A 72089-nucleotide genomic window follows, 5' to 3' on the forward strand; every position below is an offset into this window, starting at 1 on the left:
CTCGGACCATACACACCAGTTTGGACAACCCTATTCGTCTTGTTCGGAATATTTCCAAGCAACCACTTGACGACCGTCCTGTACTGTGTAGCAAGTGGCTTCTTCAGAGGGTCGAGGACTAATGGCACGTCATCAATCGCATCCAGACGAGCTTTCTTCCTGGTTGGGTCGGTGTAGTCTTCAAATTTCTTAGGTCTGCGTCTTTTCCTCTTGGCCAATTCAAACTCTACACCAGCAACATCCATGGGTTCTATAATAGCAACACCTGGGGTCTCAGGATTTGCTGTGAGTACTATCGGGGGAGGAGTGCCTATGTCATGTACGACAAAATCATCTGGGAGGTCAAGTGAGTCGGAATCAGAATCATTTGGAAGATCTTGTACGAATGTCAAGATCTTATTGACAGCATCCATGATGGCCGCCTGGTTCTTTAGGATGGTATCCTGATGACTCTCGACTCGCTCCAACCTCTCCAACACCTCCCGTAAATCAGGTTGATCAGGACTGGGGTGTACCGATGGGGCCGGGGCCGAGGGTGTGGAGCCGATGGGGACTGGGGTATCCTCATCATCAGGGCCATCAACAAAAATATTGGCTGCCTTCGCAACCTCAGCAGCTATCTCCGCCACCTTCTCAAAATCAGTGGGAGTTTCTACCTCTTCTTCTTGGCCCAACCCGGGATACAAGGGAGCATCACCCTCAGTCAGAGTGCTATAATAATCTATCTTCGAAGGCCGGGGCTTCAACATGGACAACACAATCAACTGCATCAAATACAAAGCATCAAGTTAGTTTGAAACCACCAAAGAATACTGTATTTTGACATAATATAGCAGAACTTACACTTTTCTTCTTGAACATTGGTGCAAGGTCGGCCTTCGAAACAGGATGCTCCTTATTGCTCGACCAACTGAGCATCCTCAGAAACTGGTTTCCATGGTTAATACCATACTCACGTGCAAACTGCTGGATGGCTTCGTATGCCCAATACTGTAATGCAAGGACATAATCATACAAACTGTATTTTGCTTCTTTCTGTTTCCCCTTAACTTCTTTCTTCTTCTCATAGTTCCTCTTCTGATGATGCATATCTTTTTTACATGCATCCATAAGCTTGTTAAAAGACACCTTCCCCCATGGGTAAGTAAAGAAGTACTCAGTGTCCTCCACCATCTTCAGTGAATCTATCCAAACATTTAACTTGCCCTCTCGTGCAATTAAAACCCCCTCAACAAAGAAACATAGGCCCAACTTGTAGGCATCTTCAACTACAGTGCAATTTTTTAAAGCAGCCTCCAAATGCATTATCTTCACTGTTTCTTCATCATTAAAGTACTCCTTGATTAAGTGGTCACTAGTCAAGTATTTCTTCAAATCAGTCTCAGATGGCCCGGAACTGAAGTTCAACCCCGTAACCAAAGCAAACTCGCCTCTACCAAATCTACAGAGTCTAGATCCCAAATGAAAATGCAACTCATCATCTTTGATGCACTGGATCTTGCGCAACATTAATTGATGTATGAGAGATGCAGAGAAGTCTAACTTCTCAGCAACGAAAATTTGTTTGAAAGGGGATTCCTTCACCCTTTCTATCAACCCGAGCTCCTCAAACTTGTCCTTGATTGTTTTAAAGTAACCATTACCCCTATATGTGACTCGACCAGGAAAGTGATATGTTAAGGGAAAAAAAAACTTCGACATCTGCAAAAATAAAAATAATAAAGTTAAATAAAATCGCGTGAAAACCCCATCAATAAACATACATGAACCATCGAACCACTATCGATTACCCATCGAACAACCCTAGTGCATGCATCGAACCACCATCGAACCCAACATAAAACTCAATCCATCGAGCATGCAACGAACCACCATCGAACCTAACATAGAACCCAATCCATCGAGCATGCATCGAACCCCCATCGAGCATGCATCTAATTTCTTAGGTTTAAACCTGGAACCCATAATGGGGCACTCCATCAAACCAACATCGAACCCCTAAGGCCTACCCTATCGAACCAACATCGAACCCAACAAATACCCAACCCATCAAGCATGCATCGAACCCCCATCGAACATACATGAAACCCACATAATCATAAACCTGGAACCCCAAATGATCTAACCTATCGAACCCAATTGAGCATGCATCGAACCTAAACTTGGAACCCTTAACGGCTTAACCTATCGAACCCCTATCGAGCATGCATCAAACCACCATCGAAGCCCCATCGAACCACCATTTAGCAACCTTACCAGACCCACAAAAATCCCGGACTTCACTCTCAACATACCCACACTAATCCATACCCAAAACAAACCAGATTCAAACCCAAAACCAGACACAAAAACACAAACAATCCTAAAATATAACACTACAATTACAAATTCAATGTAATAAAAAATAAGAGCTTACCTTTGTTTTGGGTATGGAGAAAATCGAACCTAGAGGCCGTGGGTTTTGGATGAGCTTGTGAGGGGGAACAATAGACACGGACGGACGGCAAGAGGCGAGAGGGAGAATCTTTGAGGCGAGAGGCGAGATGGCGAGAAGGACAGAGGGCTTCGACGGTGGCAGCAGCGTGGCTTCGACGGGGGTAGCAGCGCGGCTTCGACGAGGTTGGGTTTTGGTTAGTTGGTCGGTTAGGGGGAGATGAAGGGAATGAACCGAGAGTTTGAGAGAGAGAAAGGAGAATCAAAAGGGGGATTGGGGGGAATTGTGACAGGGGCATTTTGGGTACTAGCAAAACTTTTAGCATTATTTTGTAATGATAAAAATGCTTAGCATTATTTTGAATTACACCACCCCCATTAAGCATAAAAAGTCAAATTTCCTTAGAAAAATTGTCATATATATATACTATTATTTTTTATTAGATGTTGTTTTCTTAAATCTTGTATAACATATAATAATATTGGGATACGGACTACAAAATCTTTTGAAACACGACAAATATATTAATTATTATAAATTTATTATTGTCATTGGATAACACATGAAGAACGTGGTAAAGCCTCACAAGTTCAATGTACAATGTCACAAGTTCACAAGAACTTTTTTTTCATGTACTTAAGTTTATTTGACGGGTAAACTTATATTTATTTAATATAAGTTTATATTAAACAAATAATTATAAAAATAAAGCATGTGACTAAAGTGATTGATCAAGTCAAAATTGATTTATATTTTATTGATAATAGAATGAGATTACAAAGAAATAGAGTTTTAATTAGGGCATAAAACCATAATATCCCTTATATTGTCTTTCGTTCATTTTTTTAAATAGTTTGCTTATATAACACTGATGATGTTGTGCTATTGTAGCAGGATTCGACAGTTCTATCAGACAAATATATACATAGATAGTAGTATAATGATCAATTTTGAGAATATGTATTTGTATTATTAGATTTAATTTTTGTATGTTTAGCATCCATAAATTTGATTTTGACTAATTTCAGTTAGTTAAATAGAACCTCGTCCTGTAACTATGCATGTGGCATGTGGCTACATAGCAAACTGCTTAAAAAAATGAACAGAATGCAATGATTTCTATAATTTAGAACTTTAGATGATATTTTTGCCACAAAATTATTCAAGAGAAACATTGTTATTTGTCATTTTTTTTATTATTCCCGGGTGGATGAGAGAAATGGATGTTGATATTGTGTATTATTGTTAGGTGGGTATTATGTTTGTCATTTATGAATTTTCATGGGTATTAGCAATTTACTTTATTTATTTTTCTATGTAGTTCTAGTGTAATTGTTGTCTAATATGTTGGTACATGCATTTAAAGCGATAAAGCTAATATAAATAGAAATAGTAAAGTAAAAGTTTGGTGTAATTTATGTTCCATTGTCCTTTTGTGAAATTTATGCTTCATTGTCCTTTAGTGAGATAAGGATGATGCAATAAGATAATAATAAATAAAAAAAATTAAATTGTTTCTTTTCCAATTCTCCTACTGTTGTTAAGTGGTGGGGAACCACAGTATAAAGCCGAGTTATCACACACACATAAAGAAATATATAAGACAATTTTTTTATAAGAGCTTCACTTTATGCTTTACCGGTAGGACTTTCCGTATTTTTCGACCCGTGAACAGTTTTTGATGCGACTTTTTTTTATGACCGTGTATATTGTAGCTATTTAGAGCATCCTGCAAATTTTCAGAAAATTTCGAATAGTTTATAGTACTGAAAACTAGGTTCAAACATATTGTTTTCAACACGCATAAAAAAAATTAGTCACGAGTGCAACAACATATTTGAACCTAGTTTTCGGTACTGTAAACTATCGGAATTTTCTGAAAATTTGCAGGATGCTCTAAATAGCTACAATATACACAGTCATAAAAAAAAATCTCGCCGAAAATTGTTCACGGGTTGTAAACACTGAGAGTCATACCGGTAGGGCTTAAAGTGAAACTCCTATAGGAGAATTCCCCTAAATATATATTATATGTTTTATTTTTATATTTAGTGTGAAAGGGTTTAGATTCTTGGATCAAAGTTACACATCTATCCATACAAGTCTACAAACCCTAAAGAATGTTTAAAGTTTAGTACATTTCATTTTCCTTATGCTAGTTGTAGATGTATGTTGAAGCGTAAAATAATAGAGATGATTAAAATAGGAATTGTTTAATAGTGTAAATACCCATAATAAATAGTCTTTATTACAAAAATGTATAGAGGAAACTTCAGGCAAGAAACATTTGTGTATAAAAAAAGGGCTAAGAGAAGTGATGTTTAACGCCCAAACGTGACTTCCACTTAGCGGTGATTGTAGTATAGATCGGGCGATCGATTCCACAAGGAGGCAAAGAAATAAAGTTAATCAATAAATAAAGTTTAGAGATAAATAATGTGAGGAAAATAGAACAAGTGATTTTTTTTTTTTTTGAAATTTAAAGATTAGAAATAAAGATAGAATAAAGTGTAATGTAACAATAGGTAACAAGTAGGAAGGATCAAGAGTCACCAATATGCATACTTATTTATTTGGATATTTGATTCACAAAAATTAGATAAATAGATAGTTCACATCCCAACTATTAATTTGGAAGATTTAACATTGAAGCACAAATATATTTCACAAAAAAATATTCAAGTGATTATTATTCTTTACCATGGAATGATGAGATAAATCTTATGAGAAATCTAAAAATGACATTATACCATTGGCAATAATGCAATAAAAGATTGGACATAAAACCTAACACAAATATTACTTTTTACTATTTATAAAATACATAGAAAGAGAAAGAGCATGACTAATTCTATATAGATTTAGCAAAAGTAAATATATATGAATGAGATGGAGAAAATGATAAAGATATTATATATATATTATTTTCACTAATTTGATAATAGAAAGTGTTTGACAAAATCTATATACTATTAGTAAACATAAATATAGATAACAAGATGAAATAATAGAGATGAAAGAAAATAAATCACTCAAATATATAAACTTTAACCACATGGTGAATCAAAAATACCAAACAAAGTCATAGTGCATGTAGGATCATCTTAACTTTCCTAAGAAGGTTAGCCTATTATGCTAGACATTCTCATGAAATTCTAGATAGAAAATATGAGAAATGAGACTAAAATTCGGTAGAGTTTTGCTACCTAAAAATTACATATAAAATGTGAAATGAGAGTCCCTATTTATAGAGGGAGAAAATGACTAAAAAGAAATTAAACAAAAAAATGGGGTTTACAAAATAAATCTGAAATATTAATAATAAAATATGATTTTGAAAAATCTAATCTTATTATAAATATTAACCTAGTTATTCTAGTGTATGGTCAAAATGCCATTTTTCTAAAGCACCAAAAAAATATGAGCTTTAAAGCTCAAAATGGCAATTTTGCAAGGCCCAATACCCACAAAATATGGGTTGAAAGTGACTGGTGGCAGATGAGGGTTTTAACCCACTCCCAGCCAATGGGAGCGCGCCACGTAGGCGTTGGCTAGGAGGATTGTGCTGCTTCAGATGGCCTTCGGTTTGGGCCTGGCATGCGTTTGGGCTTGGAGGAGCTTCAGATATGTGAGGCGTTGGGCTGCATTTGGAGGAGCTAGCTGAAGGTTGTTTGCGTTGGGCCTGCCTGCTGGGGAGTTTGCTTGGGTCTTCGGCTGAAGGAGAAGGGAGCTGGAGTTTGCTTGGGTAGGTGGCGCAAGGAGGGCACGCCACTTGGCAGCTAGAGGTGGAGCAGAATATAGGTGGGCCTGGGCTCTTTTGGGATTGTTTTTGGGCCAACTCTCTTCAAAAATGCCACAATTTCAAGTATTTTTTTCAATTTTGATTCTTTCTTCTTTCTTTCTTTTTCTTTGTTTCTAAGTGCCAAAAATACCAATTAAATCCTACAAAATAAAACAAACTAAATTAAAATTAAATATTTTCATTTATAAATTAAATCATATTAATTCAATGATAATATTAATTTATTTTGACTATTAAAATCAATAAATGTGTATTTTTGGGCACTAATCAAGTGATAAGGGGGCATATGGAAATCTACGATCATTATATTTAGCGTGTTTTTCTTACCGATCAGATATGCTAGCTTTTCTCAACCTAAGCTAGCCTCTCTCAAGCAAGCTTGGTTAATCATCATACCTATTCCAACATTCTCTTACCCTAATATACATAGATGTATGTATCTAACCTTGCATATGTTAGGAAACTTATACACGATCTTTATTTATTTTCATGTAGATCTAATATTAAACAAGTTAATATGAGACAACCTAGAATATGTTTCTAAAATTGAATTCAAAGAGAAATAATGATAAGAATACTTACATTATACGCAGTGGAATGAATGAGTTCTTCCTTCAGTTTCTCTAACCCTCGTATCCTTTCTGTCGTAGAGTATTACCAAGAAACTGAACCCATCTTCAATTTTCTTCATAATCTTCCAAAGTATCCTTAGAATCACCTAGACTAGAGTGGAAAATTCTCAACACATGAGATAGATACTGAGAGAAGAAGAGAAAAGAACAATGAGGCATAGAAAATTACTTATGTTTAGAGAGAATCTAAAACCTATCAGAAACTTATGTTTCAGAAATCTAAACTTGTGTTTTCAACTCTCTCTTAGCATTCCTTTATATACTCAATTAGGTAATTTATTTAATAAAAAAATTAATAAAATAATAGTCAATTAACAGCCCTAGGTCGAAATTATCACCGTGAAATTTCTCATTTAATTATAAGTCTGTTGGACTTAAAATCAAGGCCTGTATTATTTTCTGTTGATTTTATTAATTAAATAATTATTTAAATCCTTTATCAAATTAATTATTTATAATTTGAACCTTGATTTAAATTTATTTATTAATTTAGATACCAATTTACCTTAATTAATAAATCTGCCATAATTTCTCTTTTCTTCTCTAAATTACATAACTCTGTGAAACTATCCAAAATTGACCTGGTCAACTTTGATAATTCTAATAGATAATTAAATCAATTAATTGAGATTACCTAGATGATTTTATCCAAGGTAAAGTGGGGACCATGGGCCTATGAAATCAAGCTCCAATAAGTTATCATAAATCAAACAAATAAATTTACTAACTTATTAATTCCTCGTGACTCCACTAGAGACTCGGAATTGCACTCTTGAATTCATAGAATGCTCTATAAAAAATATAGATATGTTATTAATGATCCATTGTTACAACCATAATTGTCATTCAATCCTCTATAGACGGTCTACAATGAGATGATACTAAAATACTGTTTTACCCCTCATTGTATTTTATCCTTAAAACACTTAGTTCCTTGTAAATGATATTTCAGTAAACTAATATCAATTATGGAAATGAGATCTCAAGCAAGACTCCTTCATGAATGGACAACGGCCTACCAGCTGTCATGGGTGGAGGGTATGGCTTGATGTTAGCCATATTCACCTTTTGAAGCAACTCAGATATATAACGCCCTTGAGAGAGATGGAAACCAGTATCGTCTCGATTAACTTCTATTCTGAGAAAATAATGGAGAGGTCCCAAGTATTTTAATGTGAATTCAGCATTTAGTTTATCAATAAACTTCCTCACCTCATCTGGTTTGTTTCCTGTCACTATTATATCATCCACATAGATAAGGGTAATGACCACAAACTCAGTTGTTTTTAGCATAGATAGTGAGGTATCTGCCTTGGAACCTTCAAACTTCCAATCCAGTAAAGTCTTCTTTAGTCTATCATACCATGATCTTGGAGCTTGTCTTAGCCCATAGATTGACTTCTTTAGTTTGCATACATGGTGAGGTTTTGTTGAGTCTTCAAAGCCTTGAGGCTGAAGCATATATACATCTTCTTCTATAGTTCCATTTAAGAATGCATTATTGATGTCAAGCTGTCTAACATCCCAGCCTTGACTTGCTGCAATGGTTAGCACCACTCTTACTGTCGATGCTTTGATTACGGGGCTAAAATTCTCACTGAAGTCTACTCCTGGTGTTTGATGAAACCCCTTGGCCACCAGCCTCGCTTTATAGTGCTGAAATGAGCCATCTGAGTTGTATTTTCTCTTGAATACCCATTTGTTTCCCACTATATTGTAGTTATCAGATAATGGAACTAACTCCCATGTGTCATTTCCTTTAAGTGCCATAAACTCTTCCTTCATTGCTGTCTTCCAGCCTTCATGTTCTAAAGCTTCAGCTGCTGTAAAAGGCTCTGTCTGTGATTCTTCAATTTGAATACTGCTTGTGTATGCCTTTGGCTTAAATATTCCAGCTTTTGATCTAGTGACCATATGATGCTCATTATGTTGGTTGATGTTGCTGGCTTGAATTATAGATTCATCCTCATAATCTGTCTGTGGTAACTGAATTTCTTGTGATGTTCCAAAGCCATCTTCAGATGTAAATGTTCGACCTCCAATGCATCTTTCTTCTAGAGACATATCGGGTACAACCATTGTTGGTGTGCCTGTAGAGCTATTTAAGGTGCTTTCTTTTCTACTGTGCCTAGATTCAGCAGCTGACATTGGGTCTTCTAGATCATCTTGAGGATACATTTGACTGAATGGTGCACAACCTGTTGTTGACTGTATGTTTACAGGCAGTGTAAACCATGATTGAGGTATTGGCATTTCCACTTCTCTTTCTGCTGCATAATTATTCAGAAAACCTGCCATGAAAGGAAATTTATTCTCATTAAATATTACATTCCTGGGGATATATATTCGCCCATGAGGGCTGAGGCATTTGTATCCTTTGTAAACTTCACTGTACCCTAACTTTACACATTTGATAGTGCGAAAACTGAACTTGTGTGGCTAGTATGCTCGAAGGCAGGGAAAGCAAACAGCTCCGAAGACCTTCAGTTCTTTGTAGTCAGGTATCTTGTTATTTAAGACTTCAAATGGTGACTTTCCTTGCCGTACAGGTGTTGGCATTCTATTAATCAAGTAGGTTGCTGTTTGGAATACATCTGTCCAAGATTTCAGTGGCATGTGTGCTTGAGCGAGTAGTGTCAACCCAGTTTCGACAATATGCCGATGTTTTCTCTCGGCTCGTCCATTCTGTGCTGAAGTGTGTGGGCATGGATGTTGGAACTCAATCCCATTGCTATGAAGTAACTCAGTGAACGCCTGAAATTCTCCTCCCATGTCAGACCTTAAGGTCTTGATTTTCTTGCTAAAACGATTATCGACTAAAGCCTTGAACTGTATAAAGGCTATTAATGCATCTGATTTAGATTTTAAAGGAAAGAACCAGAAATGCCTATTGTAATCATCAAGGAAATGGATGTAATTTCTCGAGTTTGTGTGTGAGGTTATAAGGGCTGGTCCCCAAAGATCATTGTGAATTAAATCTAGCACTGCAGTAGCTCTACTCATTCAAATCTTAAAGGGCAAAGAGTGACATTTCCCATATTGACAAGCATCACAAAATTGAAGATTCTCATTCATTCCAGTTTTTACATTAGAGATTTTCAAAATCTGTTTCAGTACATTAACAGAGGGATGTCTCAGTTTCCTATGCCAAACATCAACTATTGACCCACTTAAAACACCCTTATTTGGCTTTTCCTTTGTTGCAACACGAGAGAATAGCATTCTTTTCACTGTTGTTTGAGTTGAACTTGACTGAGGTAGCAAAGTGGTTTCCAGCTGATACAGTCCATCTTTAAGTTCCACTCAAAGTACAACTGTCCCAGTTGCTCGATCCTTCACACAACATGAGTCACAAAAGAATTCAACAGAGACATTATTATCAGCTGTTAACTTGGATACACTTATCAAGTTTTTAGTAATCTGTGGCACATATAATAGATCATTTAATACCAGGGATGCATGAGAATCAGTTTTTAGAGCACTAGTTCCAATATGAGAAATATGCAACTAGTGACCATCACCAATAGTAATCTTTTCCCCATAATCAATTTTTGCAGTCATCTTATCTCCTTCTGAGGTCAAGTGATTACTTGCACCACTATCGGTATACCAGCTTTCATCATTGAGTACTTTTTGTGTTGCAATCATGGCTGTTAATAGCTTGTCTTGGTTGTGCTCCTTGCTTTGTTGCTGACCCATAAACGACTCATCGTAGCGACTGTAACAGTGAGTTGCCAAGTGACCATATCTTCCACAGATTTGACAAGTCGGCTTGGAGCCATTTCCACAACCACCTCTACCTCTAAAGCGATTACCACCACCTCGTGAATGCCCCGAATAGTTGGAGTGGCCTCGACCAAATGAAGCATTTGAGTAGGATCGTTGAGACCCAAAGTTGTTCGAGGGTTTTTGAGAAAAATTCACAGATGGTCCTCCTGGCGAGACATGTTTGGGAGTAGAACCAATGCTGCTGAGTCGATCCAGCCTGCTATCAAACCTAAGAAGTAAATTCTGCAGCTCTTTCCAAGTGATGTTAGGTCTTGCCTCAATCTGTACAATGATTGGCAAGTAATCTGCACTATCCAGCCCAGACAAAATGTTCAACAAGATAATGTTCAGGATATGGGTCTCTTGCAATCGCAAGGGTGTTGCCCACATTCTCTTTTGTCTTAGATAATCAACCATGCTCATTGAGCCCTTTTTGGTGATCTGAAGTTTGTTCCGAAGTTCATCAGTGTTTGCCTGAGAGTAAGTTCCATACAACTGCTCTAGAGCAGTCCAAAGAGCTTGGGAGGTCTTTGATCCCATTAGTTCTGAGGCGATTGCTTCAGTCATTGAGCCGTAAAGCCAGCCCATCAAGAGCTGGTCATGAACTAACCAAGTATAAGGTTATAGATGTATTAGGAGATTCAGCAGTACCTGAGTTCAAAAATTCTAGAGAGCACGGTTTTAGACCATTGATGTACCCTTTTAGTCGATGCCTACGGATGATGGTGGTCAATATCGTTTTCCACAGTGGGTAGTTATTTCTGTCGAGGTTCATCGTAAATGGTTGACTCAATGTGCTGAAAGGAGTTGCTGCTGGAATCAAATTCATTGCAGTGGTCGGCATCAATGCTGTCGATGGAGGTGGGGATGTTGCAGAGGTGGGAGTCGCCGGTGTGGGCGTTGCTCTGGTGCTTTCCATCGTCTGTGGAGCTGAGATTGAGTCCGCCATGGCGTGTGCCTAACGATTGCTCTGATACCAAGTTTAGAAATCAGAAAATTATCTTTTAGAAAACCTTTTCCTGCTCAATTGGAGACTGGTATTATGAATTGTATATATAGACTCAATAAAACAGTATACAAAAGGAGCTAGCATTTCGCATGCTGTCACGTAGCTGGTTTGTTACAAAAAGAATGATGCACAGGTTATAATATAACAACCTGGCATATAACTGAGTCTAGAACAATATATACATAATGAATTAGCTAATTGTGTATTAGGCAGCTGATGGAACTAATCTATTCTTTAACTAGATATAATTGGAGTTATTTATGGGTAGCTTAGATGTATCTATTTTTTTTGTTATCTCAAGTTAAATCTTTGTCTTTTTTTTTTTTTTTTTTGTGAAATATGAAGCTAATAATGAGGTTGTCTATCCCATTGTGACTGATGAGAATGAAGAAGAGTTAGACTATGATGACGAATTTGGCCAAGAAGTTGGTAATGATGCTCAATGGATAATTTGGGAAGAAGAAGGTATTCAAGAGCAAGAACCTGAAGTAGAATCTAATCTAACTATGATGAGGATCTACAAAATATCACACAGTGATGACTATAATGGCCAAATGAATTTTTCAGTATATAACCAAAATATTGATACGAGGAATTCTCAATTTGGCTTAGGTAAGCATGCTATCTTTTTTTGCTAGTTTGTTTTATCATTTTTTTTACAAAATAATAATTTTAAACATATTATTCTATGTTTCTTTTACTTCATGTTATCTTTGATAGGTATAGAGTTTTCATCAGTAATGGTTCTTAGGGAAGTTTTCAATATATGCAAGAGTTATGGCTGACAAGCTATAACATACAAGGTTTGAAACTTCAATAGAAATCTTGATTGTGCCCATGTCTTCAATAATCCTAGAATGACTATTTTATGGTTGTCAAAAAATTAAGTAGACAAGTTTATTAGAGCTAACCAAGGATATCAACGGATACAGTTTCAGGCTTATTAGTTTAGAATGAGTATAAATTTGAGATTTCGATGATGAAATTTTACAGAGCTAGGGCAAGGTAATGAAAGTGATACAAGGAACAATATGAACTACTTCATGATTATGAGACAACAGCTTCTGTAAATGATTGCTTTTTCTGAAAATTTGAAGAAATAATGACAAAAACCCTTCCATTAGATGCTGTATTTTACAACAGCTTGAAAGAAATTAATTTTCTTCACCACATGTAGTGTAACTACTAAAGATCATCTAAATATTTTTTTTAATTATTTTCATTCTTTCTCTTTCCAAATTAAATATTTTTTTTCTTTTTTTATTTTTTTAAATTTAATTAAATAAAATGTTTGAAGATATATTATTTAAATAATGTAAAGAAAAAAATAGAAAAACTATTATATAGTGTATTGTAAAAGTTTGATATAAAATAAAAAAATAAAAATTTTATAATATATTTTAAAGAATAGAGTAGAGAGACCGCTCTAATTGCAATGAAGAAATATTATTGGTAGCAGTTATTGTCATGAAGGTTGTTTCTTGAAAGGACTACTTTGGATGTCAATTGATAAGTGATGTTGGAGTGATGCTAACAACTATATATATTCAATACCATATGCAATGGTATGAGGCTGAAAAGAAATCTGCATGGTTATGGCAATGACTGATGTTGAGATTTAGAATACATCACCATCTTTTCTTTTTTGACAATTTATTTATTTTCTCTATAAAATTGCTACAATGTTTTGTAAAACAAAATAAATCAAATTAAAATATATCAAATAAATACATGAAAATATTAATTAAAACTCAATCTAATTTAATGCTAATAAATTTGGATTTTAACTCTTAAAAACTTTTTATAGATTTTTAAAAATACTTAAAACTAACAATATCTAAACTTAAAGTTACTAAAAGTATATGATCTAAAATTATACTTATTAGAGATAATGAGAGAAATAATGACATGGGTATTTTGAGAAAATAAAGAAAGAAATGATTTATTTTAAATATGTAAAATAAATTGGATTTTTTTTAATTATGAGGCCACACTTAGAAACTCAAATTTCTCATGTTATATAGTATAGAATAAAATATATGGTGAGACTCATGGGTTATAAAAAAACATTGAGTATAATGATTGGAGTACTAATATCTTTTCAAGATGGTGGTTAATTTTTATACTAATTTTGAACTCGATCAATATTTTCAATTTTTTTCCTTACTAATTCTTACAATCTATTTTATTGACTTGAGCATCGAATGATCTTTGATTAACTTGTTGACGCCGTTTTTCGTCAACTTAAAACGTAGAGCAGTTAAACAACAAGAACTATGGCGCAGATAAGTAATACAGAATAACAACAAGAATTTTACGTGGTTCAGCAGTTAACTCTGCCTAGTCCACGAGTCAATGTTATTAAGACTTTGGATATTTCAAGAAATTCTTCAGTGATGAATTCTCCAGAAATTCTCTCAAGATATCAAAAATCTGTCCCCTACAAAAGTTCATGTCCTCTCTATTTATAGAGGGTTCTCAGAGTTCATTCCCACATATTTCGGAAAGATACTCCTCTTCATTAATGGGAATAATGACATTAAATTATGTAACTCATATATACAAGGACACGTCCCCTGAAGACCAGGGGGCATATAACAGACTAGTTAATATCCCTTTAATGTAGGGAAGTTACAACAATAAATATATTTTGGATGCATGGACTGCGTCTCATCAGATGACCCACTAAGTCGTTTGAGGTTGGCAATTTGCATCGTGCCAGTCCATGCCTTTAGGTAAATTATGAGCTATGCAGCTTTCCCCAAGACCAGCTTGGAGTGGGTAAATACCACCGATGCCGTTACATTTGGGGCTCATACCCATGTCAAGCTCGGGCTACTGATTCGAAGACACCTAAGAATTGATATACTCCGATGCTATGCCTTTCGAGCTTATAAAGAACTTCGAGGTTACATTATCTTCGAGGTTGCCACCTAGCTTCGAGGGTTTGGCATTTGGACCACGAACATGCATTTTAGCTATCGCGAGCTTACATCTGACGAATCCAACTTTCGATATTACAATCTCAGGTCTTGAAATCTGAGTGTAACATAACTCTACCCGTATCATTCAACTTGAGCTTTAATAAGAATTACAAACAAAGTGGAAAATGTTTCTTCTTTTATTTCATTAATATATGACACTCAATATCTCGTTACTCAAAAATGATCAATGATAAGATGGATGAGATTAATGTAAGGATAGGAATTTTGACTTTTCGAGAAATAAGTACTTATTTATCTACTTTGCCAAAATATATATATATATTATTTTATCTCAAATTTTTATATTACATTATTTGTCAGTTTTTTTATTTTTTTCTTTATATTATTTAAGTATTATATTTTTAAAAATATTTTATTTATGCAGAAAAATAAAATAATTAGATATAAAAGTATCACACATATATATATATATATAAATTTATAAAATATTTATAGTTTAATAAATAGTATTTTTGTACATGTAGAAAAATACCATTTATTTTGATAAAAAAATATAAATGAACTCAAGTTTACCTCATCTATCTATTGGAAGTTACTTTAAATATTTGTTGGAATAAGATTTCATTGGGAGTGTTCTATCTACCAATTTTGTTGTTTATGAAAAAGGTTGGGTCAATTCAAACACAACACTTGACAAGTGAATGGTCATTTAATTTTTTGGATACACCTAATTTGATATATCTAATAACTACTACTCCTATAATTCTGATAAAATTTCACATTCAAAATTTAATGCTTCTAAACAAATGTGACAAGTGAATTGTTATCAACCATCTTTTTCTCTTAAAACACATGATATTGTGGTATAAAAAAAGAAGAAGAAAAAGAGAGAGGAACACGTGATATTGGCCTTACCCCAAAAGTCAACAATGTATTAATGACGTTAACTGTGTAAAGCAAAAATTAACCATTGGGCCCAAGGGACCCATACAAATAGAGAAATTTACAAAAATACATTAACATTTAAAAAATATATGAAAAATACGGTAGATTACAAAAATACGGAACTTTTATGAAAAACACGGAGTGGCAAAAGCGTAAATACGGAGTAACAGTGAAATACAACTTTTTTTGTTAATAGCCGTTACAAATTCATAAACATGTGTTACAGATACATAAACCAGTTACATAAAAATATTTTTGTAAACAACATTTACTAATATATAACTAAGTTTTACATATTTGTAAACAAGTTTTACATTTTTGTAGACAATATTTACAAAATAATTCGTCGCTATTTTTTTTTTTTTTTTGTAACAATGGTTTACATAACTAATTTTATAACTGAAAATTTTTATAATTGTGACTAATATTTTTAAAAGTAAGTTGTGAATTTAGTTAACGTATAACATACAAAAATATATAAAACTAAGTTAAAATGTTAAATTGCATTAAACAAGTAACATATATATATATTTTTAAAAAAATTGTAACTAACATTTACGAAAATATTTTATAGTTAAGAAATCATAACCAAAATATACATAAAAATATTATACTTTTCCATATTGTTACAATATTATACCAAAAAATTACAAGAACCTTCATATTTATGCTATATAACTTAAAAATATAAATTTAAGATATTCATTATTTCTAAAAACACTTTATTAAATATATATATATATAATGGTGAAATACAATATTTTTTTAAATAAGTTTTACATTTTTATAACAACAGTTTACAAAACTAATTTCACAACCAAAAAATTTATTTTTGTAACTATCATTTACATAAATATTTATAAATTGATTTAACATGATTGTTACAAAGATTTATAAATTTAAGTTTAATTTCAATTAATTCGATATTAACTTGTATAAATATTTATTTATTTTGAGTAATTGTATAAATATTTATTTTAATATTAATAAATATATTCATTTTAAATAAAAATAAATCAATCTACTTTATTGAAGGTAGTATTATTATATTATTTGGTACACCCGAATTCTCATTAAGAATGGAGACAAAAAAGCAACAAAAAAAAAATTAAAAAGAGATCAACCACACAAAGAAAAGAAGGGCCAACATATATATGGTTGGGGAGATCCGTATTTTTGTAATTAATGTAATATACCGTATAAAACGATTTTTTTTTTAAATTACAGTGGGACATGTAATTTTTCCTAGAAAATAGCCCACCCGCCTAGGTTAGTGGACTTGGTGTCCTTTTAAGAAAATTTATAAAGGGAAATTTGAGAAGTGATGCATTAAATAATGTCCTATAACAAAATTATTCTAGTCACTCTATACATGTTATATTGGTCCTATTGTTTCCCTCAGTTTCCAAAATACCTCTGGCATTTGTTTCCCACAGTCTCTCTGTTCTCTCAGTCTCTCTCTATTCTCTCTCTCACTTTCTTAGTCCCGAAGGAAAAAAACCCTCAAACCCAATTTAATTTGTCAGAATCCAAGCAAATTGGAGAAGCATTGTCTTCCATGACCACGACCAAGCATCTGTGGCTCGGATATTGTCGGAGTTGACGATTAGAGAAGGCAAAGGAGAAGAACGTCGAGCAAATAGGAGCAAACAACCCCAAAGAAAGTGAAGGTGAAGGATTTCCTTTTTAATTTGCAATACGTGTATGTGCCTGATTTTTTTGTTAATTTTTGTTCATAGGATAGATCGGGGCTGAGAAATGAATAAATTAGGGTTTTTTTTCTCGAGATTTTTATGCACCTCGATAGAAATCGATAGAACTCGATAATATATGTTAGATTATGGATTTGATTGTGCCTCAATAGGCCTCGATGGGACTCGATGATATTTTAGGCATATATCTGGTTTTAGCATCTACCTCGATAGGTTTCGATAGAACTTGATGATATTAGACTTATGGATGATTTTAGCATCTGCATCGGTAGGACTCGATAGGACTCGATGATATTATGCATATGACTGATTTTAGCACCTGTCTCGATAGACCTCGATAGTTACCAGATTGTTTAACATTTTTTTTTTACATTTTTTAACATATTTTTTGTTTTTTTTCAGATGCAATATCATCGAGTCCTATCGAGGCAGATGCTAAATCAGTCATATGCCAAATATCATCGAGTCCTATCGAGACAGATGTCAAAATTCAGCCATAAGTCTAATATCATCGAGTCTTATCGAGGCAGATGCTAAAATCAGCCATAAGTCTAATATCATTGAGTCCTATCGAGGTAAATGCTAAAATCAGCTCCGATCTATCCTATGAACAAAAATCAACAAAAAAACCAAGCACATACACATATTGCAAATTAAAAAGGAAATCCCTCACCTTCACTTTCTTTGGAGTTGTTTCCTCCTGTTTGCTCGACGTTCTTCTCCTTTTCCTTCTCCGATCGTCAACTCGGACAATATCTTCTAACGGATTAAATTGAGTTTGAGGGTTATTTTCCTTCAGGACTAAGAAAGTGAGAGAGAGAATAGAGAGACCGAGAGAATACACAGAGACTGTGGGAAGCAAATGTCATGGGTATTTTGGGAACTAAGGGAAACAATAGGACCAATATGCCATGTATTGAGTGGCTAGAACAATTTTGTTATAGGACCTCATTTAATGCATCATTTCTCAAATTTCCCTTTATAAAAATATGGATATGTAAAAATATAAGACTATCTCCAATGGATGATGTATAATTTGTATAAAATTTGACTCAAAATATGTGTCAATGATATGTTTGGCCTACTTTTTGTATTTGTACTTCAATGCACAAGGTGCAAACTAGCTAAAACAAGTCAATATAACTATTAATGTTTATTGAAAATATACAAAAACAATTAATTTTTTTATTAAAAGATAAATTAAAAAATAAAAAATAAAAAATTTGTATTAATGAGTGACAAAGAAGTAATTAAAAAATGTGATATTTATTGTGGGCAAAATTTGGCCAAAACTATATTTTGTTCCAAATTTGGCACAATTTTTAGACCACCATTGGAGTTCAATTTTATGAAGATGGGCTAAAAAATGGTTACACACAACTTTTATAGCACTCCATTAGTTTTTCGACATTTTTGTATGGTTGTTTCCCCATTTTTTGGTAATAATATTTTTGTTTTCCCATACTTCTCTTTTACGATAACTAGTTACTAGTGTCTTTTAAACATTGATGTGGTAGTAACCGGTTACAACTATCGGAAAATTTTTTATTTTTTTTATTTTTTTATATAGTGGTAGTAATTGGTTACCCCTATCAATTTTTTTAGCTTATTAGTGATATGGAGGTAACCAGTTACTAGTGTTGAATTAGTCATTTTAAAAATTAATGTAGTAGTAACCAATTACCATAAAAATGTAAAAAAAAAAATTATACTTTTTTGGATCCTGTGTTTTGACAAATGACTTTTTGGACCTTGTGTTCTATAATAAAATGGTTCAAATATAATCCTAAAATCGATTTTTTTTTTCAATTTTTCTTCATCAAAATTGGGTTTAGGGGTTTATTTGAACTATTTACAAAACACATGGTCTAAAAAAGTATTTGTCAAAACATAGAGTCCAAACAAGTAATAAGACAAAACACATGGTGCAAAAAGATATAAAAAAACATAAAATACTATAAAAATGCACAAAGTTGAAAATCTCATATTTATCAACCTTATAAAAAAAATCATATTTTATATATAATTTGATAAACACGATATATGTATTTTTATGTTTTAAAAATATATAGATTGGTTATTATTTTTATCATTAATTTATTACTATATATATATTTAATTTAATATGGCATATAAGTTGATAAGACACATTATATGTTATGATTTTGTCAAATTATGTAGTACAATCTCTTTTTTTTTTTTTTTTGTGTGTGTATAGTTATAATATCAAAAAATTTACATCATACTAAATATTGTAAGTATTTAAAATATTTTATAAATTTTCGATAAATTTTGAATAATTATTGTGCCAAAAATAATATTCAAATAGTCAGTTACATATGTGTAAAACAAGATGTTTGAATTTTGTTTTATACAAAATAAATTATTCAGAATCTTTTGAAAATTTGCAAGAGATTTCAAATAACTATAATGTACACTGTCATATAAAACAATTGAAATTATAACTATCCACATGCCAAAACACAGTACGTTGTATCATTTTTTAAGGTTGTACAACCGTATAATATTTTTTTCTTCTGATATTGGATTAGTTAGTATTAATTTATATTTATTATTATTTTTGTGATACATTGGTGTTATATGATTAGGTATATTTTTATATTATATAACTGTATTAGAAATTAAAAATAAATAAACATGTACATTAATTGTTAAATTTGAGTAAAATTAAGACTATTTGTTTTACCTTTGTTAATTACCTCTTACTACTCTCAACTAGTAATTATCAAACTTAATTAAGCAATGCTTCCATTCCAGAATTCTTATGACTTAAACATATTTATTTTTTGTTGTATTATAAAAATAAAACTTTCAATGGGCATATGGAAAATTTATTATTTACTTCACTTACAAATATGAATGTACATTTTTTTTAATGGTAACCAAATTATATATTAAAAAAGTTAGCCATTTTTTCCTCGTGCACAACTGTTAATATAATCCAGGAATCTGAAAACAAATATATTTTTTCCAAACAAAAAATTTAATTATATTATATTGATTCATTCATACCACTTTTATTATTATTAAATAACATGGCGTGCATTGCATGACCATCCAATCCAAGATTAATAATTACCCAACTTGCATTATAATATGTTATATTAGTATGATGACACCATTGAAAGACCCACCCCAAGACTAGGGAAATCATTGCCAATTAAATACAATATTAAACAAATAAATCATAAAAAAAATTGAAGCATAAGAATAACAAGGAGAAGATCATTTTTTTTATAATTTTTTTTTTTTTGGGGTGGGGGGGTTTATTTTTATTATACACTAATATAATAACAACAAAAGCATCAACATCATGATTATCAGCAACATCATGATTATTGTTATTATTATAGATACTAATAATAATACATAGTAATATATATATCTTAATTAATTAAGCTGTGACAGAGGTCTCCACAGTGACTTTTCCTGGATAAACCACTTCAGCTGATTTCATGTCAACCTCCCAAAGCTCTGGCAATGCTTCTCTTATGTTATGGATACTCTCCAATGCATAATCTGCTCCTTTAACTCTTTGTGAAGTCCCAATCTGGTCATTGATTTTTCATTCAAAAATTTAGTATAAAAAACATTTTTAATAATTTTTATACAAGTATTACAAAAATTGGTATCTAATGCTCACCAGAACTGTGTGGAGGCCAACTCTTTTCCCAGCTTGGATGTTTCGAACACTATCTTCAAAAAACAACTGAAAAAAAAAAACAGAAAAGAGATGATTAAATTAAAACCATGATTATAATTTGATGAGATGATGACATTAACTGTTATGTTATTAATAAGTGTTATGATATGTTCTTACTGTTCTTTGGGGATCGAGATTGGCAATCTTGAGAGCCTTTTCTATGGCAGACTCAGAGGGTTTGCATACGATTGGTGACTTTGGTAGACCAGAAGTGGTAGGGTTTGGTTGATCAAAATGTTTAATTATGTCAAATATAACAGAGCTTGTACTAGTTGTGGTGTGATTAACATCATCATTAGTAGTAATATAATTAGTTTTGTCTGATCTGGCAAACTCAATATCATCTTCATCATCAGAAACTGTGTTCTTATGAGTTGGATTCAAGGTCTCAAAGCATATAATTCCTTCAAAACAGCCATCTAATCCAAGCTTCTTTAGTGCTTTGGCTGCATGGACCTTGTCTGCGTTTGTAAAAATCTAAAAAAAAAAGAAAAAAAAATCATTAGATGACATTTAAACAAAAGAAAAATTGATTAGTATTGAAAAATATGTACTTACAATTTTGCGGTAAGGCAAGCTAAGCAAATGGTTCCTTAAAATGGGGTCAGATTTAAGGTTGTCATAGGGTAATCTTCCATGAACAAAACTGTTACATATGACAAAATAATAAATAATTAATCAAGGTAAAAATATGTAACCATAGAACAAAGACGAAAGAAAAAAAAATGAATTGAATATTGGCGTTTACCTGTGATATTCATCATAGTCAAAGTCATAGCCAATAGCCTACAAAAGGTAAAAAAAAAATATTTTTTTTATTATTAATCCATTTTGCTCCAAAATATTCCAACAACAACATAAATTAAGATTAAAGAAAAAATGGGTTTGAGTCCAATCATACCCTTAAACCAGCCATTGTGGTGCCATAATTCTTGTAAAGAAGGTTACCCAATTGACCAATTTTGCTCCTATCTATGCCAAGCTTCTCAACCATGTAATCTGCACAAACAATCAATCAATCAAATCACCATTAATTTTTTTTTAAAAGAAAAAGGTTTTGTAGATACTAAGTCAAAGCATTTTTAACCATGAAATTGAATAGTTAAATAATTAATTACCTTCAATATTTTTGCGACATTCATTGGCAAGACCAGCACTTAGGGGGTAAAGGGTGTCATCTAGATCTGCAATTGACCAATTTTTTTTTTTTTTATCAGCATCATATTATAATGATAGAACTTATATATATATATATGTATATATCTTATATTATAAAGAGACAAGCTTTACCGAACAGAAGACAATCAAATTTTGGCCTTTGAACTTGGAGATAGCGGTCATCAAATTCCATTTTTCACAAGAGAGAAAAAAAAAACCCTTCAGAGACAAATAAAAGTGTGAGCAAAAGACTATGCAATGAGCTGAACTAAGCCAAGCTTATATAGAAAATTTCATTTATAGTGGTGGATAATATATGAGGTTGATTTTTCAGAGGGATTTATTAGGTGTATCAATGGACAAACCACAACCACTAGTATAGGATTGAAAGTGGTCCATTAATAAATTATATAATATGGATGGACCAAAACATATTGTCCCCAAAGCTCTGTATTTGATTTACATTATTAGTTATCAACATAGGAACTTAGAATTATGACATTAACAAAATGACTAAAGTCACAACAAAAGCTATGGTTTTTGCAAAGTTTCAAACCATGAATCATCACTTTATGAAACCAATACAAATCATTGAATTTGCCATTAGATTATTTATAATGAACAAAAAGAAAAGAAAACTATTCAAGTAAATTGATGGATGGGACTCAAAAGTGCTCAAATAGCATAATAAAACTATTGTGATGATATCATGAAATATTGGCTTATTCATGATGACCCAGAAGCCAAAATGTGATGAGAAAAGGCTATGGAGAATGATGGAGAAAGAAAAATGCAGAAACCATTGAACCAGAAAGATTGCTTACCAAGACTCAAATGGCCAGAAATTTAGAGTAAAAATGACTCTAAAGAGAGTTTCTTTCTTGCAAGGAAAGAAGTTTGAAGAAAGAAAGAAAGAAAAGTTTTAAGAGGCAATGAAGAATGGTGAAAATGGGAGGAGGAATAACTGAGGTATAGGAGGCCTTATATAGGCTTTTTTATTTATTAAGAATATTTTATTTATATATAATATATACCAATTATTTATTTTATTTATATATAATAACTGAGTTTGGTTTTTTCTGGGAAATACAATTTACACATTTTCTGTTCAAAGGTATATGTATGTACTTTATGGACTGAATTTGGCCAGAAATTTCCTAGTTTTGCCATTGAAATGGAATTTCCAATATTACCCTGCAGTTGAAGCCAGCCATTTTGACTAGTTCCTATAATATTATTGCTTTGTTTATAAAGAAGAAATAAATAAAGAAAAAAAAAGTGTTTCAATCAAGCTGGTCACTTTAAATAAATAAAATAGTTTTTAAATCCCTCGTTTATCTTAATGAGTTGAATTAAATGAAGTTGCAATTACAAAGAAGAGACACCCCATTTTAAAATTAAGTTAAATGAGTTGAATGTGTATTAATTAATATTAATACATTTTCTATATTTCTCAAACAAGAAGCAAGTTCACATGTTGAGCCTTTATTTTGGAGTAAGTAAATGGATGATTACCACTTAATATTTTTTAATGGAGAGTTGTACTTCATTGCAAGACTCTCAATTATAGATGATTATAAATTTCTCTTGTGACATAGCAACCATGGGCATTTTGGTCATTTTGTCATTTGATCAGATATTTTGGAGTAATACATAGTTTGGTTTCAGATCCAATTTTGATCTAGATAATTCTGGATTGTATAGAACATGAAGCCTACCCTTTCATCACCACATTTTTCTAGAGACCAAAAAATTTCACCATTTGGGATTTTGGGTCTTATTCAAAATTAATTACTCAATAATGGGTTAGTGTCTTCTGACATGGGTCAGTCAAAATTAATACAATTAGTACCATGATTAATATACCACCTCCTTTTGGTACCCAAGAGAGAGTGAGAGATTAAGAAACCACAAAGACCTTTCTTGTGAAGAAAATAATAAGAAATAATTTTTTATATATTCATGCATGAAATGAAAAGGAAACAAACTATTATCTAACTATGGTTGTTTTGGGTTTAATGCACCATATAATATAGTGTAGGAGTTTCTCCATTACACTTCCCAAATATATGGGGGCTGTATTTGTATGATATTTGGTGTAATTTTTTTTTTATGACTGTATATATTATAATTTTTTAGAATATTTTATAAATTTTTAAGAAATTTCAAATAATTTATCGTGTCAAATACCATATTCAAATATGTTAATTTCCACACACATAAACAAAAAATAATCATGTGTGCAACAAAATTTTTTTACTATTCTTTTTGATACGGTAAATTATTAAAAAAAAATTTAAAAATTTACTGAATGTTCTAAATAACTACAATATACACAGTCATAACAAAATTATGTCAAAAACTATCCAAGTACCAAAAACATGAAAGAGTACACCAGTGCACTCCTTTTGGGGGTATACTTCGAAATTTTTTACTTACAATATACACAGTCATACAAAAAATTGTGTAAAAAATTATCCAGGTACCGAAAAGAAGGAAGGTGTACCTAAGAATTGGCAAATAGTTTATTGTTGTTAATTAACTTTCATTATGATTGTGTTTTGAATGATTTGAATTGGGTTTCTTTCCCATGTTCCTTAACACCTCATTAATAATATTTATTAACTTAAAGATAAGGCAACCATTACAAGTGTTACACGCAGTAGTGTGTTGTAATTATTTTATATCTATTGTAAATTAATAATTAGTTCCCAAAAAGCATCAAATTCCTTTTTTCTATGGATAGGTCTCATCTCTCTTTCTCTCTCTGTGATTGTACTACTACTATTACATGAATATGTATAGATATACAGATCAGCTCTTTCAGTTCATATCCCTCAATTATGGAGGGTATCTAATCTTTCTTATTCAACAATATCATATATCTTTGTATCTTTATACATATATAATATCCATTTTTGGAGGTACGTAGTATTGATATAATATGTCCTAATATTTATATATATATATTTTTTGATCATATGGGATATGCTATAATTTTGATGATACCCCATATCATATATATATTATATATATATATAGAACACTAAATGTGGTACGTACGTAATAGGTAACATACAATAATTAATACAAGGAAATTATCAAGTAATTATGGGGTTACTTGTTAAATAATAAAAAGCCAATACAAGGGATCATATATCTCACTAATGTAATGACTAATTGTAATATAATAAGACCTGGGTTTTGATCGATCATCGTAATCACAGAACTGTTCTAGCAAATTCCTACTATATATACACATATTATATATATGACAACAACAATCAATCAAAGACTTAGGAAGTTGGGTTGGTTTTTTACTATTATAAAAAAAAAAAATGAAAATATTATAATGATAATAAGGTGAGGTGTGAGGTGTATGAGGTGAGTATATGTATATATAATTGAAGGTTTGTGATGCCACTAATTTTGAAATGAAAGCGACCAACCTAAGGTTGGCATGGCAGACCATATGACTCAACACCTTTGCTTTCTTTAATGCTGTGTGACTAAATTATTGGAGGCCACACACCCTTTTTTCACACACATATATATATATATAAATATATCTTAATTTTATCCATAAATAATAATATTATCTTTATTTTAATAAAATGGTCTTTTATCCATTATCTTATTTTAATTCATATGCATAAATTATAGGATTTTTAGTTTAAATGCCTTTTTTAAAAATTTCACTGTAACTCATTATAGTTCTTTTTTTTTAAAATTTTTTTTACACATTATAGTGTAAAATAACTTCAAAAATGTTTAAGGCGTGAAGCTCAATTTCTCTCTGGCCATGGCGCGGAGGAGGAAAATTGTGCAAAAGCCAGTGCACCGTGAGGTATTGCCGGAGTTGCCTTCATCCATAGATGCGGTGGTAGGCCAGAAGGATACTACAGAGAGTAAGACGATCTTTGAAGAGGAGCAGCCAGTTTCTGAGGTCTTAATTTTCGATAATGGAGGTGTGGATAGCCCTAATCCTTCGATGAAGATCGTTGAACCAGATGTGAATCCTTCTTCGTGGGCGGAAGAGGTAGAAGGTCGGCATTTTCAAGAGACAGCTAAGGAAGTTTGGTCCCGTTTTCGGGAATCTAACCCTTCGCATGGGGGTACGAAGCTTCAGTTTATGGAACCTATTCAGAGGGATGGCCAAAAGATTGCTCAGATGGATACTGTGGAAGTTGAGGTTGAAGCATCCTACTGGAAATATGCATTAATATGTGTGGTAATTGGTGCTAACCCCCCTCTACCAGTTTTTACAGGTTTTATAAATCGTATCTGGGGTAAGCTTGGGATAGAACGAGTGGCAAGAATGAATGCTGGGTTTACCATGGTTAAGTTCAGGGATGAAGCTACCCGAGATCTGGTTCTGGAGTCAGGAGTGGTTCACTTTGATAAGAAACCCGTAGTTTTAAGGCCTTGGACGACTGATATTGAGTCTTTGAAGTCAATAAAGTCGGTTCCAGTGTGGATTAGGCTTCCTGATCTTGGACTCCAGTATTGGGGAGTAAATTGCTTGAGTACTCTTGTTAGTACAATAGGGAAACCTATTATGATTGACAAGATAACTAAGGATAGATCGATGATCAAATTTGCTCGAGTGTTAGTGGAGATGGAAATTTCTGAAACTTTGCCCCGATTTATCAGTTATCTCAATGAGAGAAACCAAATTATGGAACAATTGATTGATTATGAATGGCTGCCTACGAAGTGTACTCAATGCAAAAAATTGGGTCACACAATTGCTACCTGTAAGTCTAGTGCAGAAACAGTTTGGAGGAAGAAGGAGGATTCTAATACTCAAGTGAATGAGTCTTCTGAGCCTGCTGAGATTGATCACACATCAGCAGTAGTTCAAGCTTCTTCAGCTCAAGAACATTTGAAGTAGAATGAGCCTTACACTGAGGAAATACCAAAAGAGCAAGTATGGTCTTACCCGAAGAAATCTGGGACTTTGAAGCCATCAAGTCAAGGTCCAACTCAGAGAACTAGGAATTTGTTTAGTGTTCTTCAAGAACAGCAGCAGGTCCAAACTGATCCTTCCCAACGTAGGCTATTAAATGGAGAATTACAACTTAATGAGTTGGAATGTTAGAGGTATAAATAAGAAAAATAAGCAGATGTTAGTTTTGGATGTCTGTAGGATGAATAAAATTGGTATTGGGGCTCTTCTAGAAAGAAAAATTAAAGGTGATAAGCTAAAGGAATTTATGGAAACAAGTTTTCTAGGTTGGAATTATTATAATAGTATGAGGTTGGAGGGTCGAATCCTCTTGATTTGGAAGGATAGCTAGGTCAAAGTGGAAGCTATTAACGACCATAATCAGTTTTTGCATTGTAGAGTTCGTTTTTGTATCACTGGCCAAGAATTTTGTCTTACTGTGGTGTATGGTTCTAATCAGTTGGAGACTCGGAAGGAGCTTTGGTTTGAGTTGGCTAATTTACCATTGCCAGTTAAACCTTGGCTTATTGTTGGAGATTTTAATGCTATGTTTGATCCTAATGACAGAAAGGGTGGTAGGAGTGTTACTAAGAAAGAGATTGTTGATGCTAGGAATTGGCTTGACCTTGGTTTGGTGGAAGAAATGAAGATAATGGGCTCATTTTACACTTGGTCAAATAATCAAGATGGGGTTAATCGTATCTACTCTAAATTGGACAGGATTTTTTGCAATGAGGGATGGCTGGATGTTTTTCTTACTGTTACAGCTACCACTCACTGGGAGGTGACCTCAGACCATAGTGTTATTCTTTTGAAACAAACAGGAATACTTAAAGAGGGTATCTCTCCATTCCGGTTCTATAATATGTGGATAGCCCATCCACAATTCAGGGTTACTGTCTTGACAAACTGGAATAAGACTTTGCGAACTAAGGGGCGCGATTTGGATCAGATTTCTTGGAAACTTTTGCGCCTTAAGCACGAGTTGAAGAAGTTTAACTGGAGGATAGTTGGAGATGTGGTTAGGAAGTATGAGGACAGTAAAGCTGACTATCAAAAGACTAAAAGTAATCTTTTCAATGATCCTCAGAATCAGAGTCTATGCTCAGCTGAAAGAGCCTCTTTCTTGAGGTTTAAAAGACAAGAGAAAATTTATGGTAGCTTTCTTAGACAAAAGAGTAAGATTGATTGGCTCCAATTTGGTGATGAAAACTCCTCCTATTTTCATGCTCATATGAAACAAAGGAAGAAAGCCAATAGAATAGCATCCTATGTTACTGAAGATGGCCGAGTTGAGGATAACTAGCCAAAGGTGGTTAGTCATTTTGTTGATCATTTCAAATCTGTTATGGGTTGTCCTAATAAAGCTACTGGGTGTATTGACATTGCCATAGCTGAACTCGGTCCGAGTTTGAGTTTTGAAGATCAGCTGAAGTTAATTAAACCTTTTTCTAACCAGGAAGTTAAAGCAGCAATGTTCAGTATTAGCTCCATAAAGAGTCCTGTCCCTGATGGTTTTGGGGCTGGGTTCTTTAAAAGCTTATGGAAAGACATAGGGAAGGAGGTGTCTAAGGCAATCCTTGAATTCTTTGATACAGGACATATACCTAAATCTCTGAATAATACTATCCTTACCCTCATTCCTAAGGTTGACCACCCGACTACTACAGCTGAGTATAGACCGATTGCCTGCTGTACAACTATCTACAAATGCATCTAAAAAATGCTCTGTCATAGGCTGGTTGATATTCTTCCTAATCTGATAAACCAGAACCAAGGGGCTTTTATAAAGGATAGGTCTCTTGCTCATAATGCTCTTATTCTCCAAGACCTTATTAAGGGTTACAAAAGGAAACATAGTTCACCCCGTTGTCTGATGAAGATTTATTTGAGCAAAGCCTATGACTCCATAGATTGGGATTTTTTGGAGAATTTGCTGAAAGCATTAAGGTTTCCTGGTCGTTTTATCAGATGGGTCATGATCTGTATGAGAGGTTCTTCCTACTGTCTAATGATGAATGGGCAGCTTCAAGGTAGTTTTCAAGGTGGTAAAGGTCATCGCCAAGGTGACCCCATTTCACCTTTACTATTTGTAATAGTTATGGAGTACCTTACTAGATCTCCTTTTTAAGCTGCTAAGGAAAAAGGTTTCAAGTTTCATCCTTTATGCAAAACCTTAAACATAATTAGTCTCTGTTTTGCTGATGATCTTCTTATTGTTTGTAAAGCTAATACTAGCTCTATTCAGATTATCCATCACACTTTAGATGCTTTCTCCTCTGCTTCAGGGATGGTTATTAATAAAAATAAATCTAGAATTTACTTTGGTGGTGTTTCGGTCCCAGATAAAAGTGTTCTGCTGAATCTCACTCAGCTGGCTGAAGGGGAGTTTCCTTTGACTTATCTTGGTTTGCCTTTGAGACCAACAAAATGGAAGGCAATGTATTGTGATTTAATCCTTAAGAAAATTAGACAAAGACTGTTTGTTTGGGCTAGCAGGAACCTTTCCTATGCAGGGCGTGTCCAGCTGATTCAAACTGTTCTGTTGGGCATTAGGAACTACTGGATGAGTATTTTTTACTTACCTCAGAGTGTCATTAAAGAGATTGACCACCTCTGTAGAATGTTTTTATGGGGAGGTAAAGGTACTAGGAGCAAGTTTCATCTTACTTCTTGGGAGCAAATCTGTAGCCCAAAAAGTCATGGTGGTTTAGGTTTCAAGGAGAGACCTCTTTGGAATAGAGTAATGCTTGCTAAATTCATCTGGGCTATCTCCTCTAAGCAGGATTTTCTTTGGGTTAAGTGGGTTAACTGTATTTACTTGAAAGGGACTCAGATTTGGGATTATAGACTGCACCAAGATTCAAGTTGGTATTGGAAAAAACTGACCAAGATAAGTAAATCTTTGTCTATTTCTCTGCTGGAATCAGTTACAATTTAGGGGAAATTGAATCTTAACAGGCTTTATTATTTGTTCCTTCCTGGCACTCCAAACCCAAGGATGAAATCTGTCTGGTGCAATATTTCAGTGCCTAAACACAGATTCATATTGTGGCAATCTGTTCATCAAAAATTGCCCACTAGAGATCTCTTGCATCACTGTCACATTACTCTTCCTTCTCTAGTGTGCCCGATCTGTGAGCTTGAAGAAGAGAGTCATTCTCAAATTTTCTTTGAGTGTGCCTTTTCTAAGAGAGTAGTTCAATATGTATTTGAGTGGTTATGTGGTCCCTGTTGGCCCTCAAATTTTACTGACTGGTGCAATTGGTTGTCTGTAGACAGGAAAAGCTCTAGGGACTGGGTCACTGTAGCTGCTCTTGCTGCTTCAGTATATTTCATCTGGTATACCCGAAACAGATGCTACTTTGACAACAGCTGCCTCACGATTTATTATGTTGTTAATCTTATTAAAAATTTTGTAATAGCTAGGATTCTTGGACTTAAACTTAGATCCAAGAATTTGTCTTCTAGAGCTAAACTCATGATACAATTTATTTCTAGCTTGTAATTGAGGGGGAGCTTTAGCTCTGGCCTGCTCTTGTAATTGTCTGTTTGATCAATTAAAATTTCCTTTTCTTGATAAAAAAAAAAAAAATCTCAAATAAAAAATTTATGAATTTTGTGAAGAAAAAAAATAAACAACAAATTTTTAATTGTAATTTATTCAACTTATCAAGAATTTAATTGCCAATTTTCTTTTATCAATGACTGAATTACCAAACAACAAAAGAATTAATTGAGGTTTTTATCATAATTCCTATATCAAAAAAATAAAAAATTGAGTGAGAGTTTTTTTTTTTTTTTTTACAATCTTTTCCTTAATGAATTTATCATATAGTTATAGCTCTGCTATTATTTGTAACAAAATACTAACACTTAATAAGTTATTGATTTACTCCTTAAAATTTTCACAGATATTTACAATAATAATAAATATCTCTTGAATTTGTTTTAAAAATGAGCATGCATATCTCCCTCATAATTTAATATACAAATTTTGAAGACTTTTATTAATATATTAAGTCAATTTAAGGATTCTCATTACAAGAATTATATATTAATTATAAGAACTATTAAGTAAATTCAAGACAATTTCAGTCACACAACTATGCTTAAAAAAAGTCATTATTACAATATTTTATGATTTTTATAAAAAATAATAATAAATATATACCTCGTTGTTTTTAAAAATGAGCATGCATATCTCCCTCATAATTTAATTAACAAATTTATAAGACTTTTATTAATATATTAAGTCAATTTAAGAATTATCATTACAAGAATAATATTATAAGTAAATTCACGACAATTTCATCAGTCACACAACTATAATTTATTTTTAGTCATCATAATTATTTATTAATTTTTTTAAAAAAAGAAAAATATATTGTTTCCCATTGACGAATACCTTAAAATATTAGTGTGATGGATACGTAATTGAAAAAGAAAATACAAAGCAGTGGAGGTGGATTAATGCTTCAGCTGAGTCTTTAGAAAGGACCACTCTTCTTTACTCTTTCTCTCTCAATTATTTCGACTACAGTAACCAGAGCTGGCTAGACTAAGACCCTTTTCCTCTTCTTAATTATTAACATCGTTTGTATATTTTTGGATCAAAAGTTTTGTCTTGTTATCGTCGCTAGCTCTTTTGAACTTTGTATTTTGACAAATTATTTTTTAGAGTTTGTATTTTGTAAAATAGTTCAAATAAATTATTGAAGTCGATTTTGATTAAAAATATTTGATCTAATGTTACAAATAATTCACCAAACTAACAATTCGGAATAAAAGTATAATCATTCTGTCTAATAACTGTATTGTTATATTTAACTGTATTGTTATATTCAATTTTTTACTGATTAAAATCGGATTTATAAATTTATTTGAATCATTTTATAAACAAAAAATCTGAACAAGTAATAAGATAAAACACATAGTGTGCAAAAAAATTATAAATCCTTTTTAATATTAAAATGACTTCTATTTAAATATGTACACGTTTTTTTTTATTATTTTCGTTTTGGCTCTGTGGTAGGTGATATATGCATTATTATTATTATTATTATTATTATTATTATTAAAAAAGAGAAAGAAAGCTACAGCAACGGAAGAGTTGAAAGTAATTTCAATCAAAAGATCTCTCTAGTATAATTAGCTAGAGCTAGCCATATATAATAATCTCATATTGATATGTTACAAATTAATATTTTATACTCTTGTTGAATACAAAATAGGTAATTAGGGTTTTTGACCTTATTGTATGTGTAAATATATATATTGTGTTGTTTTTGTTATATACTTTGGTGATGTAATTCTGACTTGTTATTAGGAGTGATTATGATATATTTGTCTATTCATATATATAATATTAGTGGTTGAGACTTTTAAAACTATATGACTTATTAGTTTTAGGTTCTACTTAATAGTCAATTATCTTTCAAAGTGCTTAATTGCAAGATTTTCATTGGTTGCATAGTTTTGTTGTCTCATATTTATGCCTACACAAAACATATTTGGAACCAAAGGCATATAGTTAACTTAACCACTGGGGCGGACTTAGAATATATTTTTACTGGGGTCAAAAAAAAAATTCAAAAAAAAAACATCCATTAACAAAAATACATATGAATAATATTCTCATGAATTAAAAACAAAGTACATGTGGTAAAGTTTGAAATAAACAAACAGAACTATAAAATCTTAAAAAAGAAAAAAGAAAATGTAAATATTTTAGTGGAGTCAATACATTTAATTATTAAAATACTTAAAATATTACAAAAATATTAACTTATGTACATGTAATTTCTAAAAGTTCACTGGGGTCAGTTGACCCCACTCGCTCCAATGTGTGTCCGCCCCTGGTTAAGCATGTGCTAATGCATCGAATCTCATCAAAATTCTATATTCAGTTAAATATATCTAGGCGATAAATATACTGAAATGGGTCCCTTCTCGAGAAGTTCTCGTGTTGTACTCCTAAAATATTTTGCCCTAAAACAATAAAAAATACAAAACCTACTCAAACACTATAAACTTGAAAGGATGGTAATTTAACCATGCCATTTTTAAAATTTATAAATAAAAAAAAAGGTAGGAAACCATTTGGTATCCTGTGTTTTTGCAAAGTATCATTTTAGTACATCTGTTTTCAATAATGCTCATATGGTACCTTGTATTTTAAAATCGTACATATTTGGTACACTAAACTCAAATTTAATTAATAAAATTTTACTAATTTAATCAAATTGATGTCAATTATGTAAGTTCAAAATTTAAATTTAATTACTTAATTACATATAACTGATGACAGTTTGATCATATTGACAAAATTTTATCTATCAAATCTGAGTCTAGGGTATCAAATATGTATAATTTTAAAATACAGAGTACCATATGAACATTATTAAAAACAGAGAGTACCAAAATGATACTTTGTAAAAATATAAGGTACCAAATAAGTAAATCCCCTAAAAAAAATTAACACATTTTGAATATAAATTAGAAAAATAATTGCTTGGTTACATTTAAAAAACACCATATTTTATGTGCTATATTATGAACTGAAGTGATCATAATATCACATTATGATATTATGAGAATGTGATAATAAACACTATATTAGAAAAATACTTAAAATTGCTTCATTTTTAGAATAATTTTTATTAATTAAAACCTACACCGTCCATGTAACTCACCTAATCCATTTCCATGCACCGACCACCCCTAGTTTTATCCTACAACCAAACAAAGTCATAGCTTTCTGACATTAGATACTAAAGTTTTAATTTGTGAGATTTTTTAATACAGTACTTACAATTATATTTTTATATCTCTGAAAAAAGTACAAGATATTTCAATATGAACAGCATCAAAAAAGAAAAAGACTTCAACACGTGAATTTTCGATCATAATGAGTTTATAAATATCAAAAAAATCTTAGGGTTGTGTGTGGCTAGGAAAGATTGGTTCTTTCAAAATATTAAGAAAAATTTGTACAAGATGTGTACTTGGTTAGTTTAGTACCCTAGAACATGTATCGTGTATCACCTTTATATCTATCTATATATATGTATATATATTACTAAATATAAAATTATTTGCTTGATTAAACAACTTCATATTTTTTAAAAGGAAAAATAAAATAAAATAAAATACCACTAGAGTAGGACAAGTACCGATTATTTAAATATCTACCAATAATGATTCAAAGAAAGCAAAGCAGCCCAGCAGCCCAACTTTGATGCTTAGGGTTAGTATTGGGAATCATTGAAGGCATTATTACCCATATATATTTTGTTTGATAATAGAATGTGATCAAGAGATCGAATCTAACCAATCCAAACCATTCATTCACATATAGCTAGACTCCATTCATTATTGTTTTTCTCTAAAAGACTAAAGGGTTTTGCTTTTTAAAACATGTCCAAAATAAATAATAATAATAGAAAAAAGAAGTATGTATATGTAGCCAGCCATAATGCCAACAAAAGGGTTTTGTGGTGAATCATCTGTCTTTTGTTTGAGTATGGAGATTTTAATCATCAGAATCTTAAGCTATTAGGTTCTCAATCAAAAGGAGGCTCTATTAATTAGCTATATAGTTATGCTTGTATACACAAGACATCACACCTTTAATAATAATGATAGTAGGTATAAATAATAATAGTGGTAGGGAAGAGATTTAGAAATATTGCATATATATATTAATGTGACATCAAATCAAGATCAAACCATCTACCAAAACTACTATATATCCATGGTCTGGTGGCAATAAGACGATCTTAATAAAATTATTTTACTATCCATTCCCTACTACAAAAACACTATTTGTTATTATTCTTTTTTAGGGCACTCGTCTAAATGCGAGTCCTAAAAACATCTCCTAAACATTTTAGGACTTGCGTTGCGAGTCCTAAAAATAATGTGTATCTTAAAAAATTGATTTTTTTTTTTAACAAACACTTCCTGGACTTTTTAGGACACTCGTTGCGAGTTTTTAAAGAATTTTTTTAGGACACGCGATGCAAATCCTAAAAATTTATGTGTCTTAAAAATTTAAATTTTAAAAAATCACAAATTCCCTCAAATCCCTCAAATCACTCAATAATATAAAAAAAACACACAAAAATTACTCAAATCCCTCTCTGTCTAGCTTGTCTCTGCCAAGGCCAAACGGCCGCCCCCCGAAACCCCCAACCCCCGGAGCTCAGCCCTTCATGCGAGTGTATGTAAGTTTTTTTTTTTTTTTTTTTTGCCACAATTGATATTGAAGTTTAAAAGAGTTCCATACATGAAAAAAGTACTTTAATTAGTTTGAGTTTGATAATTTGGAAGGTATAGATTTGTATTATTGGGTTGGCTTTATGTTATGATGAGGTAGCCATGCATGCATATGCTGTTAAAAAAAAAGAAAAAAAATCAAAAGCTTAATCATACTCAGAAAGGTGACAATGTAAAGGTAAAAGGCTGCATATACAAGATAGTTGATTGAAGCTGTACTGATAGTATAAATTGATATATCACAATCACAAATCATCACATTAATTCATGTAAATATAAATGTAAAGTGTGCTACTTTTGCAAAGTGACAAAATGGGCATGTGGGTGGCTTTCAGGCCATCCTATATATTGTTATTATTCTTATTTATAATAATAATGACATGAAAGCTACTAAGTCCAAAAATCAGAATCATGGTATATTGGATACTATTCAGAAAATATATGCTTCATTATAGCAAAAACTCTTTTGGTATAAATAATTATCAAATCCACTACGTACGTGGTAATGTTATCTAAACTAGCTTTTTTTCTTTTTCTTTTATCAATCTATGGAATGAAACTAAAGAAAAAGCATACATCTGGCTATGGAGAGTATAGACAAATACTAATGTGGATTTGATAGTATTAGCTAACCAAAGGACTAAGCTTTTAGATTGGTCAATCAATAACTGATATATAATTGAATGTATGAAAAGTTGTGTTCTCTTCCTTAACTTTTTCACAACGCACGGTTGAATAATTTTATATGAGTTAGCAAAATCATATTCACTAGTGCATTATTATTGCTTTGACACAAATTAGTAACATACATGAAACCGAATGCATTTGGTCAGAACCTGTTAATTAAATCCTAGGCCCCCAATTAGTAGATTGATTAATGATGTCTTTTACGAATATATTGGTTCTTCTTGTGTGTTTCCAAGAACTTTGTTGGACAAAATAATGGCAAGTGTCAATGAAGAATCCAAATTGGGCCGGCCAAACCTAAATATAAATGGGCTAGGCCCATACGTAGGTTATCAAGTGTACATGTTTGTTATTTGAGACAAATGGGAATGAAAAATCTTGTCATGAGAGTAATCACACAATCTTTTTTCTTTCGACAATGCCGTAAGGATGTCAAACTTCTTTCAAACCAATGACTCTCCAACAAGATTTTGATCATTTGAAGATGGTTCAAATGTTAAGTTACACACGAATAATGGTTTTCAAATTTATGTAATAAATAAATAAAAAATCATAATCATGTTGAGATTTACCACAGTATGGCCCACTCAACTCGTATGCAAACATAACTATTATGTGTCACATTATGAGAGCTCATTTGAACTGGCCAAGACAAATATGACAATACTTACTACACTTTTCAAAGGCACTTATGAGCAAGGTACACAGAATGAAGGTCCTACCTCATCAACTCCAATAACACATAAAAACTACCCTAATATTATAAGAGAAATTTCAGGTTATATGCTTAATAATATACTCTATTTCATCTGTATGACAAATTTAATATACTTCACAAATATATACAAATATATGTCATTTTGTATAATTTTGACTATAATACCCTTTTCATTAAACTTCTCACTATCTCTCACATTAATGTGCATCCATGATTAATTATGTGCTCTACATAAAAAATTTAAGGCTTTAGATATGTTAAATGTGTAGATCTCAAAAAAAAAAAAAAATACTAAGATTAAAAAAAAATCAAGTAAAACGGACATTTAAGCAAAAAGTTATGGCTTACTAAAATTTTCGTCAAATTTCAGCGCAGAGCATCGATGTACCATCGATTTTGCATCATTTTGGCCAAAAATCAAGTTTTTATGATTGCATCGAAACAACATCGAAATATCATCGATTCTGCATCAAAAAAGCATCGTTTTAGCAAAAAAAAAACAAGTTTTCAAGATTGCATCGATTTTCCATCGAATTTAACTTAACATTTTATTTTTTGTAGCATCATTTTCATTATTTTTTTAGTACAAAAACGATGTTATTTCGATGCATCCACAAAAATTGATTTTTTGGCCAAAACTGTGCAAATTCGATGGAAAATCGATGCAATCTTGAAAAGTTGGTTTTTTTTTGTTGCCAAAACGATGATTTTTCGATGCAAAGTTGATGTTGTTTCGATGCTCTCGCGATGCAATCATGAAAACTTGATTTTTGGCCAAAATGATACAAAATCGATGCTATATCGATGCTCTGCGCTGAAATTTGACAAAAATTTTGGTAAGCTATAACTTTTTGCTTAAATGTCCGTTTTAGTTGATTTTTTTCAATCTTAGTATTTTTTTCGAAATCTGCATGTTTAGCATATTTAAAGCCTTAAATTTTTTATGCAAAACACAAAAATTAATCATGAGTGCACATTAATGGGAGGAGTGTTTATGAAAAGGTATTTTTGTCCAAAACATGGTTAGTGGCACATTAATGGGAGGAGTGTATAAGTTGGCAGATTAAAAAAAATTCCTATGTTATGATGCATACAACCTAAAATTTTCATATTATAAAAGATCCAACCATGGTCAGGACAAAGGATTCAGGTTCCCATGCATTTCAAGAAACGCCATCATTCCAAATTGATCGAAAGGATGGGTGAGAAAGATGAAGAAATGTACCATTTGTTTGGGCGTCGATTATAATAGACAAACATGTCCAAAAAAGTATGATATGACATCTCTAAGTCTTGGAGGCCCATCCTCTTCGACCAATGATGTGTCATATGTTCCAACACCAATAGGCTCAAACTAAAACAACAATCTCGAATTTCTTTACACAGGAAATTCAACTCAAGACTCCTTCCAATCTAATTTTTAAGAAGTTCAAAATAAGTCTCAGTAAGAATTTGTCATCATCATGCTGCATAAATATAGTTTTAATGTACTAAAATCCCTAATGTGGTTTAATGCTTGGATTAGGGGGTCAGGAGGGCCATAATTGATTTATTATGAAATTATGTGGTTAAATGCATTATTATATGGAATATATGATGATAATTGCATATATGTATATTTATGTGCATGTTTATGATTTATGGATGAGACCACATTATAATGTAGATTAGTTCGAGCTATTCGGCATGAGACGATCCTAGAACGCAAGTTAGCGGTTCAGTCATAACGAGATTAATTTCCAAGCTCGGGGTAAGTCTGGGGGTAATTTGATGTTTAGTACATTACCGGGAATGAACGGGTAATAGTTATGATTTAATTATTATTTGAGAATATTGGGAATAACAGGAATTGGAGGACGTTAACTGTAATTAGCGGAATAAGTGATAAATGATTGTTTTGCCCTTGGATGGTTGTATGGGAATTAAATGGGCATTTTGGTCTTTTGATGAAGGGATATATTTTAAATTAGGATGGCTGGTTGTAGAAGGTTTGACTAGCCAAAAATAGAGACTCTTCTCTTTCTCTCTCCTGATTCTTTTTTCTTCTTATTTTTGGCTTGAATTTTGAAGTGAGCTTGAGGTTTTAGGCTAGTGATCAGCCATTGGAGGGGATTTAAACCTGTGTTTAAGGTAAGATTTTAGCCATAGTTTTCTGGTTTTCTCTGTTTTTGAGTTAGTTCTTGAGCTTGAGAGTTTTGATCTTAGAAGTGGTTTTTTGATGTGGTTTTGAATGGTTTAAAGCTTAGGTTTTGTTGGTTGAATGATGGATATGTTGTGGTAATACTTGGCTGGGATTTTGGGATTTAATTGGTGGAGGTTTGGGCTGGTTTGAATTGAGAAAATGGGCAGGGGATCTGGGTTCGCTGGGTCATGTCGTGACCAAATTCATGCAAGTCGCGACTTGGACCCAAACCAGAGCCTCCCCTGGGCTCTTTTAGGCAGGCGCGCCGCGACCCACTAGGCCAAGTCGCGACCTGCCCCTGGTACCCCAGACAGATTGCTCTCTGTCTTGTGGGCGCGCCACGACTCACTAGGCCAAGTCGCGGCCCGCCCCTTCTTATTGTGCCAGGGAGGAGTTTTTCAAGGGTTTAGGCTCGGGGTTTCATTTCCTAAGGCTTGAGACCGAATCTACTAACCGTTTTAGTGTGATTCAAGGCCCCATGAGCGAGGTTTTAGATTATGAACCTTTTATTATTTATTTTTATTGATGGGATTTCATACTAGTTATGACTAGGTGATCACTAAGGAACTTAAGGACCGATCGTTCTCAAAGGTCGTTCTTTTATTATTTCTCACTCGAACCAGACGTAAGAAAACTGTAGCCTGTATGTGACATGCATGGTTATTGATGAAGCATGTTGAGTGCTCTATATATATGGACATTGATTGCATATTAAATGCATAGCAGCTTTGCTTATCTGTGTATGGTACTGACTGATCAGTCAGAGAACGGCAATAGTGTTTAGTATTGAACCTGAAGCTGTGACTTACCAGTCAAGTTCAGCGGTGATATGAGCACTGGTCGTATGGTATTGGCTTAAGAGTCAAGAACAACATTAATGTGTTTAACATAGGCCAAAATGATTAGATCTAATCAGCATGAGCATGAAATCCTTGACCGACCCCAAGTTCGATGAAAACTAAAAGCGATTGTCTAGTCTAAAGGCTAGTTACGTAGAGTCATGGTCAAAAGGCTCAGGTGACTGAATGTCACGTGGCTTAGGGTGCAGAGCCCTAGAGACAGACTTATTAGTCATCTATTCAGAGTATGACTTAATAGTCACTTATCTGATTAGGGTGTGGAGCCCGACGTGTGACTCACTATCTGATTAGGGCTGCAAGCCTCATAATGATTACCATAATCATTTATTGATATTACATACATGCAAAAATAAGTTTTCTTGCCGATCCTTGGATCACGGGTGCTATGGGGTGTAGGTAAAGCGAAAGAAAAGCTCACCCAGCCTTGAGTGGAGAGCTTAGGTGGCGATGTGTACATATGCGGCTGCTTGACCACCTTGACCAATGTGTTTCTCAGAGGACCCTATTTTTGCCGCTTAGGTCGGTGGGTTGTAATTTTACACTGTAATGACCATTTTGGAATGTAAATAACTTTGTAAACACTTTTATGGGCCCATGTATAGTTTTATGTTTTGAATAAAATATCTCCATTCCTTTTGATTAATATTTTTCACCTTAGTCTATTAATGACACCTAGATGCATGTTTATAACCAAATGACTCGTTTAGCGAGTTAAGCACTGTTTAAAGTCCAAAGAAACGGTCTTAGAGTAACTAAGGTGTTACAACTTGGTATCAGAGTGTGTCAAGGTTTAGGGTTCCTGTAGACTGGCTGGGCATGTACACTCGCCACTGAAAACAAGCTCGACTCATGATTTGGTAACTATTTATGTGGTTATTTGTTTAACTGCTTAAATAAAATATAAATGCTTTACCTGTCTACATGAAATACATTAATAAGACTGGGCCTTAACTGCTGCATCATAAGCAAGAACGTACTTATTAGTACTGATATTGCTAGAACATGCTTATTTGCATTGTTGACTGATAATGGTTAATTATTAAATGATAAATGTTATGATCGTGTCTCAACATGTTTATTTGTATGATTGTGAAACATGGATGAATATCTGCTTGATCTTGGACCGTGAGGCGGCAAGAGGTTTAGTTATTACTGTCTATCTGGTCGCATTGACTATTGCAGCAAGGTTTAAGTTGATAATATTCAAGGCAGACAGATTCATCAACTGGCCAGGATGAGCAGGGCCATAATTTCAGACAAGGTCAAGAGAATGACCAGAATCAGATTACTCAGCCAGCTCCTGATAACTGGCAACAGTTGTTTGCCAAATTACAGGCGAGAGTAATGAGGCATGAAGGAGAAATCCGCCTCGTGAGACAACAATAAGTTCCTGCAGGGAATGTTTTACCTGAGGCACCACCTGTAGCGGTGCCAACAATTGAATAGCTGCCAGAGGCTGGAAGCAAATGGGAACCTCTTTATGAGAGGTTCAGAAAACAACAACCTCCAATTTTTTAGGGTAGTGCAGATCCAGTTAAGGCTGAGCAATGGATGAGCATGATTAGCACCATCCTTGACCTTATGAGGTTGTCTGGTAATGAGAGGGTGGCTTGTGCCACATACAAGTTTTGGGAGGATGCCCGAATTTGGTGGGAAGTGAGATCCTCGACTAGAAATATCAATGCCCTGAGTTGGGAAGAGTTTAAGACTTTGTTCAATGAGAAGTACTATAATGATGCCATCAGGGCTGCAAAAGCTGAAGAGTTCAGCAGATTCGACACATGTTCTAAGTTATGAGAATTTGGAGCTGGATCAAGATTTATCTTATGAGGATAAACCATTTCAGATTCTCGACCGGAAGGATAAAGTCTTGCGGAGCAAGACCATCACCTTGGTGAAAGTGCTGTGGAAGAACATCAAGGTTAAGGAGGCGACATGGGAATTGGAATCTGAGATGCGGGAGCGGTATCCCGAGTTATTCAAGTAATTTTAAGGACGAAATTTCTGTAAGGAGGAGATAGTTGTAACGACCCAAATTTGCTAATAAGGCTTAGGGCCTTGATTAGTGTGTCTGGAGGGCAATAAGTGAATTATTGTTATAATATGTGAATTTATGCGAATATGTGATAGAAATGCACGTTTAGTCGAATTAAATATGCATGTGGGCCCCGTTTGGATATTAGGGGCATGTTTGTGATTTTAGCCCGTTGAGGGCATAAATGTGATATGTTTGTGATAAATTTGTGTAGCACGATCCGAGATAGTTCTAGGGAGCTGTTAGTCAGAAAGTCACAACGGGGTTGAGAATTCGACCCGGGGCGAGTCGAGGGGTATACCGGGTATGAGATATTTTACGGGGTTATCAAGTTATGGAAATAAATATTTGGAGATATATTTGAGGTTAGAATGTTTAGGAGGGAATATTGGGAAAATTTACCATTTTTCCCTCAGGGACGTTTTTGGTACCCCGAACCTTGAGGTAACCACATAGATTTAAGTTAAATAAAACAAAATAAAGGAAACCCCTAGACTTCCTCGAAACCGACCCACTCCATCTCCTTTGCTTTGGTTTTCTTATACTCTTGAAGGCCTAATAACATCTTGGAGAAAAACCAGCCAAAACTAAGGAATCGAAGCTAGGAACCCAAGCTAGAGTTTTGGAAGCTTGGAGCTTAGGAAACTGAGTTGTGGATTCAATTCTGTACAAGGTAAGCTTCTTAATATGTTGAGTTGTGTTAATTTGCAGCTGGTTTTAGGTTGAATATTAGAGTTTTGCATGTTGGAGGGATGAAGATTCAACTTTGATTTCTATAAGGGTTTTGGCTTGAGTTTCTGTTGGGTTTTGCTGTTGAATCAATAGTATAGTCTTTGTGATAAGTAGTTTGGAATGTTGGCTTGATTCTGGGGATAATTGGACTGGTTTTTGAGGTGAAAATGGTGAGTTTTTCTGGGCTCGAGGGGTCGGGTCGTAGCGCTGTTCTTGCTGAGCTGCGGCCCCTTAGAACTTGGGGTGCTTGGAAATGAAGGCGCGCCACGGCGCCCTTTCGGAAGGGCCGCGACACGTGTGGGCTATTTTGAGGCAAGGCCTCGGGTTGAGCTGGGGGCCGCAACATAAGTCCCTAGGGCCGCGACGCTTAAGGTATTTTTGGGTTTTTAAGAGGTTTTAGGCTCGGGAATTCACTAATTAAGGCTCGGGATGGATTTTATCACCCGGATTGATAGAATTCATGGTCCGGAGATTAGAATTATGGCTCGAAGCTACTTAGTGGATTAGAACTTGATGGATGAAATTGTTAATGCGTTGTGACTAGGTTTTCGGTGAGGCTCAGACTAAGGAACTGTGCTCGAGACATTGGTGCTTAGAAAGCTCGGGACACAGGTAAGAAAACTACTGTTCCCATAGAGCTTGTGTTGCAGGGCTCGGCCTATATGATTGCATTATGGGGCATGGCCTTTTGACTGAATTTATGTGTGTTCTAAATATCTATATTATGTGTATGTGTTAATGATGGAACGGCGATGGCTGGGAATGGCGAAGGCCGGGAACGGCGAAGGCCGGGAACGGCGAAGGCCGAGAACGGCAAGGGGCCGGGAGCAACGTTTAACACGCGGAGTGCGAGTTGCCCGGGCGAGACCCCAAGGGATACCTGGGATATCTTTACGGTATAGACCGCGAATCCAGGGCCGGGTAAAGCGCCTGGGACAGCATGGTCGTATATGTATAGCCTGATGATGGCATGTTTATATGACAAGTGTTGTTATGCATATGTTATCTGCTTGTGAGAGTTTTCTTGCTGCGCTTCGGCTCACGGGTGCTCTATGGTGCAGGTAAAGGCAAGGGGAAAGTTGACCAACCTTGAGTATGGGGAGCGTGATGAGCGACGCGTACATGTCTAGTCTGCCTGGCCGCCACGGCGAGGGGGATGATTGTTTTGGGGAGATGATTGTACTAAACTTGAATTTTGTCGTTTAGTTGACTTTGGTATATTTTGAGTTGTAAATATTTCTAAACAATGTTTTTGGGATCCCAAAAGTTAAACGCTTTATAATTTTTCAATGTAAGATTTATTTTCAGATTTATGACTCTGATTATGTTTTGATTACACTTTTGTCCTAAAACCTTGATTAGCGAGTTAGTTGCACATTTTAAACTCACTTAGTAACGGCTCTAAGGCAGTAGGGCGTTACAACTTGGTATTAGAGCGAGCCAAGGTTTATGGTTTCTGGAGAATGACCGAACATGTACGGTCGCTGTCATTTGCAAGCTCGACTCAGGGTTGGTTGGTATGATTGACCATTATGTTGAAATATGTGCTTAAATGCCCTGTTTGCCTGCTTATTTGATATAGAGCATGATGAATGATTTAATGTATGCATGATGTCAGGGCATGACCCGTTGTGTGTTATATGTCCTTTGAGTGTTATGTGGATTGTTGCTTATGGTTGACTGATGTGATAGGAAGGTGGTTTTGATGTTGTTATCATGCCTGATGAGCGGTGTCATTGGTTGCAGGCATATTTGTTGAGATGCCTCAACAATCATCTAGACTCCGCGGCAATCGGGCCGAGGATGATAACCAGGGTCAGGACCCTCCACCTGCCCCACAGAATTGGCAGCAGATGTTTGCCGAAATGGAAGCAAGGCTGCAACGAATAGAGGAAGAACTCCGCTAGCTGAGGCAGCAGGCCCCTCCACAGGTTACAGGGTTGCCGATTCAGCAGGTTATGGCGCCAGCGCCAGTTCAACCTGTTGTGGAGAATAAGTGGGAACCCTTATATGAGCGGTTCAGAAAACAACATCCTCCCACCTTTAAGGGTGGACCAGACCCAATGCGGGCAGAGCAGTGGATGAATATGATCTCCTTCATTCTTGATTTCATGAGGGTTGAGGGGAACGAGAGGGTAGCTTGTGCAAGCTACATATTCAGAGAGGATGCCCGCATCTGGTGGGATGTGGTGGTCCAGAGGAGGAATGTGACCGTTATGACCTGGGAAGAGTTTAGGAACATTTTCAATGAGAAGTATTACAGTGTGGCAGTCCGAGCTCAAAGGTTGATGAGTTTATCAACCTAACTCAAAACCGGTTGACCGTGACGGAGTATGCCTTGAAGTTCGATCGTTTGGCAAAGTTTGCGCCAGATCTAGTGCCGACAGATGCAACAAGAAGGGACAGGTTTGTACGGGGATTGAATGTTATGATCGCCCGTGATGTGAAGATCACTTTGGATCCAGAGACTACTATCTACACTCAAGTGGTAGACAATGCCCTTACAGCTGAGGGGTCGAGGACCAGATTTGGAGAGAGAGCGCTGTTAGGCGCGATGCCAGGAGGACAGTGCCTCCTTTTATTGGATCCACCCGGGGTAGTGGCTCCGGTGAGCAAAAGAGGAAGGCCCCAGATTCCTTTGTTCCTCCCAGTTCTGATAGGAAGGCACGAGGTGATTTTAGTGGCCGTCAGGGCGGAAGTGACAACTGGAGAAGCTTCCTAGTGTGTCCTCAGTGTAGACGACGACATCAGGGTGAGTGCAGGATTAGGGCCTACTTTATCTGTGGGAGTGCCAATCATTTGAAGAAGGACTGCCCACAAGCCAGGAAGGAGGAGCCAAAGCACGGCGATAGTCTTTCTCTTGCCAGGGTGTTTACTTTGACTTAGACGAAGGTAGAGGCTAGACCCTCAGTTGTGACAGGTCATATCTCTAGTGCTGGTTCTTCTTATACTGCGTTGTTTGATTCAGGAGCTACCCATTTGTTTGTGTCTGCTAGAGTGATAGATCAGCTGTGTAGACCTAGTGTTCTGTATGCTAGGGGTTTTCAGACTTTATTGCCGACTGGGGAACTGGTAGCCTGTAGGAGGTGGATTAGAGCTTTGCCAGTAGAGGTAGATGGTAGGGAATTATTTGCTGATCTGATTGAGCTTGCGATGGATGACTTTGATATTATCCTAGGAATGGATTGGCTATCAAAGTATGGGGCGACAATTGATTGCAAGCGTAGGATGGTGACTTTTGAACCAGAAGGGGAGGTACCCCTTGTATTTGTTGGAACAGCTGGTGGAACGCGGGTACCTATAATTTCAGCATTAAAGGCTAGGGACCTGATGCAGGGAGGTTGCATAGGATTCCTAGTGTAGATACCTCTAAGGTTGTATCGATTGGACCGGGGGAGACCAGATTGATATGCGAGTTCCCAGATTTATTTCTAGCAGATCTGCCAGGGCTGCAACCGCAATAGGAGATAGATTTTGTTATAGAGTTGGTACTAGGAGCGGAGCCAGTATCTAGGACACCTTACAAAATGGCTCTGGCTGAGCTGAAGGAGTTGAAGATTCAGTTGCAGGAGTTACTAGATTTGGGGTTCATCAAACCGAGTTTCTCGCCATGGGGTGCTCCAGTGTTATGTCCTTTGGATTAACCAATGCCCCAACAGCTTTTATGGACATGATGAATAGGGTTTTCAAGGATTATTTAGACAAGTTCATGATTGTGTTCATCGATGATATTCTAATGTACTCACAGTCAGAGACAGAGCACGAGCAGCATCTACGTTTGGTATTGCAGCGGTTAAGAGAGCATAAGTTATACGCTAAGTTCAGCAAGTGTGAGTTCTGGTTACCACAAGTTACATTTGTGGGCCATATCGTCAGTAAGGAGGGGATTCTGGTTGACCCAAATAAGATTGAAGCAGTCAGGGACTGGCCTAGACCGAGCAATGTTTCTAAAGTGAGGAGTTTTCTGGGGTTGGTAGGGTATTACCGGAGGTTTGTTGAGGGGTTCTCCAGAATAGCTACACCGTTGACAGAATTGACGAAGATGAAGAAAAAGTATGTTTGGACAGACCGATGTGAGAACATTTTTAAAGAGTTGAAGCGGCGGTTGATCACAGCGCCAGTGTTGAGTTTGCCGACAGATAATGAGAAGTTTATGGTTTATTGTGATGCTTCCAAACAAGGTTTGGGGTATGTATTGATGCAAGCTGGGAAGGTGATAGCCTACGCATCGAGATAGTTAAAGGAATATGGGTAGAGATATCCCACGCATGAACTGGAATTGGCAGCGGTGGTGATCGCACTTAAGATTTTGAGACATTATTTATATGGTGAGAAGTGTGAGATATACACTGACCATAACAGTTTGAAGTATTTCTTCACTAAGAAGGATCTGAATATGCGCCAGAGACGATGGTTGGAGTTGGTCAAGGATTACGATTATGATATCATGTACCATCCTGGAAAGGCTAACGTAGTTGCTGATGCCTTGAGCCGGAAGGGCCCAGGACAGCTGTTCAGTTCGAGATAGATATCCGAGGAGCTAGCAGAGGAGATGACTAGAGCGGGTATAGAGTTGGTGGTTGGTTGGTTAGCCAATATCACTCTTCAGTCCACACTCCTTGAGAGGATCAGGGAGGCTTAGGAGAATGATTCCTAGTTTAGAGGTTACAGGGAGAACGTCTTAGTCGGAGCGGCCAAGGACTTTTCTATTTCAGAGATGGGGTTACTGAGATATAAGGGTCGGATCTGTGTTCCGATGGATGCAGATATCCGATGAGAGATTCTGGATGAACCGCATACCACTCCCTATTCCTTGCATCCGGGTACGACGAAGATGTACCAAGACCTAAGAGCTTTGTACTGGTGATCAGGCATGAAGAGGGATGTGGTGGATTATGTGGCCAAGTGCTTAACTTGTCAGCATGTCAAGGCTGAACATCAGAGGCCAGTAGGGTTGCTGCAGCCTCTAGGGATTCCGGAGTGGAAATGGGAAGATGTCGCCATGGACTTCGTAGTTGGGTTTCCAAAGACTGTAGGACAGTATGATTCGGTGTGGGTGATTGTGGATAGGTATACCAAGTCCGCCCACTTTTTACCAGTCAGGACGACTTATACTGTGGAGCAGTATGCTGAGCTATATGTGAAGGAGATTGTTCGACTGCATGGGGCACCAAGGTCTATAGTATCCGACAGGGACCCCACCTTCACCTCCAAGTTTTGGGAAATTCTGCAGAAGGCTATGGGCACACAGTTACGATTTAGTACCGCTTATCATCCTCAGACAGATGGACAGACAGAGAGGATGATTCAGATACTAGAAGACATGCTACGAGCATGTGTGCTAGATTTTGGGGGATCTTGGAGTAAGTATCTTCCTTTGATTGAGTTCTCGTATAACAACAGCTATCAGGCGATTATCAGAGTGGCTCCGTATGAGATGCTTTATGGGAGAAAGTGCAGATCACCTATCCATTGGGATGAGACAGGTGAGAGGAGGTATTTAGGTCCTGAGATGGTCCAGAGGACCAATGAGGCAGTTGAGAAAATTAGAGCTCGAATGCTCGCCTCCCAGAGTTGTCAAAAGATTTATTTAGACCTAAAACGCATGAGTGTGGAGTTCCAGGTTGGTGACCATGTGTTTCTTAGGGTTTCACCCTTGAAGGGAGTGAGACGGTTTGGTGTTTGGGGCAAGCTGAGCCCTAGGTTTGTTGGCCCCTTTGAGATTCTAGAACGGGTTGGAGAGGTAGCTTACAGATTGGCAATGCCTCCAGCCTTATCAGGGGTCCATAACGTGTTTCACGTGTCCATGCTCTGAAAGTATGTATCAGATTCGACACATGTTCTAAGTTATGAGAATTTGGAGCTGGATCAAGACTTATCTTATGAAGATAAACCATTTCAGATTCTCGACCGGAAGGATAAAGTCTTGCAGAGCAAGACCATTGCCTTGGTGAAAGTGCTGTGGAGGAACATCATGGTTGAGGAGGCAACATGGGAATTGGAATCTGAGATGCGGGAGCGGTATCCCGAGTTATTTAGGTAATTTTGAGGACGAAATTTCTGTAAGGAAGGGATAGTTGTAATGACCCAAATTTGCTAATAAGGCTTAGGGCCTTGATTAGTGTGTCTGGAGGGTAATAAGTGAATTATTGTTATAATATGTGAATTTATGCGAATATGTGATAGAAATGCACGTTTTGTCGAATTAAATATGCATGTGGGCCCCGTTTGGATATTAGGGGCATGTTTGCGATTTTAGCCCGTTGAGGGCATAAATGTGATATGTTTGTGATAAATTTGTGTAGCACGGTCCGAGACAGTTCTGGGGAGCTGTTAGTCAGAAAGTCACAACAGGGTTGAGAATTCGACCCGGGGCGAGTCGAGGGGTATACCGGGTATGAGATATTTTACGGGGTTATCAAGTTATGGAAATAAATATTTGGAGATATATTTGAGGTTAGAATGTCTAGGAGGGAATATTGGAAAAATTTACCATTTTGCCCTCAGGGACGTTTTTGGTACCCCGAACCTTGAGGTAACCACATAGATTTAAGTTAAATAAAACAAACTTAAGGAAACCCCTAGACTTCCTCTAAACTGACCCACTCCATCTCCTTTGCTTTGGTTTTCTTATACTCTTGAAGGCCTAGTAACATCTTGGAGAAAAACCAGCCAAAACTAAGGAATCGAAGCTAGGAACCCAAGCTAGAGTTTTGGAAGCTTGGAGCTTAGGAAACTGAGTTGTGGATTCAATTATGTATAAGGTAAGCTTCTTAATATGTTGAGTTGTGTTAATTTGCAGCTTGTTTTAGGTTGAATATTAGAGTTTTGCATGTTGGAGGGATGAAGATTAATTTTGATTTCTATAAGGGTTTTGGCTTGAGTTTCTGTTGGGTTTTGTTGTTGAATCAATAGTATAGTCTTTGTGATAATTAGTTTGGAATGTTGGCTTGATTCTGGGGATAATTGGACTGGTTTTTGAGGTGAAAATGGTGAGTTTTTCTAGGCTCGAGGGTTCGGGCCGCGGCGTTGTTCTTGCTGAGTCGCGGCCCCTTAAAACTTGGGGCGCCTGGAAATGAAGGCGCGCCACGACGCCCTTTAGGAAGGGCCGCGACACGTGTGGGCTATTTTGAGGCAAGGCCTCGGGTTGAGCTGGGGGCCGCGGCATGAGTCCCTAGGGCCGTGGCGCTTAAGGTATTTTTGGGTTTTTAAGAGGTTTTAGGCTCGGGAATTACTTAATTAAGGCTCGGGATGGATTTTTTCACCCGGATTGATAGAATTCATGGTCTGGTGATTAGAATTATGGCTCGAAGCTACTTAGTGGGTTAGAACTTGATGGATGAAATTGTTAATGCGTTGTGACTAGGTTTTCGGCGAGGCTCGGACTAAGGAACTGTGCACGGGGCATTGGTGCTTAGAAAGCTCGGGACACAGGTAAGAAAACTACTGTTCCTATAGAGCTTGTGTTGTAGGGCTCGACCCTATATGATTGCGTTGTGGGGCATGGCCCTTTGACTGAATTTATGTGTGTTCTAAATATCTATATTATGTGTATGTGTTAATGATGGAACGGCGATGGCCGGGAACGGCGAAGGCCGAGAACGGCAAGGGGTCGGGAGCAGCGTTTAGCACACGGAGTGCGAGTTGCCAGGGCGAGACCCCAAGGGATACCTGGGATATCCTTACGGTATAGACCGCAAACCCAGGGCCTGGTAAAGCGCCTGGGATGGTATGGTCATATAAGTATAGCCTGATGATGGCATGTTTATATGTTAAGTGTTGTTATGCATATGTTATCTGCTTGTGAGAGTTTTCTTGCTGGGCTTCGGCTCACGGGTAACCTATGGTGCAGGTAAAGGCAAGGGGAGAGTCGACCAACCTTGAATATGGGGAGCGTGATGAGCGGCGTGTACATGTCTGGTCTGCCTGGCCGCCACGACCAGGGGTGTTTTGGGGAGATGATTGTACTAAACTTGAATTTTGTCGTTTAGTTGAATTTGGTTATATTTTGAGTTGTAAATATTTCGTAACAATGTTTTTGGGATCCCAAATGTTAAACGCTTTATAATTTTTCAATGAAAGATTTATTTTCAGATTTATGACTCTAATTATATTTTAATTACACTTTTGTCCTAAAACCTCGATTAGCGAGTTAGTTGCACATTTTAAACTCACTTAGTAACGGCTCTAAGGTAGTAGGGCGTTACATTTTTCCCATTTGATTATATTCTTGATTTCCTTTTTGTTTCTTTGTCGTTATTTTGACTCTGTGTCGTTGGCCAAATCAAGGGTCAACATTTTGGTGCTTTCGTTGAGAGATTAGTCAAAAAGCTTTAAGAATATCAAATGGCGAAAACATCCAAGAGAGCTGGACAGGCTACTGGCACTGCGTCATCTCAACCTCCTCCTCCAAATGTGGCTGAAAATGAACTGCACTTGGATTTTGAAGAGGAGGAAATGGTTCCGAGACGCTTAGGACAACATTGGGCGTGCTGCAAGAGGAATTGGCCAATCTGAGGGCCAATTAGGAGAATGCATATCCTGGACCGAAACATTGGATATCTGCTAAGCAGTGGGAGTACTGAGTAGGTATCAGTCAAACCCAGGACCGGAACATTGGATAGCAGTTAAGCATATTCTGAAGTATTTTAGACGGACTAGGGATTATATCTTAGTCTACAAGGGTGGTGTTCTGAACCATGTAGGCTACACCGATTCAGATTTTTAGACTGATGTCGATGACAGGAAGTCTACTTCTTGAATGGTTTTTACTCTTGGGGGTGGTGCTGGAATTTGGAGAAGCGTAAAACAGTTTGCAATATCAGATTCCACCCATGGAGGCTTAGTACATAGCCGTGTCAGAAGCAGCTAAGGAAATAGTCTGGCTAAAGAAGTTCTATTCGGATCTTGGTGTTATTCCAGAAATGGATAAACCACTTGTGTTGTTTTGTGACAATACAAGAGCGATAGCTAACTCGAAAGAACCTCGAAGTCACAAGCGAAGTAAGCATATAGAAAGGAAGTATCACATTATTCGAGAATATGTGGCCAGGGGAGATATGAAGGTTATGAAGATTGCAAATAAAGACAATCTTACGGATCCATTTACAGAGACACTACCAGAAGCTACATTTGATAAGCATATCAAAGAAATGGGATTAGTAGAATTAGGCATTAGTTTCAATTAGTGTAAGTGGGAGTTTGTTGGGTTTTATGCCCTAATTAAAACCCAAATTTTTTGTAATCTCATTTTATTATCAATAAAAGAATAGAAATCATTTATTGACTTGGTCAATCACTTTGCTCACATGTTTTATTTTCATGATTATTTTATTAATATAAACTTCTATTAAATCCCGAGCATATAGCTAATCTTATTTATAGTGATGTAATCACAGTGGAATATAAATATGATTATATGTTCAAAATAAGTTAGTCCTAAGATTAGTCAGTGCACAGGATTTACATTGACTTGCCAATCTACGATATGATCTACTTACACATTACAGTGTTATGTTCTTTCCTGAACATTAGCAAAGTAGATAAGATCGGATGTATTTGTTACATCGGACTGGACCGATATTGACAGTTGATAAGATAAGTAAACATACTGTTATTATCTATTCTAGTCATATCATATAGTCGACCATAGGTCAATTCAATCTCAATTCTGAATGGTAATGACCTACGTCCACTTAGTGCTATTATTGATATTGAATTCCAATGCTGTGAATCCCAGTTCAGTAAGTGATGTAGCGACTAGTAGTTGTAGCACGGGTACTTTACTTATAATCTCATTGCTTTCTTTTTTAGTTCCATCTATATATTTTGTCTCATAGTTTGTATTGTTTCCTTTTGTGCAGATATGTCATCTGAAGACGTGTTCGCGCATTACAAGGCTGCTGCTACTTCCTCAGGCAGGAAGAAAGATAGTAAAAGGGTTCGAGGGGAGAGTAGCAAAACTGCTTCAAAGAAGGCCCAGACTGAGGGTCCTTCAGCAGCTGTTCCTTCGAAGGAAAACACGCCACCTCCTTCTCCATTTGACCAGTCGGCCTCAACTCCACCGGTCAATCAGCACTCCACTCCTCCAGCACCTTCCGACCAGCCACACCATACTCAACCCAAAGACACTCTGGCCAACACCATGGTCAGTTCAGCCAGAGAGAGAATATACAAACTCTCCAAACACAAACGTAGTCAAGAGGCCATCGACAGTACCATTTCCATGGAAACCGATCAAATAATAAATTGAGGGCTAAATGAGATAGTCAGTGTAAGTTGATTTTCATTGCTGAGTAATTTACTCTTAATTTTCTGCTATCACCTTATTCCTTTCATCTGGTCGCAGGGATTGCTGACCATGACTACTGGCTGGCGTCGTGCGGGTGCAATGGTCTCCCAGACCAAAAACTTTGTCACCAGGCTTGCCGAGGCAATGAAGGCGCTCGAGGGAAAGAATGTTGACCTACTCGAGAAAAATACTGAACTGGTCAAGCAGAACGGTGAACTGCTCGAGAAAAACGCAGAGCTGACCAAGCAGAACGATGAACTGCTCGAGTAGAAAGCCACGCTGACCAAGGAGCTGTTGGAAAGTCGGGCCGCCCTGAACAAATCCAATGAAGATAAAGAAAAATTCAGGGAGAGTGCCAAACTTAACTACAAAGAATCCAAACAGCTTGAGCTTGATCTGATTGCGAGCAGGAAGGAGACGGAGGAGCAGGAAAGGTGCGTTAAGAGCTCAAAGAGACTGATGCCAAAAACTTGGAGAAGTACAGGGAAGCCACCCACATTTGCTTCTACGAGTTTTGGAAGCACAATCAAAAGGTCGACTTCAGCTATCTTTCTGAGCGCTTAAGATGAACTCTAATGTCCCAATGCACCATTCGCTTGGAGGAAGAAGAAAGAGCTAAAATTCCTGCTTCCTCAGAGATTTCCCTGGCAACGGGGATTGATGGCGCGTACAATGAAGCTGGCGCTACTGTCGACCAGAACGCTCCTCAAGATCCTCCAGCCTCGTAGTCTTTTTTATTTTTCTTGTTATCTTTTGAACACACGACCTACGGGTCGTGATGTAAAGACAATTACTTTTTTAATTTTTAATTTTTATTGCTGCATGGGCAGCTTTTACTTTTAACGAACAATTACATCCGAGCTGTTGCTGCTCGCGGTGTAAATGAATTCCTTTTGATATTATAATATTTTTATGTTATTATAACATCTATTCGCATGACCGAACTTAGCATAGTACTTTGGATTGATTTAACAAAATACAAAATTTTGAAAAATACTCTAAGTACCCTAGCATGTTTTCACTTATTTTGCTCATGTGTTTACATACCTTTCGATAAGCTTGCTTACTAGATGCCTTATATGCCCCCAAGTGATTGAGGAGCTTTAGGTCCTTGGTCACTTGCCTTGACCAAAACCTGTTCGAATATTACTGCTCAGAGCAAAGAATTTAAAATGATAATACAGCAAAACAACACACGTAATGAGCAAATACTTGTAATAAATACAATAATTGGCCAGAATGACTGGATGTGCACAGTCCCTTATATTTCTCGTAATAAATGGACAAAACATGTCTGTACGAGTGATCAACAAGATCTTACACTTATAAGCGATTAGTCACGTAAAATGACCAATCCTTTTTCATAAGTTGTAAAAAGTAAAATTAATACAAGTCAATTCTTTAAGAAGAATTGTTTATTGATAGTACTTGCGCAGGTGTTCTCCATTCCAATAGCGAGGAATGAGATCTCCATTTAAGCGAGCAAGTTTATATGTGTCTGGATGGAGGACTTCTTCAATCTGGTATGGTCCTTCCCAATTAGGTCCGAGTACTCCAGCAGCCTGGTTGTGGGTGTTAAGAAAAACCCTTTGAATTACTAGATCTCTACATTTAATTTCCTTTCGCGTACTTTAGAATTGAAATACCGGGCAACTTTTTGCTGGTAAGCAGCTACTCGGAGTTGGGCTTGCTCTCGCCTTTCATCGACGAAATCAAGAGATTCCATTAATAGCTGGCTATTAGAGCCTTGATCGTACATTATTCTACAATGTGAAGGCGGATCTAACTCAACAGGCAACATAACCTCATATCCATAAGCTAAGGAAAATGGAGTATGACCTATCGCTGTTCGATGAGAAGTTCTGTACGACCAAAGGACTTCAGTCAATTGTTTTAGCCATGCTCCCTTTGCTTCCTCCAGTCTTTTCTTCAGAGTATCCTTTAGCGTTTTATTGACTGGTTCGACTTGTCCATTTGCTTGAGGATGAGCAACTGAAGAAAAGCTCTTGATAATTCCATGTCGTTCGCAAAAATCTGTGAACAGATCACTATCAAACTGGGTGCCGTTGTCTGAGACAATCTTCCTTGGCAATCCATAGCGACATACAATGTTTTTCACCACAAAATCCAGCACTTTCCTGGTCGTTATGGTTGCGAGTGGCTCAACTTTGGCCCATTTAATGAAGTAATCAATTGCAACCACAACGTACTTGACGTCGCCCTTGCCTGTGGGCAGAGATCCGATTAAATCTATACCCCAGACTGGGAATGGTCATGGACTTTGCATCTGTTTTAGCTCATTAGGGGCTGCTCATGGAATTTTGGAGAACCTCTGGCACTTGTCGCACCTCCACACAAATTCCATCGAGTCTTCATTCATTGTTGGCCAGAAGTATCCTTACCTTAGGATCTTTTTTTATAAGCTTTGCCCCCAAGCATGGTCCCCACAAAATCCTTCGTGTACCTCTTTCATCAATTCCTTGGCATTCTCCTTCGAAAGACATCTGAGGAGTGGCATTGAGTATCCCCTTCAGTACAAAATTCCATCGACCAGGATGTACCTAGCAGCCGGCCGCTGAAGGGTCCTAGCTTTGTTTCTGTTCGCCGGTAAGACGCCCTGCATAAGGTACTCTATGTATGGTGTCATCCATGCATCCACCGCCTGGATCACCAAAGTAGTCTCCTCTGCTTGGATGCTTGGCACAGATAGCCGTTCAACTGGCACTATGTTCAGAGTATCAGCATCCTTCACACTTGCTAATTGGCCAAAGCAACAACATTTGAATTCTGGTCGCGAGGTACTTGCTGAAGGGTGTACTTGTCAAACTGCGCCGATAGATCCTTCGTTTTGTTTAAGTAAGTAACCATTTTAAAACCTCGGGCCTGGTATTCTCCCATTATCTGATTTACTACCAACTGAGAGTCACTGTAGATGTCAAGTGCCTTTATGTTCATGTCCTTTGCCAATCGTAACCCAGCGAGCAGTGCTTCATACTCGGCCTCGTTGTAAGAAGCAGTGAAGTCAAACCTGATTGCGCAGTGAAATCGATGCCCTTTGGGCATTATCAAAATCACTCTTGCTCATGCGTGATGTTCATTAGAAGAGCCGTCTGTGTACAACTTCCATGAGGGAGTTTGGTTTTGAGACTCGTGCTCTTCAGACCCTTCATGCTGCTCGCCGTCTGGGAGCCTAGTGAGTTCTACGACGAAATCTGCCAAGGCTTGCCCTTTTATCGCTGCTCGCGGCAAGTAAGAGATATCAAATTTCCCAAGTTCGATCGCCCATTTCAATAATCTACCTGCGGCTTCTGGCTTCTGCAGAACTTGCCGTAGATGCTGGTCGGTCAAAACCGTGATTGGGTGAGCTTGAAAGTGGGGCCGCAACTTTCTGGAGGCTAAGATTAAGCAATAGGCTAATTTTTTAGTAGGTGGATATTGCAGCTCCGCTCCAATTAGCCTCTTGCTTACATAATTAACAACCTTCTACACGCCTTCCTCTTCTCTTACTAAGACAGCACTGGCAGCATATTCTGTGATCGCCATGTAGATGAACAGAGTTTTTTTTATCAACTGGCTTTGATAGGATCGGTGGTTGTGACATGTGAACCTTCAATGCTTGAAAATCCTACTCGCACTCCACTGTCCATTCGAATTTCTTGTTGCCTTTGAGTAGATTAAAAAATGGGATGTATTTGTCCGTCGATGTGGAAATAAATCTACTGAGAGCAGTAATTCTACTGGTCAAGCTTTGAACATCCTTGATCTTTGCTAGCGATTTCATATCGACCAGAGCTTTGATCTTCTCGGGATTGGCCTCAATTCCTCTCGAGTTTACTATGAATCCCAAGAACTTCCCTAATCCTACACCGAAGGAGCACTTGAGGGGGTTCAGCTTCATTTGATACTTGTTCAAGACGTTGAAGCATTCTTGCAAGTACCCTATATGCCATTCTGCCTTCTTCGACTTAACCAGCATGTCATCGAAATATACCTCCATGTTTGTGCCGATCAGCTCCTTAAACATGTGGTTGACCAGTCGCTGGTAAGTTGCACCAGCGTTTTTCAAACCTAAGGGCATTACTTTGTAACAGTAAAGCTCTGTGTCAGTCTGAAAGCTAGTGTGATCCTCATCAGGTGGATGCATACTAATTTTATTATACCCGGAGTATGCATCCATGAATGATAGAATCTCATGCCCTGCAGTGGCATCGACCAGTTGGTCGATTCTAGGGAGTGGGAAACAATCTTTAGGGCAGGCTTTATTAAGGTCTGTGAAATCCACGCATGTTCGCCATTTGCCATTCGGCTTGGGAACTAGCACGGGATTAGAGACCCATGATGGATAAAATGATACCCTAATGAATCCATTCTCCTTCAGCTTCTCAACTTCTTCTTTTAGGGCTTTTAATCTATCTTTGTCGAGCAGCCTCATTTTCTATTGTACCGGTGGAAAACTTTTGTCTATGTTCACGACATGGCTAATGACTACAAGGTCTATTCCGACCATGTCTTTGTGCGACCAGGCAAAGACTTCTTGGTTTTCCTTCAAAAATTCCACCAGTGCTTGTATTGTTGTTGTCTCTAAGTTTTTACCGACTTTCACAACCCTGGTCGGATTTCCTCATCGAGTTGGACCTCTTCAAGGTCCTCGATGGGTCCTATCTCTTCATCAAAATCCCCAAAGCGAGGATCTAAATCTCTATCCTCACTTTGGGCAATGCCCTATTTGGTAACATCATCACTTGATTGGGCTTGTACATCAGTCGCCATTTGCAACTCTTTTCCAGCAACTTCCCTCGATATAGCTTTCTTTGCCTTAGTTATCGAGGCGTTGTAGCACTCCCTCGCTTCCCGCTGATTTCCCAACACGCATCCTATCCTTGTGTCGGTTGGGAATTTCAAGGCTAGGTGCCATATTGAGGTAACGGCTCATAGGTCGACCAAAATTGGCCTCCAAATTACAGCATTATATGTCGAAGGACAATCAACTACTATAAAAGTAATGAGTAATGTCCTGTTAGCAGGTGCAGTACCTGCTATAACTGGAAGCCTAATCGATCCAGTTGGGGCGAGCCCTTCGCCAGAAAAACCATAGATGGTTTGGTTGCATGGCTCCAAGTATTTGACGGACAATTTCATTCTTTCCAGTAAGGACTTGTATAGGATGTTGACTGAGCTTCCTGTGTCAACCAACACCCTTTTAACCATCATCTTGGCAATTTGAACGTCAACGACCAGTGGATCGGAGTGTGGGAATCGTACGTGTTGGGCATCGTCCTCAGAGAAGGTTATTAATTCCTCTGTTTGAGCCTTCTTTGGTGCTCGATCCTCCACACTCATCATCTCGATGTCCTGGTCGTGCCGTAGGGTTTGAGCGTATCGTTCCCTTGCTTTCCCACTGTCCCCTGCAAGGTGTGGGCCACCACAGATGGTGAGTAATGTGCCTGCCACAGGAGCTGGCTGTAAAGGTGGCGAGCATTGGCATGCAGGTGCCTGCTCGTTTCCACCTTGAGCCTATCGTTGAGACCCTCCTGCGGCTCTCACATATCTCCTTAAATGTCCTTGCTGATTAGGAACTCAATTTCGTCCTTCAATGGGATACACTCATTAGTGTCATGTCCGTAGTCGTTGTGAAAACGACAGAATTTCGTTGTATCTCTCTTGGAGATATCATTCCTTATAGGCGTGGGTCGCTTATAGGGCACACTAGAGATGGTCGCCTGGTAGACCTCTGCTCGACTTTCGACAAGGGCCGTGTAGTTGGTGAATCTCGGCTCTTATCTGTTGCCTTTGGGGCATTTATTCTCAGAGGCTGACGACTCATTGTTCGCCCGTTTTCCACCATTTCTGCCATTTCCGTTCTCATTTCCCTTGTCGTTGCCATTGGGTTTCTCCAACCCATTGGCGGCCTTGGCGGGTTCTTCCTTTGGCCCCTTGTCCTTCGTGTGCAATTTCCCCTCATTGGAAATCGCGTCCTCGAGCTTGATATATCGATCAGCTCGATCCAAAAACTCCAGGGTACTTTTTACCCATTCTTTCTTAGGCTACTCCAGAGGGCAGAATGGCGTCTAACCCCCGAAGTTAGGGCCATCATATCGCCTTCGTCGCCCACTATCTTGGCTCCAGCTGCTGCTCGCATAAAGCGCTGGACATACTCCTTCAAGGGCTCTCCCTCCTTCTGGCGTATCTCGACCAGCTGGTTGGCCTCTATGGGGTGTACGCGACCCGCATATAATTGTCCATAGAATTCCTTCACGAACATCTCCCAGGATACTATACTAGCAGGAGGGAACTTAAAGAACCACTCCTGGGCGGTGTCAAATAGTGTTGTGGGGAAGATCCTGCAGCGGACATCTTCTGACACTTTTTGTATATCCATTTGTATCTCAAATTTGTTTACAAGAGATACTGGGTCTCCGTACCCATCAAAGTTCGGCAGTACTGGCATTTTGAATTTGCTGGGGGTTTTTGCCACAGCAATCCTTTGCACAAGCGGAGTGCCCCTCCTCCAAACGTACTCTATGTGGGATGTTCGGCTCCCAACTAGCTGTTGCACTGCTTGGTTCAGGGCATCAATCTGTGCCTGAACCGCTTCTGGGACCACTGGGGAGACCGGTGCCGGAGGAGCGTACTCATCGTGCCTCTCACGACGGTCGTTGAGTACGTCCCTCAAATCATCATCCTTGCGCTTCTACTCGCTAACTCCTAGCCGATCAAAGATGTTACGCTGCCTGGGTTGCCCCCCCAGCATTATGGCTTGCTGGCCTATTTTCTCTAGGTGGGGGGCTTCTGTCTCCACCTCTTTCCTCATTCCTCCGACCAGCATTTCCTCTGCCAGAATCGACTTCACTATAGTAATGGCCATCTGTAAACTGTGGCTGACTACGGCGTGACCATCTGTTCACGCTATTTCCTTCTTGGGCTAGTATTTGTCGAGCATCAGGAGGAGGCCTACACTGTTCGTTGGGTCCCCGTACATTATTATGTTGTGGGGGCCCCTAACCGCAGAGCCTGTCTCTTTGTTCCTTCTATTGGCAGAAGGACACTGCCCCCTGCTCGGTGGATTTGGCTCTTCGCCCCCTGGGCATCTAGGGCCGCGGGGCGGCTGCCCGCCCTATTCTGCCTCTGGCCTTGGGATTGCCTCAACCAGCTTGAGATGGAGGCTGCTGCTCAGGATCCTGAATAGGGACATCATCCTGTGCCACAGGTGGCTGCTCCGGCCTTTGGGGGCTTGCAGGCTGGAGCGGGGGACTTGGATTGGGAACCTGCTGTGGTGGCACGCTCAGTGGCTGATCCGGTTGAGAGGTTGGCATAGCCTGCCCTCGAGCCAATTGAATGGCTGCTTCAAGAGCGGCCATGGCATCCCTCTGCCGATGGTCCATGTCTGCCTGCCGCTCACTCAGCTCCTGACATTGACATTCAATTTCTCTCTACTGCAGCGCCATTGTCTCTGCTGCGTTCTCCGGATTGTCCCTCAGATTGGCCAACTCATCTTACAACACCCCCAGTGTTGCCCTTAGTGTTTCCGTATCCAACTCCTCCTCTTCAAACTCTAAATGTGGTTCATTCTCCGCCACATTTGGAGGAGGAGGTTGAGATGATGCAGCACCAGCGGCTGGTCCAGCTTTCTTAGATCTCTTTGCCATTAGAGTTTCTTACAGCTTCTTGAGTTCACCTCTCAATGAAAGCACCAGAATATTGACCCTCGATTTGGCCAACGACACGGAGTCAGAAATACAACAAGAAATGAGATGATAATCAAGAATGGAATCCAATGGTAAAGAAATGACACAAATGATTTATAGTGGTTCGACCCCAATGAATGGTAATGACCAACGTCCACTTAGTGCTATTATTGATATTGAATCCCAATGCCGTGATCAAAGAACTAGGGTTCTTGAGTTTCACAAGCCTTAGGATAATTACAACTATTTGGAGGATAATTGTACTATACTCTCTTTCTCTCACTATTCCCAAAATAGGTTCAAAATTCAAAAGTCAAAAGGCCCCTCCTTGAGCCCTCTCATGCATATTTATAGACTCAAGGGGGGTTACATGGGCCAATGGGCCTTAATTATCCTTAATATCTGCGTATCAAGGCAATAAAGAGGAAATAATCAACGTAGTTATTATAAAATTACAATCTTCTAAGGAAATAAACCGAAGCATACGACCAGTCTGGTCACATCTAATCGTGAGGTTTGACGAACAAACAGGGAGCTGGTCGATAAGCGAACAGCACCTCTTCATTTCGACTCTGCCACGTGTCAACCACGTGCAAGAAATTCTTGCCATGTCATCAGCCAGCATTTTTTGGGTAAACAATAGATAAGTTTAATCACTGGTTTTCTGATAGTTTTAGATTTTCTCTAAACACAAGTCATTTTCTAAGCCTCTTTGTTATTTTCTCTTCTTCTCTCTATATCAATCTCATGTATTGAGAATTGCCCACGCTAGTCTAGGTGATTCTAAGGATACATTGGAAGACTGTGAAGAAAATAGAAGAACAGTTCAGTTTCTTGATAATACTCTGCGAAAGAGAGGATACAAGAGTTAGTAAAACTGAAGGAAGGACTCTTTCATCCCGTTGCGTATACTGTAAGTATTCTTGTCTTTGTTTCTCTTTGAATTCAATTTTAGAAATATGTTCTAGGTTATCTCATATTAATTTGTTTAATATTATATCTACATGAAAATAAATAAAGATCATGTATAAGTTTCCTAACAACTGGCCTCAGAGCCTTTGGTAATCTTTATCTTCATGCATGAACATGTTTAAAATTGGATTATTTGATATGTTTGAATAATTGGATGGTTTTCATGCTTTTATGAAGCATATTGATTTTATGTAAATTTTAGCAACTTTTCAAGTTATTTTGTTGTGTTTTCTATGCTGTTAATTTTTATATATACTTTATTTTGTGTAAAACATGTTAAAAATAAATTAGAAAATGGTTTTGGTTTGAAAAATTGCTCAAATTTTTTTTTGGAAAACTTTGGCCTGGCTGCCCATGCGTGCACGCACGCCCGCACCCACCCGCGCGGACCAGCCACGGTGAACGAATATCAAGCCCGATGTAATGCCCCAAATTTCCTAATAAGGTTTAGAACCTTGATTAGGAGGCCGGGAGGGCCATAATTGATTTATTATGGTATTTAATGATTATATGCATGTTTACGTGAATTATATTATTATATGATGGTGAATGCGTGCATATGGAAGTATTTATTATTATAAGGGTATTTTGGTAATTTGGCCGTTGTGGGCATAATTGTGTATTTTGGGTGCATGGTTGTGGTTAATTAATATAGCCACATTATAAGGTGGATTGGTTCGGGCTAATCGACATGAGACGATCATGAGATGTAAGTGTTCGGTCTAGTCATAACGGGTTTAAGCTCGGGGCTCGGGGTGTTTTAATGATTAGAGCGTTACCGGGAGTAATAGGGTAACGGGATATGAATTATGGGTGTTTGATAGTATTGAGATTAGCGGGAATTGGGAAGCGTTAATTATGATTAACGAGATAAGTGGAAAGTACCAATTTTACCCTTGAAGTGGTTTTAGAGGCTTTTAGTGACTTAAGGGTATTTTGGTCATTTAGGTTTGGGTTTGTATGACTTAAATTGGTTGCTGGCTGTAGAAGCATGTGGAATTAAAACAGAGCCAAAACAGAGTGTCTCTCTCCTTCCCGTACACCACCCTTCTCCATATTCTTCTTTGGTGTTCTTGAGCTCAAAGTGGGGTATTAAGCTAGGGAATTCAAAGGCTGGGTTTGTGGACTTGGTTCAACTATTGAGGAAGGCTCAAAGCTGGTTTTGAGGTGAGTTCTAGTCATTGAATTCAGGTTGTGCTCTGTTTTTCCCTTTAGTTATTCAACTTTTGATTCTTGTTGGAAGTTTGGATTTGAAGAGGTTTTAATTGATGTTTAGGTTGGGTTTTGATGAGGGGAAGTTATGGGTGATGCTTAGAGGTTTAATTGAGTGTTTGGAGGAGGTTGGAGCTGATTAGAGGGTTTGGTTACAAGGGAAAACGCAGGGGAAAATCTGGTGTTGTGTGCTGTCATTTTGGCTGGTCTGGGCTTGGCGCCGCACCGCGGCTGTGGTGCGCCGCGGCCCTTGGCGTCTGGCAGGGAGGTCTGCCTCTATCTGAAGGGCGCGCCGTGGCGCAGCTAGGGAGGGCCGCGGCCCTTAGGGAAATTTTGGCCAGAATCATGTTTTTAGCTTGGGGATTCAAGCCTTAGGCCTCGGGGTTGAACCTAGTACTCGGTTAAGTGGGGATTGATATCCCGGAGGCTAGATATTGGTTTGGGAACTTATGTTGATCATTTTTATTGATGGTATCTTATATTTGGTTATGACTAGGTGACCGTTAAAGGACTAAAAGTTGATCGTTCTCAAGGGTCGTTCTTTAAATCATTCTAGCTCGACTTTGAGGTAAGAAAACTGCACCCTGTGTATATGTGACATGCATGGTTACTCTTGATGCATGTTGGTTGATTATTAAACGTGACATGCGTGGCTGCTATTGATGCATGTTGGGTTGTTAAGTATGATGCATGTGATTAGGACATGCTCTGAGTACTGAATATGACATTGTTCAGAGTCTGTGCCTTTGGGTTGTGCATGGTCCTAATTGTATTAATACTTGTTGAGTAAGCATGCTGAATGCCTTGTTTATGGATATTGGACATGTGATATATGTTTGGTGGCATGGCTTACCTGTGTATGGCGCTGGCTTATTAGTCAGAATCGGCAATGGTGTCAGATCCGTCTGTGAAGCTGTGACTTATTAGTTGAGTTTACAACGAGCTGAGCACTTGTCGTGTTTCACCAACCCAAGAGTCAGATATGGCAGTGCGTTGTGAACGCCGGGCCAAATGAAGATTAAATCTAATCGAGGTTGGAATTGAATGACCCATATAGGGTATTAATGCTGGACCGATCGGAAAGTCAACGAGAACAATAAGCGCTTACTTGGTCTAAGACCAGATGTTCATAGCCAAGGTATATGACCCCGGTGACTATTTGTCACATGGCTGGGGGACGCTGTCCTTAGTTACGACTCTAGAGTCGGGAGGATGGTTATGTTGGTGACCAATCACCATGCACCTATCCTGATCAAACTTATGAAGGAACCACTTATCAATTAAGCCCTGGTGACCCTAACGTCACATGGCTATAGGGAGTTGTACCCACTTCTATGACTTTTGGCAGTTGTCACTTATTTGCTTTGGACCGTTGGTCCTGAATGGCTATTATGATTAATGTTGATATTATATCATGTTATATTGTGTTTTCTTGCTGGGCTTCGGCTCACGGGTGCTATGTGGAGCAGGTAAAAGCAAAAGAAAGTTGGACCATCCTTGAGTTGGAGAGCTTAGGTGATGACGTGTACATATGCAGCTGCTCGTCCGCCACGGCCGAGGTTTAAAGTGGAACTAGGGTTAAACCCTGTTTTGCCGCTTAGAACGGCCTGTTGTAAATATTTTCTGTAATAGACTCTTGAATTATATTTTCGGGATCCCAGTATATATATTAAACGTTCTAGTGAAACGTTACATCTTAACCAAAATGTTTAATCCCTAAACCGCTAACCATACTTAGATACACGTTTTTGGCCAAATGACTCGATTAGCGAGTTTAGCACTGTTTACAAGGCACACCGTAACGGTCCCTGGAGTTGGGGCGTTACAACTTGGTATTAGAGCGAGCCAAGGTTTATGGTTCCTGAAGATAAGCTGGGCATGTACACTCATCACTGAAGATAGCTTCACTCAAGGACTGGTAACTATTTCTGTAGTTGTGTGCGTAATTGCTTAAATGGAATGTAAATGCTTTACCTGCACAGTGTATTAAGGAGCATGAGATTCTGATAGAGCCTGGCTCTTGACTATATGATTATATGCTCCATGGAAATGTTTATGAACATGATCATTTGATTACCTGCTCCATGAATATATATATGATTATGATATTTGCATGCTGGAGTTGAGGCATGGCGTGAATGTTGGAAGAGCAGGGATTATGAGTAATGTATGAATGCCATGGGCATGTTTGTAGCACTGCAAGTGGTTTATGATTGTGGTGTGGTAAGATTTATCCCGTGGGGGAAAGCCCTTGATATGGTTATGGTGATTAATGGGTCAAGTTATTGACTACAGATTTAATCAGCAGGTTTATATTCAAGGCAGGTTATGAGGCTTGGTGGTAGTTATACAGGAGCTGGGAGTTACAGCCAGGGTATCAGTTCTTCGTCTGCATCTATTAATGTTCAGCAGACGCTTACATATTTGCAATTAAGATTGCAGAGGCATGAGGAAAAGATCAGGTATTTGAAGCAATAGCAGGGTCTGTTGGGTAGTACCCCTTCCTTTGCTATGCCGGGGGTGGCATCAGTTTCAACTCAGCCTAAGGTTGAGAACAGATGGGAATTCCTCTGTGGAATATTCCTGAAGTTTTATCCTCCAGTATTCGAGGGAGGCCTAGATCCATTCAGAGCTGAGCAATGGATGGGCATGATCAGTTCCATTCTTGACAGTATGGGGCTGGTGGGTCACGATAGGGTGATCTGCGCTACATGTGTACTGCGGAACGATGCCCGGACATGGTGGGAGGTAGTATCCCAGACACGAGACACAGCTGTGATAGACTGGAAAGAATTTAGGCAACTGTTTAATGAGAAGTATTATTGTGATGTAGCTAAGACTGCTAAGACGAATGAGTTCCTGAATCTCGTTCAGGGTAATGCATCTGTGATCGAGTATGTTACTAAATTTGATGGGTTGACCAAGTTTGCTCTTGATATGGTACCCACAGATATAGCTCGGAAGGAAAGGTTTATTCAGGGGTTGAATCCTGGAATAGCTCAGAGCATTAAAGTTGCCCCAGTGCATGAAGTCTCTACCTATGCTCAGGTGGTAGAGAAGGCTCTTACTGTTGAGAGTATAGTAGTTGGGCAGCAGAGTGCTGGAGAGCATGGAGCTCAGATAGTGGTACCTCCACTTATTGGAACAAGTAACAAGGAAGGCCGGAAGACATATCCAATATGCACTCGGTGCAAGAGGCATCACCTTGGGGTATGTCGAGCAAGGGCATGTTTCTCATGCAGGATGTTTGGACATCGAAAGAAGAATTGCCCAGTGCGGAAGAAGAATGAGCAAAAGGGGATAGACAGCTCGATTCCAACTCGAGTGTTTATTCCAGGGCAATCAGAGTTTGAGACTGAGACTAGTTCTTCGGGGGTGACAGGTCAGTTTTCTAGTTCTGAGTTTTGAATTATGTTGTTTGGCTTTGGCGCCATGCTATTCTTTTGTCGGTATGTATATAGAGAAGGGTATATTGATGGTAAATGTAGATCACATGGTTATGTTGTGATGGGAAATGTAAGATGGTATTGGTAATTCAAGAGATAAGTTGAGTTATGGCAAGGACTCATCAGGGATTCTGATAGAGCTGGTTATGACAGGCTTTGGTTTGATCCAGGGTTTGGATTGGTTAGGTAATTAAAGAGCAGTCTTGAATGGCAAGGAAAGTGTAGTAATTCTTGGCTTGAGAGTGGAGAGCCTCGTGTTGGTTAGTTTGGTGTATGGTTCTGTGTGCTTATCAAACTTGTAGCGAGAGCTAGAGTTTTGTGCAGAAGGATGCATGGAACTCTTAGCCAGCGTGATGGATATCACCTGGGTTATACCAGTGAGATCAAGACAGACTGGACTAGTCTGTGGGTTCTGAATGTGCTCCCAGGTGGTCTGCCAGAGCTCCTTTTTATGAAAAGAGACTAGAATGGTAATTGGTCTAGTGCGAGGAATAGAATCAGATGTAGGTATTGTTTTGAGTGGCTCAGTGGAGTTATAAGAATTAAAGGGTTAGTTGCTGAGTAAGACGGAATATTTTAAGGTGGATCTTGGATCTAGTTAAGACCAGTTAGAGACCAGAAAGAGAAAATTATGTAAAAGATTGTGCTGGTATCAGATTAGAGCACTGTCAGTGCTAAACATATCTTGAGAATTGGTTTGACGCAAAGTGTTTGTGAGTTAGATGAATAGAGCGTTCAAAGATTTATTTGAATGGGATTTATGATCGTCTTGGACGATGGTATAGTCATGTTTTCTCTGCGGAGAGTTGCCAAGAGTGAAGAGTGCCTTGGGGACAGGAGTGTCCATGGATAGTAAAGATATTTCAGGTGCCTTGGGGAGAAAGTGCTGGGTCTTTTATAGACCAGGATCAGTTAGAGGATTGTTATGACATCCTAGTGATAGAGAAAAGTGGTTGCCTATGCAACATGTTGATTAAAGAATTTGACCAGAACTGGAGTAGAGTTTTTGGCGGGCCAGATGACCAATATATTGTTTGAAATTATTATCTCAAGAAAGATAAAAGGAAAGATGGTTAAGTGAGCCACAGACGGGCAAGATTGCATGGAAAGCTTTAGCTGGATTAGCTAAAGGTTGTGTAGTGACAGACATGAATTTATGGTGATATAGAGATCGGACTTGGGATCTGACGGACATTGAGATTAACTGAGAGATTCTGGATGAATCTCATGCTATTCTTTTATTTGTTTCATTCAGGCATCGTGAAAGGGTAACATGATATGGAAAATTTTATAGTGATAGCCTGAGATGAAGAGGCATATATTGAGGCATGTGTAAGCTCTTAACTTGTTAGCAGGTCAAGGCGGAATATCAGGAAACAGCAAGACCATTACAGCCTTTGGGTATTTCATAGAGGGAATAAGAGAGCATCGCGATGAGTTTCGCGATGGGATTCCCAGATTGATGGATGTGTATGAATTGGCATTAAGTTATTGTGGACTGGTAGTCCAAGTGAGTTTATTTTATCAGTAAGGATAGGTGAATAATGCAGCTGATCAATATTTGAGTCTCCTTGTGAGAAGGATAGAGAGCCTTCGTGAACTCAAGGTCTATCTTATCAGATGAAGACTTTATTGTGACTTCCAGGTTTTGGAAGGGTTAAGAAGGTGATGAGTATGTAGATGGAACTTAGTACAGTTTATTACTCTCAGACTGATGATAAATCAGAGAGAGAGGGTTATCCAATTATTATTGGAAGAACATCTTATAAGATGAATGCGTTGATGTATATCTGGATCCTAAGGTGGTTCAGGGGGTTTATGAGATTACTGGAGCCTGAATTTTGGTTGCTCATTTCTCAGAGCAAGTGGAAAAGTGTTATTGAACTGGAAAGTAGGAGTGTGGAATTCCAGGCAGGAGAGTGTACCTTCTCTACGGTATCACCATGGGAAAAGGGGTAAGGAATTAAGACAAGTTAAGCCTTAGTTTGCTTCAGCAGTTTAGGCTGATTGTGGATCAGTTGAATCTTAGTGCTGACAGTTGTATACAGTGAGTTTTGTGCTTCCATGCAGTGGGCATGGGCCGAAGGAACGTATAAGTTGAGTTATGAGAATCTGAAGGTTAGGTTAAGTATTCTGGTAAGGAATAGCCAGTTCAGATTGTGATATAAGTAGTGGGATTCTATTAAGCAGAATGTACCTTGGGTTAAGGTAAGGCTATAGAAATAGTGAGGTCAAGGAATGACTTAAGGAATTTATGTCAAGTGAGTGAGATTCTGGTTCCGAGCTGTTGAGTAAATTTCGAGGACGAAATTTCTGTAAGGAGGGGATAGTTGTAATGCCCCAAATTTCCTAATAAGGTTTAGAACCTTGATTAGGAGGCCGGGAGGGCCATAAATTATTTATTATGGTATTTAATGATTATATGCATGTTTACGTGAATTATATTATTATATGATGGTGAATGCGTGCATATGGAAGTATTTATTATTATAAGGGTATTTTGGTAATTTGGCCGCTGTGGGCGTAATTGTGTATTTTGGGTGCATGGTTGTGGTTAATTAATATAGCCACATTATAAGGTGGATTGGTTCGGGCTAATCGGCACGAGACGATCATGAGATGTAAGTGTTCGGTCTAGTCATAACGGGTTTAAGCTCGGGGCTCGGGGTGTTTTAATGATTAGAGCGTTACCGGGAGTAATAGGGTAATGGGATATGAATTATGGGTGTTTGATAGTATTGAGATTAGTGGGAATTGGGAAGCATTAATTATGATTAACCCTTGAAGTGGTTTTAGAGGCTTTTAGTGACTTAAGGGTATTTTGGTCATTTAGGTTTGGGTTTGTATGACTTAAATTGGCTGCTGGCTGTAGAAGCATGTGGAATTAAAACAGAGTGTCTCTCTCCTTCCCGTACACCACCCTTCTCCATATTCTTCTTTGGTGTTCTTGAGCTCAAAGTAGGGTATTAAGCTAGGGAATTCAAAGGCTGGGTTTGTGGACTTGGTTCAACTATTGAGGAAGGTTCAAAGCTGGTTTTGAGGTGAGTTCTAGTCATTGAATTCAGGTTGTGCTCTGTTTTTCCCTTTAGTTATTCAGCTTTTGATTCTTGTTGGAAGTTTGGATTTGAAGAGGTTTTAATTGATGTTTAGGTTGGGTTTTGATGAGGGGAAGTTATGGGTGATGCTTAGAGGTTTAATTGAGTGTTTGGAGGAGGTTTGGAGCTGATTAGAGGGTTTGGTACCAAGGGAAAACGCAGGGGAAAATCTGGTGTTGCGTGCTGTCATTTTGGCTGGTCTGGGCTGGGCGCCGCGCTGCGGTTGTGGTGCGCCGCGGCCCTTGGCGTCTGGCAAGGAGGTCTGCCTCTGTCTGAAGGGCGCGCCGCGGCGCAGCTGGGGAGGGCCGCGGCCCTTAGGGCAATTTTGGCCAGAATCATGTTTTTAGCTTGGGGATTCAAGCCTTAGGCCTCGGGGTTGAACCTAGTACCCGGTTAAGTGGGGATTGATATCCCGGAGGCTAGATATTGGTTTGGGAACTTATGTTGATCATTTTTATTGATGGTATCTTATATTTGGTTATGACTAGGTGACCGTTAAAGGACTAAAAGTTGATCGTTCTCAAGGGTCATTCTTTAAATCATTCTAGCTCGACTTTGAGGTAAGAAAACTGCACCATGTGTATATGTGACATGCATGGTTACTCTTGATGCATGCTATTGATGCATGTTGGGTTGTTAAGTATGATGCATGTGATTAGGACATGCTCTGAGTACTGAATATGACATTGTTCAGAGCCTGTGCCTCTGGGTTGTGCATGGTCCTAATTGTATTAATACTTGTTGAGTAAGCATGCTGGATGCCTTGTTTATGGATATTGGACATGTGATATATGTTTGGTGGCATGGCTTACCTGTGTATGGCGCTGGCTTATTAGTCAGAATCGGCAATGGTGTCAGATCCGTCTGTGAAGCTGTGACTTATTAGTTGAGTTCACAACGAGCTGAGCACTTGTCGTGTTTCACCAACCCAAGAGTCAAATGTGGCAGTGCGTTGTGAACGCCGGGCCAAATGAAGATTAAATCTAATCGAGGTTGGAATTGAATGACCCATATAGGGTATTAATGCTGAACCGATCGGAAAGTCAACGAGAACAATAAGCGCTTACTTGGTCTAAGACCAGATGTTCACAGCCAAGGTATATGACCCCGGTGACTGTTTGTCACATGGCTGGGGGACGCTGTCCTTAGTTACGACTCTAGAGTCGGGAGGATGGTTATGTTGGTGACCAATCACCATGCACCTATCCTGATCAAACTTATGAAGGAACCACTTATCAATTAAGCCCTGGTGACCCTATCGTCACATGGCTAGAGGGAGTTGTACCCACTTCTGTGACTTTTGGCAGTTGTCACCTATTTGCTTTGGACCGTTGGTCCTGAATGGCTATTATGATTACTGTTGATATTATATCATGTTATATTGTGTTTTCTTGCTAGGCTTCGACTCACGGGTGCTATGTGGGGCAGGTAAAAGCAAAAGAAAGTTGGACCATCCTTGAGTTGGAGAGCTTAGGTGATGACGTGTACATATGCAGCTGCTCGTCCGCCACGGCCGAGGTTTAAAGTGGAACTAGGGTTAAACCCTGTTTTGCCGCTTAGAACGGCCTGTTGTAAATATTTTCTGTAATAGACTCTTAAATTATATTTTCGGGATCCCAGTATATATATTAAACGTTCTAGTGAAACGTTACATCTTAACCAAAATGTTTAATCCCTAAACTGCTAACCATACTTAGTTACACGTTTTTGGCCAAATGACTCGAGTAGCGAGTTTAACACTGTTTACAAGGCACACTGTAACGGTCCCTGGAGTTGGGGCGTTACACCCGAGGTCTAAAAATGGTTGCTTACTTGAATAAAGCAAAGGATCTATTGGCACAATTTGATAAATATACTCTCTAGCAAGTGCCTCGCGGCCAGAATTCAAATGCTGATGCTTTGGCCAAGTTAGCAAGTCCTTGACACCCTAAATATAGTACCAGTTGAACGACTGTCTACACCAAGCATCCAGGCAGAATAAACCTCTTTGGTGATTCATGCGGCAGATTCATGGATGGCACTTTACATAGAGTACCTGACGCAGGGTGTATTGCCAACGGACAGAAACAAAGCCAGGACCCTTCAACGGCAGGCTGCTAGGTATATCCTGGTCGATGGGATCCTGTACCGAAGGGGCTACTCAATGTCACTCCTCAGGTGTATTTCGAAAGAGAAGGCCAAAGAATTGATGAAAGAAGTCCACAAAGGCTTTTATGGGGACCATGCTGGGGGCAAAGTTTATTAAAAAAGATCCTAAGGCAAGGATACTTCTGACCAACAATGAATGAAGACTCGATGGACTATATGCGGAGGTGCGACAAGTGCCAGAGGTTCTCCAAAATTCCGTGAGCAGCCCCTAATGAACTAAAACAGATGCAAAGTCTGTGGCCATTCGCAGTCTGGGGTATAGACCTAATCGGGTCTTTGCCCACAGGAAAGGGCGGCATCAAGTACGCTGTAGTGGTCGTTGATTACTTCACAAAGTGAGCCAAAGCTGAGCCACTTACAACAATAACGACCAAGAAAGTGCTGGACTTCATGGTCAAGAACATCGTGTGTCGCTATGGATTGCCAAGAAAAATTGTCTTAGACAACGGCACACAGTTCGATAGTGATTATTTCACGGATTTTTGCAGGCGGCATGGAATCATCAAGAGCTTTTCTTTAGTTGCTCACCCTCAGGCAAACGGACAGGTCGAGGCAGTCAATAAGACACTAAAGGATACTCTGAAGAAAAGGCTTGAGGAAGCGAAGGGGGCATGGCCAGAGCAATTGTCTGAAGTCCTTTGGTCGTACAGAATGTCCCATCGTACAGTG

General features: G+C 37.5%; 3 protein-coding genes across 4 annotated transcripts; 2 read left to right on the plus strand and 1 right to left on the minus strand.

Annotated features, from left to right (window-relative positions):
• Nucleotides 1–20479: 20479 nt before the first annotated feature.
• Nucleotides 20480–23106, minus strand: LOC133801417 (uncharacterized). Of its 2 annotated transcripts, XM_062239621.1 has the most exons (9): nucleotides 22954–23106; nucleotides 22262–22348; nucleotides 22090–22155; nucleotides 21873–21970; nucleotides 21720–21757; nucleotides 21530–21617; nucleotides 21089–21448; nucleotides 20912–20977; nucleotides 20480–20818 (listed from the first exon to the last, which is right to left on the minus strand). In XM_062239621.1, exons 2-9 carry the CDS (start codon nucleotides 22320–22322, stop codon nucleotides 20663–20665), a joined length of 933 nt encoding a protein of 310 aa, XP_062095605.1. In that variant the 5' UTR covers nucleotides 22323–22348; nucleotides 22954–23106; the 3' UTR covers nucleotides 20480–20662. The 2 variants fall into 2 exon arrangements, with proteins under 2 accessions (XP_062095605.1, XP_062095606.1); XM_062239622.1 differs by lacking the exon at nucleotides 22954–23106 and having other exon boundaries at nucleotides 22262–22937.
• Nucleotides 23107–27195: 4089 nt separating this feature from the next.
• LOC133800398 (uncharacterized) lies at nucleotides 27196–28383 on the plus strand. Its single transcript, XM_062238355.1, has 2 exons — nucleotides 27196–27389; nucleotides 27477–28383. Exons 1-2 carry the CDS (start codon nucleotides 27196–27198, stop codon nucleotides 28381–28383), a joined length of 1101 nt encoding a protein of 366 aa, XP_062094339.1.
• Nucleotides 28384–28800: 417 nt separating this feature from the next.
• On the plus strand, nucleotides 28801–53132 carry LOC133800399 (uncharacterized). The gene is made up of 6 exons (XM_062238356.1): nucleotides 28801–29110; nucleotides 29306–29890; nucleotides 30356–30419; nucleotides 52311–52348; nucleotides 52435–52718; nucleotides 52920–53132. The coding sequence occupies exons 1-6, from the start codon at nucleotides 28801–28803 to the stop codon at nucleotides 53130–53132; spliced, it is 1494 nt and encodes a 497-aa protein (XP_062094340.1).
• Nucleotides 53133–72089: the final 18957 nt, after the last annotated feature.

Source organism: Humulus lupulus, chromosome 9, assembly GCF_963169125.1.
Source record: "Humulus lupulus chromosome 9, drHumLupu1.1, whole genome shotgun sequence".
Classification (NCBI taxonomy): Eukaryota; Viridiplantae; Streptophyta; class Magnoliopsida; order Rosales; family Cannabaceae; genus Humulus; species Humulus lupulus.

Coding starts and splice junctions, on each gene's coding strand:
- LOC133801417 (XM_062239621.1), bottom strand. CDS start 22,322: ATGGAATTTGATGACCGCTATCTCCAAGTTCAAAGGCCAAAATTTGAT. Junction 21,449..21,529: donor GCTTGCCTTACCGCAAAATT/GTAAGTACATAT, acceptor TTTTTTTTTTAG/ATTTTTACAAACGCAGACAA. Junction 20,978..21,088: donor ATCTCGATCCCCAAAGAACA/GTAAGAACATAT, acceptor TTTTTTTTTCAG/TTGTTTTTTGAAGATAGTGT.
- LOC133800398 (XM_062238355.1), top strand. CDS start 27,196: ATGGAGAATTACAACTTAATGAGTTGGAATGTTAGAGGTATAAATAAG. Junction 27,390..27,476: donor AATTATTATAATAGTATGAG/GTTGGAGGGTCG, acceptor TTTGCATTGTAG/AGTTCGTTTTTGTATCACTG.
- LOC133800399 (XM_062238356.1), top strand. CDS start 28,801: ATGCTCTGTCATAGGCTGGTTGATATTCTTCCTAATCTGATAAACCAG. Junction 30,420..52,310: donor GCTTCAGTATATTTCATCTG/GTATACCCGAAA, acceptor TGTGAATCCCAG/TTCAGTAAGTGATGTAGCGA. Junction 52,719..52,919: donor ACACTCTGGCCAACACCATG/GTCAGTTCAGCC, acceptor ATCTGGTCGCAG/GGATTGCTGACCATGACTAC.